This window comes from Aquarana catesbeiana, linkage group LG08 (assembly GCF_042186555.1).
Source record: "Aquarana catesbeiana isolate 2022-GZ linkage group LG08, ASM4218655v1, whole genome shotgun sequence".
In the NCBI taxonomy this organism is placed as follows: Eukaryota; Metazoa; Chordata; class Amphibia; order Anura; family Ranidae; genus Aquarana; species Aquarana catesbeiana.
Genome location: NC_133331.1, coordinates 279503030 through 279575118, shown reverse-complemented (window position 1 = coordinate 279575118; position 72089 = coordinate 279503030). Strand labels below are relative to the sequence as shown.

The following is a 72089-nucleotide window of genomic DNA, read 5'->3' as shown; positions in this document are numbered from 1 at the left end:
CTTCCAGGTTCAGAAGAAAAAAAAACAGATCCTGTTAGCTTACGTAAGCTCTTTATTGGAACAAGGTTCAGCCATTCCTCTTCCAGAAGGCGAACAAGGCAAGGGCATGTATTCTCCTCTGTTCATGGTTAGGGATGAGCTGAACACCCCCCGGTTCGGTTCGCATCAGAACCTGCGAACGGACCGAAAGTTTGCGCAAACTTTAGAACCCCATTAAAGTCTATGGGACTCAAACGTTCAAAATCAAAAGTGCTAATTTTAAAGGCTAATATGCAAGTTATTGTCCTCAAAAGGGTTTGGGTTTTAATGATGCTTAACCACTTCAGCCCCGGAAGGATTTACCCCCTTCCTGACCAGAGCACTTTTTCCAATTTGGCACTGCGTCGCTTTAACTGCTAATTGCGCGGTCATGCAATGCTGTACCCAAATGAAATTTGCGTCCTTTTCTTCCCACAAATAGAGCTTTCTTTTGATGGTATTTGATCACCTCTGCCGTTTTTATTTTTTGCGCTATACACGGAAAAAGACCGAAAATTTTGAAAAAAAATGATATTTTCTACTTTTTGTTCTAAAAAAAATCCAATAAACTCAATTTTAGTCATACATTTAGGCCAAAATGTATTTGGCCACATGTCTTTGGTAAAAAAAAATGTCAATAAGTGTATATTTATTGGTTTGCGCAAAAGTTATAGCGCCTACAAACTAGGGTACATTTTCTGGAATTTACACAGCCTTTAATTTATGACTGCCTATGTCGTTTCTTGAGGTGCTAAAATGGCAGGGCAGTACAAAACCCCCACAAATGACCCCATTTTGGAAAGTTTTTTGTCCCAAGTGATTGAATAATGACAAACAAAAAAAAAAAAATTACAAAAAGTTGTCACTAAATTATATATTGCTCACACAGGCCATGGGCATATGTGGAATTGCACCCCGAAATACATTTAGCTGCTTCTCCTGAGTATGGGGATACCACATGTGTGGGACTTTTTGGGAGCCTAGCCGCATACGGGGCCCCGAAAACCAATCACTGCCTTCAGGATTTCTAAGGGCGTACATTCTTGATTTTACTCCTCACTACCTATCACAGTTTTGAAGGCCATAAAATGCCCAGATGGCACAACCCCCCCCCCCCAAATGACCCCATTTTGGAAAGTAGACACCCCAAGCTATTTGCTGAGAGGCATGTTGAGTCCATGGAGTATTTTATATTTTGACACAAGTTGCGGGAAAGTGACAATTTATTTATTTATTTTTTTTTTTTTGCACAAAGTTGTCACTAAATGATATATTGCTCACACAGGTCATGGGCATATGTGGAATTGCACCCCAAAATACATTCTGCTGCTTCTCTTGAGTACGGGGATACCACATGTGTGGGACTTTTTAGGAGCCTAGCCGCGTACGGGACCCCGAAAACCAATCACCGCCTTCAGGATTTCTAAGGGTGTACATTTTTGATTTCACTCTTCACTGCCTATCACAGTTTCGGAGGTCATGGAATGCCCAGGTGGCACAAACCCCCCCCCCCCCCAAATGACAACATTTTGGAAAGTAGACACCCCAAGCTATTTGATGAGAGGCATGGTGAGTATTTTGCAGCTCTCATTTGTTTTTGAAAATGAAGAAAGACAAAAAAAAAAAATTTTTCTTTTCTTTTTTTTAATTTTCAAAACTTTGTGACAAAAAGTGAGGTCTGCAAAATACTCACTATACCTCTCAGCAAATAGCTTGGGGTGTCTACTTTCCAAAATGGGGTAATTTGGGGGGGTTTTGTGCCACCTGGGCATTCCATGGCCTCCGAGACTGTGATAGGCAGTGAAGAGTGAAATTAAAAATTTACGCCCTTAGAAAGCCTGAAGGCGGTGCTTGGTTTTCGGGGTCCCATACGTGGCTAGGCTCCCAAAAAGTCTCACACATGTGGTATCCCCATACTCAGGAGAAGCAACAGAATGTATTTTGGGGTGTAATTTCACATATTCCCATGGCATGTTTGAGCAATATATCATTTAGTGACAACTTTGTGCAAAAAAAAAAAAAAAAAAAATTGTCTCTTTCCCGCAACTTGTGTCACAATATAAAAATATTCCATGGACTCGACATGCCTCTCAGCAAATAGCTTGGGGTGTCTACTTTCCAAAATGGGGTCATTTGGGGGGGGTTTGAACTGTCCTGGCTTTTTTTGCACAACATTTAGAAGCTTATGTCACACATCACCCACTCTTCTAACCACTTGAAGACAAAGCCCTTTCTGACACTTTTTGATTACATGAAAAAATTATTTTTTTTTGCAAGAAAATTACTTTGAACCCCCACACATTATATATTTTTTTAAAGCAAATGCCCTACAGATTAAAATGGTGGGTGTTTCATTTTTTTTTTTTTTCACACAGTATTTGCGCAGCGATTTTTCAAACGCATTTTTTGGGGAAAAAACACACTTATTTACATTTTAATGCACTAAAACACACTATATTGCCCAAATGTTTGATGAAATAAAAAAGATGATCTTAGGCCGAGTACATGGATACCAAACATGACATGCTTTACAATTGCGCACAAACGTGCAGTGGCAACAAAATAAATACATTTTTAAAAGCCTTTAAAAGCCTTTACAGGTTACCACTTTAGATTTACAGAGGAGGTCTACTGCTAAAATTACTGCCCTTGATCTGACCGTCGCGGTGATACCTCACATGCATGGTGCAATTGCTGTTTACATTTGACGCCAGACCGACGCTTGCGTTCGCCTTAGCGAGAGAGCAGGGGGGACAGGGGTGCTTTTTTTTTCTTTATTTTTTTTTGCTTTTTTATCTTATTTTAAAACTGTTCCTTTCATTTTTTTTTTTTTAATCATTTTTATTGTTATCTCAGGGAATGTAAATATCCCCTATGATAGCAATAGGTAGTGACAGGTACTCTTTTTTGAAAAAAATGGGGTCTATTAGACCCTAGATCTCTCCTCTGCCCTCAAAGCATCTGACCACACCAAGATCGGTGTGATAAAATGCTTCCCCAATTTCCCAATGGCGCTATTTACATCCGGCGAAATCTAAGTCATAAAATGCTCGTAGCTTCCGGTTTCTTAGGCCATAGAGATGTTTGGAGCCACTCTGGTCTCTGATCAGCTCTATGGTCAGCTGGCTGAATCACCGGCTGCATTCTCAGGTTCCCTGTTGAGACAGGAGAGCCAGAGAAAAACACGGAAGACGGTGGGGGGGGGCATTCTCTCCCACTGCTTGTAAAAGCAGTCTAGAGGCTAATTGGCCGCTAGGATTGCTTTTACATGAAAGCCGACCGCTGGCTGAAAAGAATGATACCAAGATGATACCTAAACCTGCAAGCATCATTCTGGTATAACCACTCAAAGTCGTGAATGGTGTACCTGAAGACAAAAAAAGGTTAACAATAAAGCACAGTAAACGGTAAAGTATAAAAAATTGCATACCTGAAAAGCAAACATGATAAAACATAATAACAATAAAACATTGCAGAATAGAATACAGTAAAAAAGAGCAGAACAATAGAGAGAATAGAGAGAGAGAGAATAGAGAGAGAACAATAAAACGACAACTATTATTTTTTATTTTATATTTTTGTTTGTGTTTTTTTTTTTTTTTTTACACTTTTTTTGTAACTGTAACTTTTATAACTGTAACCGGTTCCAGGTTCGGGTCTCTCAAAATGCGATGGCATCTTGGGAGACCCTGTGAAAGTGTGCCTAGTCTGTGCAATGCTGTACCCTACGCTAATACTCAACAAGTGAATGGTAGCGTTCAAAACATTCACCAATGCAAAGACCAGGATTGACAGGAGGGACAATAATAGCGGGTGTCACGCCTATATCCGCGCTTGCTGCAGACACAACATGTTTTTTGGGGGTTCGTTGGGTAGGGGTACTCGGGAGGACATAAAGAAAATGCCTCTCATGCAGCCGACTGCATTTGGTTGGGGATGTGAATGGGGGAAGTACGGGCGCTGCAGAAGTGGTGGGTTCCCAATTAGGATTGGCGAATGCAGCAGGAAGGGCATTATGGGCACGACGGGCCTGTGTTTGTCTTTTTGGTGGCAGCGGGACACTATTTGTGCTTGCCACCTCACCAGCTTGAACTGCACTTATGGGACTCGCCATGTCACCAAGTGTTACTACAGTGCTGGTTTGACTACGACCGGGGTGTACTAGGCCGCTGGTGCTTGCCGGTTCACCAAAACGCTACCAAAAAAACTGTTAACAATCGCAGGAATCAGGCCTGACTCTGCGAACGCTGCAGTTATGCGTTTAGTGTTTTGTAAGTGACAGTGATCGATCGATACTGCACTTGGGTGGGCTGGGCTGGGCCGGGCGGAGGGGCAAAATGCAGGTGCTAGCAGGTATCTGGGCTGATCCCACTAACACTGCGTTTTTGGGAACCCTAAACTGCTGGGGACGCCAGTATAGATCTGATCGCATCAGATCAGATATTGATCAGTTCAGATACTATACCACTAAGGGAGGTGTACGGTGCGTGCGTGGGTGTTAGCGGTACTGGCACTAACCTGACGCTGCCTGGGGCTGGTGCTTGCCAGTTCACCAAAACGCTACCAAAAAAACTGTTAGTGATCGCAGGGATCAGGCCTGACTCTGCGAACGCTGCAGTTATGCGTTTAGTATTTTGTAAGTGACAGTGATCGATTGATACTGCACTTGGGTGGGCTGGGCTGGGCCGGGCGGAGGGGCAAAACGCAGGTGCTAGCAGGTATCTGGGCTGATCCCGCTAACACTGCGTTTTTGGGAACCCTAAACTTCTGGGGACGCTAGTATAGATCTGAATGGATCAGATACTATACCACTAAGGGAGGCGTATGCTGCGTGCGTGGGTGTTAGCGGTACTGGCGCTAATCTGACGCTGCCTGGGGCGACGCATATCACCGCCGGGCGATCAGGGGGCTAAACCTTTATTCGGTAATAAACGGCGGGTGCCCTGACACTATAAAAAATAAACGAACTAACCAGCGTCACCCGTAACGGTTATACGGTGATCAGTGGTAAAAGGGTTAACTAGGGGGCAATCAAGGGGTTAAAACATTTATTAGATAGTATATGGGGGTCCCTGTCGCTATAAAACGCTGACGGCGAATCTAAATATTTACGTCCCTAACTAGCGTCACCAGTGACACTAATACAGCGATCAGAAAAATGATCGCTTAGCGACACTGGTGACGGGGGGTGATCAAGGGGTTAAAACTTTATTAGGGGGGGTTAGGGGGGTATCCTAGACCTAAAGGGGGCCTAACACTCACTGCCCTAACACTGTAACTGTCACAAACTGACACCAATACAGTAATCAGAAAAAAAAAAAAAAAACCTGCTTGGTGTCAGTTTGTGACGGGGGGGGGTGATTGGGGGGTGATCGGGGGGGCGATCGGGGGGGGGGGGTCGGGGGTGTTTTGTGTGCCTGGCATGTTCTACTGTGTGTGTGTGTGTTGGTGCACTCACATACCTGTCTTCTCTCCTCGGCCCGGAACAGAAAATACCGAGCCGAGGAGAGATGACATCATTTCCTCTGCCTCTGTGTACAATAGAGAGGCAGGGAAATGATCCCATTGGCTGGGAGTGATCGCGAGGGGGGGGCCACGAATGGATGGCCTCCCCCTCACCACCGATCGCCGGGGGAGATTTGCCGACCGCCGCAGGCACCGGGGGGCAGGCAAGGACGTACATGTAAGCCCTTTTGCCTGCCCGTGCCACTCTGTCGACGTACATCGTCGTGCGGCGGTCGGCAACTGGTTAAAGTGAAAAAAAAGTGAAATATTCCTTTAAATATCGTACCTGGGGGGTGTCTATAGTATGCCTGTAAAGTGGCGCGTGTTTCCCGTGCTTAGAACAGTCCCTGCACAAAATGTCATTTTAAAGGAATAAAAGTAATTGAAAACTGCCTGCGGCTTTAATGTAATATCGGGTCCCGACAATATGGATGAAAATCAGTGAGACCAACGGCATGGGTACACCCCCCCCCCCCCCCCCCCCCCCAGTCTATTACCAGGCTCTTTGGGTCTTGTATGGATATTAAAGGAAAGGCGTGGGGCCACCGGGCCCTATATACTCTGAACAGCAGTATACAGGCAGTGCAAACAAGACAGGGGCTGTAGGTTTGTTGTTAAGTAGAATCTGTTTGTAATTTTGAACTGGTACATTTTTAAAGTGTAGCTCCAGCCAAAAAATCTATTTTTAAGCTTTTTGGAAAACATAGGGAAGGGTTATCACCCCTGTGACATTTGTTTTGCTGTCTGTGCACCTCTTCAGAAGATTTCACCTCACTTTCTGTCCCAATGATAAATGTTTTTTGAAAATTTGGGGGTTTTAGTGAAACAAGGATTGGTAATAAAGCATCAGTGAAGAGGTGACACGTTTTTCCCATATTAACTCTTATGCCCCGTACACACGGTCGGATTTTCCAACGGAAAATGTGTGATAGAACCTTGTTGTCGGAAATTCCGACCGTGTGTAGGCTCCATCACACATTTTCCATCGGATTTTACGACACACAAAGTTTGAGAGCTTGCTATAAAATTTTCCGACAACAAAATCTGTTGTCGGAATTTCCGATCGTGTGTACACAAATCCGACGCACAAAGTGCCACGCATGCTCAGAATAAATAAAGAGATGAAAGCTATTGGCTACTGCCCCGTTTATGGTCCCGATGTACGTGTTTTACGTCACCGCGTACAGAATGATTGGATTTTCTGACAACTTTGTGTGACCGTGTGCATGCTAGACAAGTTTGAGCCGACATCCGTCGGAAAAAATCCTAGGATTTTGTTGTCGGAATGTCCGATCAATGTCCGACTGTGTGTACAGGGCATTACAGGAGAGAATTTTTCTTCCTAGGGGTAGATTTCATCTCACTTCCTGTTGTCTCCTTCCGTTTGCAAGTAGGAGTCGTTTGTAAGTTGGATGTTTGAAAGTAGGGGCCTGCCCTATATACTCTGCAGAAATTGGGGCCTTAGGTGTTGGTGTTGCCACAACACTGTAAGCCCACACAGTTACTCTTGGTGGGCGCTGGAATGGGCCCTGCTGTGAAATATTAGATCAAGAATTGTAATTACATGCCATTGTTGAACAGGGGCAGAAAAATTGGGACTTAGGCACTGGTGCCACAACACTGCAACCCCTCACAGATGCTATAGTTGGAACGCAGGAATGAGCCCTGCTGCAAAGTATTGGATCAAAAATTGTAATTATACGCCCCTGTTAAACAAGAGCATAAAAATTGGGCCTTGGTCACTTGTGGCGGGGCCCAGAACCAAAAATATTCTTACAAGCTATCAGCATGAAAATTGAGGAGGAAGAGGATTGTCACTCAGCATAACAGGATAGTCACTCAGCATCAGCATAGGCAGTCTTGAAGGGATCTCACATTAAAAAAAAAATCAATCAGTTACATCAGCATCAGGTGCTTGGTAGCTGGTGATCCAAGACTGATTCATTTTTATGAAGGTCAGCCGATCAACCAATTTGGTGGACAGGTGCACCCTGTGATCGGTTACAAAGCCTCCAGCAGCACTGAATGTGCGTTCCGAAAGGATGCTGGATGCAGGACAGGCCAGTAGCTCAAATGCATACTGTGCAAGCTCTGGCCAGTGATCCATCCTCAAGACCCAGTAACCCAGAGGATTTTCAGGCAGGCTGGTGTTTTTACAGTATTTCCAGCTAGTGTACTGTGTACCCTGCACAGTTGCACCTACAGTATAGCTACCTGAAGCCAGGTGCTTGTGTAGGCTCTTGACGTATTTCCAGTTACTGTACTGTGTACCCTGCACAGTTGCACCTACAGTGTAGCTAGCTGAAGCCAGGTGCTTGTGTAGGCTCTTGAAGTATTTCCAGTTACTGTACTGTGTTCCCTGCACAGTTGCACTTACAGCATAGCTACCTGAAGCCACGTGCTTTTGTAGGCTCTTGACGTATTTCCAGTTACTGTACTGTGTACCCTGCACAGTTGCATCTACAGAATAGCTACCTGAAGCCAGGTGCTTGTGTAGGCTCTTGACGTATTTCCAGTTACTGTACTGTGTACCCTGCACAGTTGCACCTACAGTGTAGCTAGCTGAAGCCAGGTGCTTGTGTAGGCTCTTGAAGTATTTCCAGTTACTGTACTGTGTACTCTGCACAGTTGCACCTACAGTATAGCTACCTGAAGACAAGTGCAGGTGTTCTCATACTAATAATACTACAGGCAGGCAGTTGATTCTGCTAGCTGCAGTATAATCGGTATATATACTGTATACATCCCAGTTTTGTGCAGCTACATCTCCCTGCAGGCCATTAGTATGTCTGGAAGGCCAACAAGGAGAGGCACACAGTCACAAGCCAATAAAAGAGGGCAAGCAGGCTCTGTGTCTAGAGTAGGGATGAGCTTCGTGTTCGAGTCGAACCCATGTTCGACTCGAACATCGGCTGTTCGGTCGTTCGTCGAATTGCGAACGATATGGGCCGTTCGCGCCAAATTCGTGTGGCGCGTCACGGCCCATAATTCACTGCGGCATCGCAGTGCATTGCTTGCTGATGACTGGCCAAGCATGCACTATGACCCGCATGCTTGGCCAATCACAGCGCCACCTTAACAGAGAGCCGTAATTGGCCAAAGCCAAGGAGGCTTTGGCCAATTATGGCTCAGGGGATTTAGTACACGCCCCACACTATATAAGGCCGCCTGCACGGCGGCCCTGTGCAGTGCGTTCCGGTGTGCTGAGAAATAGAGAGAGAGAGAGACAGTGTCATTTCATTTGAGTTAGCTAGATTAGGCAGGACAGTCAGTCAGTTAGCTGCACTTAAAGTGTATTGTGTATATATATGCATCCCAGGTGTTGCATATAGATATATATATATATATATATATATATATATATATATATATATATATACACTGTATTCAGTTTAGCTAGCTCCGTTCCTGTTATCTTCTAGACTATTTACATTTAGTGCAGTGCGTCCTGCTCACAGTGTTCAGCTAGATCCGTTCCTGTTATCTTCCTACTGACAGGCAGGCTTGTCTTGTTACAGTATATAAAGCTACCTGAAGAAAATTACTGGTGTTCTTTTGATCCTATTAGTACCACAGTCAGGCAGCTAGACTATTTACATTTAGTGCAGAGCGTCCTGCTCACAGTGTTCTGCTAAACCTACAAGTTAGTGGGGTGCGTCCTGCTCACAGTGTTCAGCTAAACCTACAAGTTAGTGGGGTGCGTCCACCTCACAGTGTTCAGCTAAACCTACAAGCTAGTGGGGTGCGTCCTGCTCACAGTGTTCAGCTAGATCCGTTTCTGTTATCTTCTTACTGACAGGCAGGCTTGTCTTGTTACAGTAAATACAGCTACCTGAAGAAAATTGCTGGTGTTCTTTTGATCCTATTAGTACCACAGTCAGGCAGCTAGACTATTTACAGTTAGTGCAGTGCATCCTGCTCACAGTGTTCTGCTAAACCTACAAGTTAGTGGGGTGCGTCCTGCTCACAGTGTTCAGCTAAACCTACAAGCTAGTGGGGTGCGTCCTGCTCACAGTGTTCAGCTAGATCCGTTTCTGTTATCTTCTTACTGACAGGCAGGCTTGTCTTATTACAGTAAATACAGCTACCTGAAGAAAATTGCTGGTGTTCTTTTGATCCTATTAGTACCACAGTCAGGCAGCTAGACTATTTACAGTTAGTGCAGTGCGTCCTGCTCACAGTGTTCAGCTAAACCTACAAGTTAGTGGGGTGCGTCCACCTCACAGTGTTCAGCTAAAGCTACCTGTAGAAGGTTGGTGGTGTTCTCATACTACAGGCAGGCAGTTGATTTTGCTAGCTGCAGTATCAGTATATATATATATATATATATATATATATATATATATCCCAGCTTAGTGCAGCTACAGGCCATTAGTATGTCTGGAAGGCCAAGAAGGAGAGGCAGACAGTCACAAGCCAATAAGAGAGGGCAAGCAGGCTCTGTGTCTAGTGCTGGTCGTGGAGACGGTGCATCCTCATCAGCAGGTGGCCATGGGACACGCTTGGCCTTTTTTTCGGCAGCTGGCCATGTTGAGCCGCAACATGCGGAAGACTTGGTCGAGTGGATGACCAAGCCGTCCTCATCCTCCTCATCCTCTCTCACCCATGCCCAGGGTACTTTGTCTGGCAAAGCAGCGGCCTCTTCCCTCGGCTCAATGTCATCAGTGACTCCTTCCCTAGCCCCACCATGTCCTCCTGAGGAGTCCCTCGAACTGTTTGACCACAGTGTTGGGTACATGCTCCAGGAGGATGCCCAGCGTTTGGAAGGCTCTGATGATGATACTGAGCTCGATGAAGGCAGTAACATGAGCACGGACAGAGGGGGTGCCCAAGAAGGACAGCAATCTGGCAGTCATGCTCCCCCTGCTGCAGCATACTGCCAGGTTTGCTCCAGTGATGAGGAGGGAGGGGATGATGAGGTCACTGACTCAACGTGGGTGCCTGATAGGAGAGAGGAGGAGGAGGAGGAGGAGGTGGCACATCACCAACGAGGCAGGATGCCCTCCAGGGGCCAGCCTAAGGGCAGCACATTGACTGCATCACACCCCAAAGCTCCACATGTGCAGGGCGCTGCAGTCTCTGCGCGTTATTCAAAAAGTTCTTTGGTGTGGGCCTTTTTTGAGACGAGTGCATCAGATCGCACCGCTGCTATTTGCAACATATGTCTCAAGCGTATCTCGCGTGGCCAAAACATCTCCCGCTTGGGTACCACATGCTTGACCAGACATATGTTGACCTGCCATGCAGTTCGTTGGCAAGCGTATCTAAAAGACCCACACCAAAGAACAAAGAGGACCTCTCCTTGCTCCTCATCAGCTGAGATTTCCAACCCCACTAGACCTTCAGTCCTCTCTGAGACCTGCACTGAGAGGAATGAAGGTGTAGAATTAGGTGTGTCACAGCCAAGTACTTGTGGGCAATCTGCTTTTGGTACACCGACGTCAGATTGTACCAGGCAAATTTCCCTGCCCCAGCTGCTGCACCGCCGAAAGAAGTTTGCTCCCAGCCATCCACATGCCCAGCGGTTGAATGCTAGCTAGGCAAAATTGCTAGCACTTCAACTGCTGCCTTTTCAGTTGGTAGACTCTGCCCCCTTCCGTGAGTTTGTGGAATGTGCGGTTCCTCAGTGGCAGGTACCCAAACGCCACTTTTTCTCACGCTGACTCATGGTCCAGCAGGCATGGACAGGGACATTACCTAAGTTTCACGGCGCATTGGGTGACTCTGCTGACAGCTGGGAAGGATGCAGGACAAGGTGCAGTAGTGTTGGAGGTTGTTCCGCCACCACGCCTCCAAAATGCTAATGATTGTGAAACACCTCTCTCCTCCACCCCCTCCTCTTCTTCTTCCTCCATGGCCTCTTCCTCGGAACCAGCGGTGCTCCGTAGTCGTTCAAGGGGCTACGCAAGTACGCAGGCCAAAAGATGCCATGCGGTGCTTGAGCTGGTGTGCTTGGGGGACAGGAGCCACACTGGGGCAGAGGTTCTGTCACCTCTGCAGGGGCAGGTTCAGAGGTGGTTGACGCCACGCCAACTTAAGGCAGGAATGGTGGTTTGCGACAATGGCACCAACCTCCTCTCTGCCCTCCGACAGGGACAAATGACCCATGTGCCCTGTTTGGCTCACGTCCTTAACTTGGTGGTGCAGCGGTTCTTGGGCAGGTACCCGGGCTTACAGGATGCCCTGAGGCAGGCCAGGAAAGTCTGTGTGCATTTCCGCCGGTCATATAATGCCAGTGCTCGGCTGACGGACCTCCAAAAGGAGTTTAACCTGCCCAAGAACCGCCTAATCTGTGACATGCCCACCAGGTGGAACTCAACGTTGGCCATGCTGCAGCGGCTGCACACGCAGCAGAGGGCCATCAATGAGTACCTGTGCGACTATGGCACCAGGACAGGGTCAGGGGAGCTTGGTTTTTTTTCCCCACGCCAGTGGGCCATGATCAGGGATGCATGCACTGTCCTGTCACCATTTGAGGAGGCCACGAGGATGGTGAGCAGTGACAGTGCATGCATCAGTGACACTGTCCCCCTTGTCTACCTGTTGGAGCACACGCTGCGTGGAATAATGGACAGGGCACTTGAGGCAGAACAGAGGCAGGAAGAGGAGGAAGAGGAGGACTTCCACAGGAAGAGGAGGAGGAGGAAGATTGTGTCAGTATGGAGGTGGAGCCTGGCACTCCGCATCAGCAGCAGTCTTTAAGGGATCAGTCCCAAGAAACACATGGACTTGTACGTGGCTGGAAGGAGGTGGCTGCGGACCATGTCGTCCTTAGTGACCCAGAGGACTCCGGACCGAATGCCTCAGCAAACCTACGCTGCATGGCCTCCCTGATCCTGCAAAGCCTGCGTAAGGATCCTCGTATTTGTGGTATCAAGGAGAAGGACCAAAACTGGCTGGCAACCCTCCTTGATCCACGTTACAAGGGTAAGGTTGCGGACCTTATCTTGCCATCGCAGAGGGAGCAGAGGATGAAACATCTTCGGGAGGCCTTGCAGAAAGGTCTGTGCAACGCGTTCCCAGAGACTGGGAGGTTACAAACTCCTGTTTCTGGACAAAGTGTTGCTGAGGCTTCGGTCAGTCAAAGAAGGAGCGGTGGAGAAGGTGGCCGTCTGACCGATGCGTTCAGACAATTTTTTGGTCCGCAGCCCCAAGGTATGATCGGTTCCAGCAACCATCGCCAGCGTCTGTTTTACATGGTGCAGGAATGCCTAGGGGCAAGATCTCACTTGGACACCTTTCCCACCGAAAATCCTCTGGGTTACTGGGTCTTGAGGATGGATCACTGGCCAGAGCTTGCACAGTATGCAATTGAGCTGCTGGCCTGTCCTGCATCCAGCATTCTTTCGGAACGCACATTCAGTGCTGCTGGAGGCTTTGTAACCGATCACAGGGTGCGTCTGTCCACCGACTCGGTCGATCGACTGACCTTCATAAAAATGAATCAGTCTTGGATCACCACCAGCTACCAAGCACCTGATGCTGATGTAACCGAATAATTTTTTTTGAAATCTCAGATCCCTTCAAAGACTGCCTATGCTGATGCTGAGTGACTATCCCTGAGTAATTATCCTCTTCCTCCTCAATCATCACGCTGATAGCTTGTAAGAAAATGTTTGGTTCTGGGCGCCACCACCAGTGCCTAAGGCACAATTTTTCAGCCCCTGTATAACAGGGGCGTGTAATTATAATTTTTGATGCAATACTTTGCAGCAGGGCTCGTTTCTGCATTACAACTAGAGTATCTGTGAGGGGTTGCAGTGTTGTGGCACCAGCACCAGTGCCTAAGGCCCAATTTGTCAGCCCCTGTTTAACAGGGGCATGTAGATACAATTTTTGATGCAATACTTTGCAGCAGGGCTCATTTCTGCGTTCCAACTAGAGTATCTGTGAGAGGTTGCAGTGTTGTGGCACCAGCACCAGTGCCTAAGGCCCAATTTTTCAGCCCCTGTTTAACAGGGGCGTGTAATTACAATTTTTGATGCAATACTTTGCAGCAGGGCTCATTTCTGCGTTCCAACTAGAGTATCTGTGAGAGGTTGCAGTGTTGTGGCACCAGCACCAGTGCCTAAGGCCCAATTTTTCAGCCCCTGTTTAACAGGGGCATGTAATTACAATTCTTGATCTAATATTTCACAGCAGGGCCCATTTCTGCACCCACCAAGAGCGAGTGAGGACAGTGTTGTGGCACCACCACCACCAAAGGCCCAATTTTTCTGTCCTTGTTCAACAGGGGCATGTAATTACAATTCTTGATCTAATATTTCACAGCAGGGCCCTGTGAGGGCTTACAGTGTTGTGGCCACAACACCTAAGGCCCAAATTTCTGCTGAGTATATAGGGCAGGACCCTACTTTCAAACATCTAACTTACAAACGACTCCTACGGAAGGAGACAACAGGAAGTGAGATGAAATCTACCCCTAGGAAGGGAAATTCTCTCCTGTAAGAGTTAATATGGGAAAAACATTTTTCCTTTCCACTGATGCTTTCCAATCCTTGTTCCACAAAAAAACCCAAATTTTCAAAAAACATTTGTCATTGGGACAAAAAGTGAGGTGAAATCTTCTGAAGAGGAGGAAAGACAGCAAAACAAATGTCACAGGGGTGATAACCCTTCCCTATGTTTTCCAAAAAGCTTAAAAAAGATTTTTTGGCTGGAGCTAAACACGTTAAAAATGTCCCCGTTAAAAATGACAAACAGATTCTACTTAACAACAAACCTACAGTCCCTGTCTTGTTTGCACCGCCTGTATACTGCTGTTCAGAGTATATAGGGCCTGGTGGCCCCACACCTTTCCTTATTTTAATTTGGGTGCGGGGTTCCCCTTAATATCCATACAAGACCCAAAGGGCCTGCTAATGGATTGGGGGGTACCCATGCCGTTTGTCTCACTGATTTTCATCCATATTGCCAGGACCCGACATTACATTAAACCTGCAAGCAGTTTTAAAGCGGAGCGCCGCCGAAATTTTTTTTTTTAAAAGTCAGCAGCTATAAATACTGCAGCTGCTGACTTTTAAAACATGGACACTTACCTGTCCAGGGCGCCCGCGATGTCGGCACCCAAGGCCGAACTGTCTCTCCATCCTCGGGTGCTGCCGCCTCCATCTACGGTAAGGGAATCAGGAAGTGAAGCCGTGCGGCTTCACTTCCCGGTTCCCTACTGCGCATGCGCGAGTCGCGCAGCGCAATACGGATGGTCCCTGCTGCCTCTGGGACCCGTGTGTTTCCCAGCAGGCAGCGGGGAGGGAGCAGGAAGTGGCGTAAATAACCGCAGATTCTGCGGCTATCTATGCCGGAAGTGGGTACAGATACCTGTAATATACAGGTATCTCTACCCCCCTCCCGCCTGAAAGGTGCCAACTGTGTCACCGGAGGGGTGGAGGAATCTGATGAGTGGAAGTTCCACTTTTGGGTGGAACTCCACTTTAAATGAGATTTTTTCCTTTAAAAATGACATTTTGTGCAGGGACTGTTCTAAACACGGGAAACACGCGCCACTTTACAGGCATACTATAGACACCCCCCAGGTACGATATTTAAAGGAATATTTCACTTTTTTTACTTTAAGCATCATTAAAATCACTGCTCCCGAAAAAACGGCCGCTTTTAAAAGTTTTTTTTGCATCGATACAAGTCCCCTGGGGTAGGACCCAGGTCCCCAAACCCTTTTTAGGACAATACCATGCAAATTAGCCTTTAAAATGAGCACTTTTGATTTCGAACGTTCGAGTCCCATAGACGTCAATGGGGTTCTAACGTTCGTGCGAATTTTCGGTCCGTTCGCAGGTTCTGGTGCGAACCGAACCGGATGGTGTTCGGCTCATCCCTACTCACTATCATGTTCTGTATATAGCAGTGGGGGGGATTCTGCATTCTGAGGACTTGGAATAAAAGAGAACATATGGAAATGTTTTACATTATTCAATAATCTTCCGATTCCGTTTCTATTCATTCCGGACTAATTAATGCACATAAAGCATTGATGATATTCCCATTCTTCCTTCTACCTGCTTTTCTACACACATTCTCATCAGAAAACAATCTTCTCACATATCCCACTACAATCATCTTCACATTAGATGAGTGAAGAGTGAAGATCAGGAAACATTTCCCTCTAATACAGAACTCTGCTCATCTATAGCTGAGTAGAAGGAGCCTGGAACAAAAGCATCAGCCGGAGACCTGAGATCCTTGTGTGATGTGATGGGGGAGATTGTTAGAGATACAAAGGTGTCATCTGATGAGGACATGTCATATTTCATGTACTATTTGTCATTATGACAAATATATTGTCAATGTATCATGCTATGTAAGTTTATTGACACTGCACATAGCAGTGTCACAGCATAAGTCACTTATTCTGCTATAATAGCTGCTTTATGTATTTATTTATTTTTTACACCCAAAGCTGTTTATCACTGACGATTACATTGGAAGATATTAGTCTAGATAAGATCATAGTCTATAGAAAGGAACCTAAATGATTTGACAATCACCTCGTTCGTGTTTTACTCTAACCTTAGCTTAGTCTGACCTCTAAGCCCACCCTGACTTCTGTCCTGAGCAGATCTGACAATAGGTGACAATACATTCCAACTGCACCTCACCACAACTGAGAACTAGATAAAAAGACTCACATCTTGGAGGAATCTTAAAGGGTAACTCCCCTTTCCATTGAAAAACATTAGCAAATAAAAATAAATAGAGCTTACAATCGCCACACAAATCATTATGTACCTTTCCCTTTTCGATGTGCTGCGCTGTAATTTTCTGTAAAATGCAATTATGTGAGATCCACATCACAGATTGTACATGTATCTTTTACAGGTAATCTCTGATTGTAAATTTGTATATAATAAATCAAACAGAGAATTGCTGATTCGTCTAATTAAAAAGATCAGATATCCCTCCTGATACAAAGGATCTCTTCAGAGACCTCTCCCTGCTGTCCTCTGCGGATCGGAGACTGAAAATCCCCGACAATTCCCAAATCATTGTACTGATCGGACATGTTAGAATGATCAGCAACAAGAACATTGTGTTATGAGCAGAATGGGCTCTTCACTGTCATCATAAATTAAACGTATTCAGCCAGTTTTTTGATAAGGCAGCCCCGATGTCACATTCAGATTGAAATCGCATCTCTCGGCTCCACTTTTAGTAGGCTCACTGTATGATGATATACAAATCTTTATCAATTCTTTCGATGCTTGGAATGAGAAATGTACAACTCTCTCCGGGGTGCCAATAATTGTCTTCTGTGGATAATGAATGAGAAGAGTAGAAATAGAGCAGAAGAGTGTAAGATCGGCTGATGTGCAGATCTGGTAATGTGTAGCAGCTGTGCCGGCTCCTGTCTCATTCTCAGTGTATAACTAATAGAAGATGATCTGAGATCCTGGAGAAATAATACAATGTATGAACACTGAGGGATTGGATTGGTTTGCACTCCTCTGATTATGTGCAGCAGCCCTGCCGGATCCTATCCCATTCTAATAGAAGATGATCAGAGATCCGGGATTCTGGAGACATAATACAATGTATGAGATCCCATCTGTTCCAGGACTCTGGGGATACATGACTTGTGAGAGATCAGCAAAGGATCCTACATGTCCCAATCCATCCGTGCAATGTATGAGCTGAAGGAGCCCAGAGCCGAGCGTTCATTGTGGGGACTTTCTATAGAAATCTGGATAGGAAGGTCAGCAGTGAAAGGTGCGGGAGCGGCACTCCATTTATAAAGAGGAGGATCGATTAGAAGGAGAACTCTATATCCAGGGATATAAGTGTTAATGATCTAAGAAGACTTCTCTGGTCAGATTTACTAAAAGGTCGGCTAAATGATTGGGAAATAAATGGCTTCCTAGGTCTGATTAGAGAACTGATAAATCTCCCTAAGACAATTGTCTATTTACAATATATTATGGGATGGGAGGGAAGGCAACGGATGAAGAGGACCTGATATGTCCATAGTGATTGGTCATGTGAGTGCGCTCATATCCCTGAAATTCTTTCTCTTTTCGGTTGGGGTCATTTATCTATAAGAACTGGGAGGTAAAATATCCCGTTATTGGAGGGGTGAGGAGGAGTGACAAATGCTGCATTTAAAGGTCCCTTTGTCGGTTTTGTATTTTACTTTATACTATTTTGTCATTTCTTATATTATGATAATATATTTTCTTCCTCAAATGTGAATGTTCTGATGTCTGAGTATGCAGTGAAGACATTTGTTTGTATGACGTCAGAGACATGACCTCACCACCGATCTCCCCAGTAATGATCATCAGGTGACATCCAATGGTCATCATAGGGAGTAGAAAAGTCTCCTCTAATACGTTCCATCCGCTCACCTTTCTATAGCCGGCAGTGATCAGTAATGATGTCTCTCTGTATAAGAGACGATCAGATGGAAGTCACGATCACTGCACATCTCTCTTCTATCATTGTTTTGTGAATACGATCTGTCTCCTCCGCCAACAAATACAGAGGATGAATTAGAAATCAGAACTTCTATTCCTAAGGGATAGGTTTCTAGAACGTTCCCTACACACAGGGACTTTGTTCAATCTGTGGCCTTTCCCTAATTAGAGAAAAAAGAACATCATCGAGCGGGAAATTCAAATCGAGAAACGGCTGAGGATTGGATCATTTAGACTCTGGAAAGCGGACTTAGCGTGATGTCAGGACACGCCTCCTCTAACTCCTCCCACCTATCCCCCATCAGGTCCGCTCAGGCTGTATATAAGGAGGCGGCTGTGTGCGGATTCTTTACTGTTTGTCTGGATAACAAGGATCTCGGAGATGTCTGGTCGCGGTAAAGGAGGGAAGGGTCTGGGGAAAGGAGGCGCCAAGCGGCACAGGAAGGTGCTCCGGGACAACATCCAGGGCATCACCAAACCCGCCATCCGACGTTTGGCCCGCAGAGGGGGTGTCAAGCGCATCTCCGGACTCATCTATGAGGAGACCCGCGGAGTGCTGAAGGTTTTCCTGGAGAATGTCATCCGCGATGCCGTCACCTACACCGAGCACGCCAAGAGGAAGACCGTCACCGCCATGGATGTCGTCTATGCTCTCAAACGCCAGGGGCGCACTCTCTACGGATTCGGAGGATAAATCCTCATAGACCCCTACTACCCACTTCATCTACACAAAGGTCCTTCTCAGGGCCACCTACCTTCTCATACAAAGGGCTGGATACGTTGCGCTTGTTAGAATCGCCCACCTTAGGGATTAGATATCCGCTCATCTAATGCAGAGACATCGCTGGGAATTCTATGCTGTCCTCTAGTATCGGTCTCAGTACGGGTCCCGTTATTCCTCATAGGGGAGAGAATTATTGGCTCCGTTGGGGCATCGGCCGGTGACAGTGAGAGGCAGCAGGGCACAACATTCCGGGGTCTACTAGAGGGGGTTGTGCTGCCACCTGCTGGCTAGTATCCAGTATTACACGTGGATGATTGGTAATGACGGCTCTGCTCTCGTACGGCGGAGTGTTTGTGGTGACAGCCATAGGCTGATGATTGGAGACTACAACTCGTCATTCAGCATTATTGTATACGGCCAAGAACTGGAAGTAGAAGGGAGGAGGGGCGATACACATCTCAGCCACTAGGAATCCAGCCAGGGCGGTGTTTCGATTTGGCGACCCGTCAGATTTTCCAGCGCGGGGTGTACCAAGATGGCCGATGAACGTCACCTTCATTACAAATTCTGACGGGCCGCCTAATCTGACGAAACAGCAGCTCTGTCTCTTCTTGTGATTGAGAGGAACAGCACTGCCACCTTGTGGTAAATCAGGGAACAATTCTTGTTTATGCGGCAAAAGGTGATAGCGGAATGGACAGCACTGCCACCTTGTGGTATGTAGTGGCAACAGCTCTTTTGTGTGCGACGCAAGGATATAGAACAAAGGAGAGTCCTGCCACCTTGTGGTAAGTCGGAGAACAGCTTTGTGCAGCACAAGGTGATGACGGAATGGAGAGCACTGCCACCTTGTGGTATGTAGTTGCAACAGCTTTTTGGTGTTCAGTATAAGGGAAAATATATAACGAGTCTCTGAAATCATCATAAAATTGGATATGTGAAGGAAATCTGAAGCGACATCAAGAGCCATCTACATAGTTGCCAACATTGTAAAAAAAAAAATGTGGGACACTTTTGTGGCTGTAGGCGGAGTTGTACAATAATTAGGGGGTGGGGCATTTGTTTGCAGGCGTGGCTTACGGAAAACATACAAATGCGCCGAAAAAATGGGCGTGGTTTATGCGACATAGTGGGCGTGGCTTAAATGGGCGTGGCTCAAGAGGGTGTGGTTAGAGTCTGAGATGAATGAGGGATGGAGAGCGGAGCCCCCCCTCACACCAGGAGTCCCCGGCGGAGCCCCCCTCACACCAGGAGTCCCCGGCGGAGCCCCCCTCACACCAGGAGTCCCCGGCGGAGCCCCCCCCTTGCACCAGGAGTCCCCGGCGGAGCCCCCCCCTTGCACCAGGAGTCCCCGGCGGAGCCCCCCCCTTGCACCAGGAGTCCCCGGCGGAGCCCCCCCCTTGCACCAGGAGTCCCCGGCGGAGCCCCCCCCTTGCACCAGGAGTCCCCGGCGGAGCCCCCCCCTTGCACCAGGAGTCCCCGGCGGAGCCCCCCCCTTGCACCAGGAGTCCCCGGCGGAGCCCCCCCCTTGCACCAGGAGTCCCCGGCGGAGCCCCCCCCTTGCACCAGGAGTCCCCGGCGGAGCCCCCCCCTTGCACCAGGAGTCCCCGGCGGAGCCCCCCCCTTGCACCAGGAGTCCCCGGCGGAGCCCCCCCCTCGCACCAGGAGTCCCCGGCGGAGCCCCCCCCTCGCACCAGGAGTCCCCGGCGGAGCCCCCCCCTCGCACCAGGAGTCCCCGGCGGAGCCCCCCCCTCGCACCAGGAGTCCCCGGCGGAGCCCCCCCCTCGCACCAGGAGTCCCCGGCGGAGCCCCCCCCTCGCACCAGGAGTCCCCGGCGGAGCCCCCCCCTCGCACCAGGAGTCCCCGGCGGAGCCCCCCCCTCGCACCAGGAGTCCCCGGCGGAGCCCCCCCCTCGCACCAGGAGTCCCCGGCGGAGCCCCCCCCTCGCACCAGGAGTCCCCGGCGGAGCCCCCCCCTCGCACCAGGAGTCCCCGGCGGAGCCCCCCCCTCGCACCAGGAGTCCCCGGCGGAGCCCCCCCCTCGCACCAGGAGTCCCCGGCGGAGCCCCCCCCTCGCACCAGGAGTCCCCGGCGGAGCCCCCCCCTCGCACCAGGAGTCCCCGGCGGAGCCCCCCCCTCGCACCAGGAGTCCCCGGCGGAGCCCCCCCCCTCGCACCAGGAGTCCCCGGCGGAGCCCCCCCCTCGCACCAGGAGTCCCCGGCGGAGCCCCCCCCCTCGCACCAGGAGTCCCCGGCGGAGCCCCCCCCCTCGCACCAGGAGTCCCCGGCGGAGCCCCCCCCCTCGCACCAGGAGTCCCCGGCGGAGCCCCCCCCCTCGCACCAGGAGTCCCCGGCGGAGCCCCCCCCCTCGCACCAGGAGTCCCCGGCGGAGCCCCCCCCCTCGCACCAGGAGTCCCCGGCGGAGCCCCCCCTCGCACCAGGAGTCCCCGGCGGAGCCCCCCCTCACACCAGGAGTCCCCGGCGGAGCCCCCCCTCACACCAGGAGTCCCCGGCGGAGCCCCCCCTCACACCAGGAGTCCCCGGCGGAGCCCCCCCTCACACCAGGAGTCCCCGGCGGAGCCCCCCCTCACACCAGGTGTCCCCGGCGGAGCCCCCCCTCACACCAGGTGTCCCCAGCGGAGCTCCCCCTTACATCAGGTGTTCCCGGGAGTAGGCGGGGGGTAGGCGGGGCGGAGGGTGGGCGGCGACGCAGGAGCTCCGTCTCCCCCCAGCCTTCTTCCTAAACTACAGAAAAATGGTGGCCGGCGGAGACAATGTCTCCGCCGGCCGCGGACCTCTAGCGGCGGCAGCGAATTCATGAAGAACCGGACTTCTCTGGACATTTACCGGGACGCCACAAATTCGGGAATGGCGTCTAAGTCCCGGGAATGTCCCGGGAAATCCGGGACAGTTGGCAAGTATGCATCTACAATAATGAGAAGGAGAGATGTATGGAAAAATGCTACTTTTAAAACCATTAGCAAGAAAAAATATACTAAAATATTGGTAAAAATGTATCTGTAGCTGTGAGGGCATTTCTATTTCTTTTAACAATGGCAGTTCAAATTTGATCCAATTTTAAACTGTGCCTCCAGGAGTAAAAGGTTTGGCCTGATTTCTGTAATTGGAGTTAAGACCCCCCAAATGTTGGGAATAGTAAAATATGCCCATGTGTCAGCGGTCAGTAGGGATAAAGAAATGCCCCATCAGCAGAGGCAGACTGGCCAAGGGGGCAATAGCCCCCCAGGCCGCTCTGACACCCTGCAACCAGGTTTCACCGCTTCCACTGCAGACATGCCTAAAGTCTTCCTGAAGAGGAATAAAGAGTCCCTGCCAGTGTCCTATCAAGTACAGTATATGAGGACAGAGTGAAGGACCCCAGCATGGATGTGTACGCCATGTACAAGCAGAGGCTGGCTCCGTGCCCCACCAGAGGCTCTCCTGCCCCTGACCAAGTCACCCCCTTCCAGCCAGTTTGGGAACTCAGAGTCAATGCAGCAGGTGCTGTCAGCTTGACCCATCCAGTGAGCAGAGAGTACGTGGAGTTGAACTTCAGCCTGGGATGGGGGTCAGGAGGAGGCAGGAGAGTGGGAGGGGGGCCGAATTGCCTTACCATGGCTCTCTGGGATCATTTGTGACCACTGGAAGTAGTAATGCTGCACTTCTTTCTGTCAATATAAGGAATTCTGCCCAATCATTTGTATCAGTAGGGGGAATGGTGCCTCATCATTTGTTCCCAGAGGACATGTGATATTGTGATAACACACATTGTGCGGAGTCGGGTGAAGAAGGCGTGCCAAATCCAGAAGTGATGTGGGAGCTGCGGTCCCGCTGTCTCTGAATTTGTTTTTTACGTTTCTAAAATCTACAACCCCATGATTAGGAAGGGGAAATCCATTCATTTAAAGGGCCACAATACTTCTACATTGGAGGATTTATGTGGACACTACTTACCTCACCATCATTTGGAAGACCCAGGAGTGATCCCTTAATGGGAAAAGTGCACATTGACCTGGTGGTTCATGTCTAAGGTTCATGACTAAAGTTGAGCACATGGTATGAAAGGTAGAGGGAGTCCAGTGGCGGTACTTTCACAGTCGCACTTGCGACTAGGCCCTGCCGTTCTGCTGTGGGGGGGCCCCAAGACCCAACATCTCCCCCTGCACCTCTGGCTGTCTAGAATGCAGTGCAGGAGGCGACGATCAGGAGCTCTGTTGCCTGTGAGCGGCAGGATCTCCCTGGGGCTAGTAGTTCTCCTCCCCAGTGTATACAGTGGAGAGGGGAGGAGCCTCTGACCCGAGCATGTATCAGTTTCACTCTTCAGTGTACAAGTGTGTCGCTCTGCTTGTACACTTTTGCTGATACATGCCGGGTCAGAGGCCCCTCCTCTCTCCACTGTATACACTGGGGAGGAGAACTACTAGCCCCAGGGAGATCCTGCTGCCTGTGGACAGCATAGAGCTGCCAATCGCCACCTTCCACCTCCCCCCAGGTGGGGGGTACAGAGATGTGGTGGGGGTTGGAGGTGCACAGATAGCAGAGACCAGTCAGCTACAGGGGAATCTCAGGAGGGGGGGGTGCGGCTGTCTGGGGACCCTGATGTAAGGGAGGGCTTTCTGGGGACACTGATGTAAGAGGGGGGCCCTCTGGGGACACTGATGTAAGGGGGAGGCCCTCTGGGGACACTGATGTAAGGGGAGGCCCTCTGGGGACACTGATGTAAGGGGGAGGCCCTCTGGGGACCCTGATGTAAGGAAGGGGCTCTCTGGGGACCCTGGTGTAAAGGGGAGGCTCTCTGGGGACACTAATGAAACACTCATCAGGGGCTGATGCTCAAAGATATCTATAAGGGATGATGAAATATAGTCAATTAGTATGATTGTAATTGGACACATAAAGGAAGGGACAACTAAGCCTACCCTAAGTACTTGTAAACAATACGATCAAGAATGGCAAATTTAGATATCTTTGAGCATCCGCCCCTGATGAGTGGCTTACACATGAAACGCGTCGGACACCTATGGGATGCAGATACATGCCCTTACCAAACCATCTACTTTGGGCATTGGGGATACAGACTCATGCCCCTACCAAACCATCAATTTTGAATAATATTTTTCAACCAACCCCATGGTCTTACTGTTTGTATTATATTTGCTAGTGCTGTTCAATGATACATGTACATACATCAACTTTCTGAAATGTATTTTATCATCAATTCAGACCACTATGTGGCACCTGGTTACTATACATGAATGTACCCTTGATGCCTATGTTGCGTGCAAACATACATATGTGTGTATGAATACATATGAAATTATATTTATTACAGTTTTTTTCTTTATGTGGTTTCTGTTATTGATATGTTTTATACAATTTTTCATGACTAATAAATATGTACTTCCTTTCAATCCACCTCCACAATGTCTATGACCTCATCTAAAGTCCCAAACTTCCTGCTGTATTCTGATGTAAGGAAGGGGCTCTCTGGGGACCCTGATGTAAAGGGGAAGCTCTCTGGGGACCCTGATGTAAAGGGGAAGCTGTCTGGGGACCCTGATGTAAGGAAGGGGCTCTCTGGGGACCCTGATGTAAAGGGGAAGCTCTCTGGGGACACCGATGTAAGGAAGGGGCTCTCTGGGGACCCTGATGTAAATGGGGGATTCACACACAGATATGTAACAATTATATATATATATATATATATATATATATATACACACACACACACACACGTATATTATATACATGTGTATGCCCGCCCAAGTGTATGACTTTCTTTACTTCGCTGCTATGGGCTCTAGCCCGAGATCTTTTGTAGACCCAGCAACGCCCCTGGTCGAGGCCCTTTATGGTCTCTTGCACCGGCGGGGCCCTGAAGATTCTAGTTTCGCCTCTGAGGGAGTCACTTCACCAAAGGTAGATATATGTGGAACTGGAAGTGAAATACTTTCACGCAGTGAACTGTTGTATGAACATCAAATATTTGAGACACAGAACACATAAGAGACTTTTTGGCATAAGTGGTTCATTTAATTTTTTGGATTATGCATCTGTTCACTTTAATCCTTGTACACATTGTATATTTCTCTTACCTCATGGCTGGAGGTGGCAGCTGGCATCTCTTCTCCTTGGTGTCTCCCCATCTTCACCATCTGCATTAGCCATAGTGCAGTGGTCACCTGTGAGAGGAGGGGTGAATGTGGCAATACCCCTGGCCCCCACCCACCATTTCCACCCCTGGAGAGAAGACTCGTCTGCCAGCACAAGGGGTTTCAGACAGGGAGTATATAAAAAGGAGATGGAGATACACACTTGTTTTGCTTTGTATATTTTAGGTCACTTTGCAGTAAAGCAAGGAACACAAACCTCAGTAGTTTATTAACCACTCAAGTCCCGGAAGGATTTGCCCCCTTAATGGCAAGGCCATTTGTTGTGATACGGCACTGCGTCGCTTTAACTGACAATTACGTGGTCGTGTGACGTTGTACCCAAACAAAATTGACATCCTTTTTTTTCTACAAACAGAGCTTTCTTTTAGTGGTATTTGATCACTTCTGCGGTTTTTATTTTCTGTGCTATTAAAAAAAAAAAAAAAGAGCGACAATTTTGAAAAAGAAGCAATATTTTTTACTTTTTGCTATAGAACTATCCCCCAAAAAATTAAAAAAAAATTTCTTCCTCAGTTTAGGCCGATATGTATTCTTCTACATATTTTTGGTAAAAAAAAATTGCAATCAGGGTATATTGATTGGTTTGTGCAAAAGTTATAGCGTCTACAAAATAAGCGATACGTTTATGGCATTTTTATTATTCATTTTTTTTTAAACTAGTAATGGCGGTGATCTTTGCTTTTTAGCGGGATTGTGGCGGACAGATCGGACACTTTTTTTGGGACCATTGACATTTATACAGCGATCAGAGCTAAAAATAGCCACCGATTATGTCATTGACAGGGAATGGATTAACACTAGGGGACGATCAAGGGGTTAAATGTGTGTCCTAGGGAGTGATTCTAACGGGGGGGGGGGGGGGGGGGGTGGGACTGCTTGGAGGAGGAGACCGATCACTGTTAATACTTAGTATGAACAGCAGATGTGTCTCCTCTATCTTGACAGAACAGAGATCTGTCTGTTTACATTGACAGATCTCCGTTCTGTCTCTCTCAGGAGCGATCGCGTGTGCCTGGCGGACATTGGCTCTGCCGTGACGCCAAGGGGGGCAGGCGCATGCCCCCTAGTGGTCTTAAGGCGGCCGACGTACAGCTACAGTGATTTGCCCAGGGGAGCCAACCTACCACAGTATAACTGCGGCGGCTGGTCCTCAAGTCGTTAATGTGCTTTTACTAAACAAGAATGCTGTGCACAAATTACTTACAACTGTAGGAAGACAATACAAGCCATACAAAGTATTACAGATATATACATGCAACACATGCACACACTATCTAACCTTCCTAGCAGAGGAGTAGAGATGGGATTGATGTTCATTGAACAAATGGGACGCTTGCGGGAAGTTCACCCGCCGCAGTGCATTGATTGCTGCTGATTGGCCAAAGCATACACCTGACCTGTATGGTTTGGCCAATTACAGCACGATGTACTGTGAGAGCCATGATTGGCCAAAGGCAGGGTGCCTTTGGCCAATCATGACTCAGGGGCTAAGTCCACGCCCCACACTACAGTATATAAGGCTGCTTACACAGCAGCTGTATGTAGTGTGTATTTGTGGACATTAGGCAGGTTTGTGTATTGTGTGGTCAATCAGTTTAGTGTGAATAATACAGTGTAGGGTGGTGTATATAATACAGGTTAGTGTGGTATATATAAAGTACAGTGTAGTGCGGTGTGTATAATACAGGTTAGTGTGGTATATATAGTACAGTGTAGTGTGGTGTGTATAATACAGGTTAGTGTGGTATATATAGTACAGTGTAGTGCGGTGTGTATAATACAGGTTAGTGTGGTATATATAGTACAGTGTAGTGCGGTGTGTATAATACAGGTTAGTGTGGTATATATAGTACAGTGTAGTGCGGTGTATATGCAAATATAAAGTGATCTCGCGCGGTAATAAAAATCATTCTAAAACATGGAGAAGGATCCACTTAAGGATAATTAAAGTGCAGAAATATTAAAGTGCAAAGTAATAATGTCTCCACAAAAAGGTGCACACAATAAAAAAAAGGAAAATGAATAAATGTGTAAAGAATGTCCAAATGATGTTCACAATCCTTAAAAAATAAATAGATAAATGCGTGGATTAATAAAGCAAAAAAAAAAAAAAAAAACACTATAAAGCGTCCTACAGAAGGTATAAAGTGCTGGGGGAAACTCCAAATTAGGAGAAGATGTATACAGTATATGGATTATATAATGGACAGATGTATAGTATTGAATTGTCCATAAATGACTCCACGAGTTCCCTCTTCAAACACTAGTCTCACAGAACTCTCACCTTATAAAAATGCAATAAATCGCATCAGTAGGCAAGTTGAACTCTCCACAGCATCCTATTGGGGCCTTATTTTGCTCACATACACTGCTGATAGAACCATGGATACTTCTCCAACTATATAACTCCTCCACTGGACCGTCCTAGTTTATTTCGGTGTGGCACCATAGCAAAGATGGGGGAAGAGAGAGAAAGAATGCCTCCAATGGTGTAGTATGTTTAAAAGACTAACGTAATATTTAATAGAAAGTTTAAAAGCCAGCAAAAAACAATAACAACGGCGTTCTCAGCGCCTTCTCACGTCACTTCCGGTGTGTGTCTGATTCCGGCCACTCCCTACGCGTTATGACACGTCAGGTGTCTTCATCTGGGGAACCGGATTGGTTGTATAGACCTGATTTATATGACGTGAAACCGAAAATGATAGAGCAGCCATTTTTTTGTAGTTCGCCCTATATTTACATAGCGACCATTTTGTTGGTTATTTATACGACCCGCATAGCGACCATTTTCTTGTGGTTCAGTATATACAACATATGACCAATCAAGGGGCCATGTCTGTTAAAACAAATCTCATATATTCCAACAGAGTAACTAAAAATTATTAATGCATAAAATACTGAACTAATCGCGCTATCAATATAAGTATAGAATGGGCACATGTTGTAATGATAATAAATATTTAATATGTAGTGAATTAGTAAGGGAATAAAACAAAAGGTGGTCCATTCATACACCGAAGACGCCCTAAGATGTATAGGTGGCCTAATAGGCTCTATTTCATTAAAGGCTAAATCAGTCGCACCACAGAAGTAGAGAGAGAAAGTGCCTATAGAACATAAAATTTATAAATATATACAACTATAATAAATATAGTATATATATATATATATATATATATATATATATATATAAATTAATAACACGTATATAAACATGTATATAAAAAATATATATTATATAAATATAGAAAAACAGTCATCAGAGTGGATACACAATAGGAATATTAAATTAAAAATTACTAAGAAAACAATTGAGGTCGAACTCTACGTTCATACCTCCAGGTGTAAGTACGCATAGTGTGTATCCATTATGACTCTTTTTGACTGATTGTCCTAATCTTGTGACTTCCCCTCCATGACCTATTGTACTTTTCTATGCCCCAAAATTGGATTTGTGAAGGATCCTTATTATGCACTAATGCAAAGTGTCTTGATACATTATGCTTAGGAAAGCCAATTAGAATATTTTGGACATGTTCCTGTATCCTCACTTTAAGGGCTCTCTTAGTCCTGCCAATGTATTGTAAATTACAGCTACACTGTAGTACATATACAACTCCCTCAGTGTGACAGCCTATAAAGTCTCTAGTGTGGTGTGGTGTATATAATACAGTGTAGTGCGGTGTGGTGTGTATCATACAGTGTAGTGTGAATAACACAGTATTGAGTTGCTACTGAAGTGTTGGTGTGTACAACACTTCTGTATCACCACTGATCCCATTTTTTTTTCATTAGTCATTTTCTTTTCTTTCTTTTTTTTTTTTTTTTTTTTGCAGTATCAGGTTCTGTTGCTGCATTATTAGTACTCCCCCCTTCTGTGTTGGAGGTGTTATTCCTTCTGCGTCAGACTCACCGCAGCACTGGTATACTTTTTGTTTTGTTTTTTTGTGGCGGTGCCAAGCAGCCTCTGTGTCTACAGTGAAAAGTGGTGGTCGCGGACATAGTGCATCCTCTGCAGGCGGGGCTTGCTTCTTTTTTTTCCGGTTCTGCCCGTGTTATTGAGCCACAACATGCAGAAGAGGCCTAATTTTTCTGCACCTGTTTAACATGTCCATGTCATTTCAATTTTTTTTCTAATTTATAACAGCAGGGCCGTTCCTGCACCCAGCAAGAGTAACTGTGAGGGGTTACAGAATTCAGGCACCACTTGAGTTGGGCTAACGGTTTGGGCCTCGCCTAACGCCCAAACTGTCTGGTCTGGGCACTTAGTGGGATGTTCTCCCGCTGAGCGCACAGTCAATAGGTTGCTAAAGTGGAGCTCCACCCATGTAAAATTCAGCAGCTACAAAAAGTGAAGCTGCTGACTTTTAATTATCAGACACTCACCTACCTGTCCCACGGTTCAGCAATGCGGGCAAACGAAGCCCCGCTCCTCTCCCCCTCCTCTCTGCGGTGCCAGCATCACTACTGTGGGCGCCCTGCTGTGGCTTCACAGCTGGGCACACACTGCGCATGCGCGAGCCACGCTGCGCGTTGTGATTGGCCAGGCAATCTTCTGGGACCTGTGACGTGTCCCAGAAGATTGCAGGGAGGGAGGGGGGAGAGGTGATCTTCCTTCCGGCGCCACGGAGCCCCGGGAGGAAGTGGGAGCTGGATGCCTCTAAAAAGAGGGTATCCGCCACCCCCCTGAAAAAATGACATGCCAAATGTGGCATGTCAGGGGGTCATGGTCACTTAAAGCAGACGTTCCATATTTGGGTGGAATTACGCTTTAAGGCTTCCCTGCTGAGAGCTAAATTTAACAAAATAATTGTAAAAACAAAATGTGATTTAAAAAATTGGGGAAAAAACGGCGTGGGGAGACCCTTTGGGTCTGGTATGGTATTAGCCACCTTAGACCTTCTGCAGCCCATAACAGTACCCAAGTACTTATCTGCAGCCCATGTCTTATAGAATATATGTTGGGGTGTTTTCTTTCCAAAATGGGGTCATATTGTGGGTAATTCCACTCTCCAGGACCTTCAAAAGTGTGATAGGTAGGAATGAAATGAGATGTGTAATATATGCTCCTAAATCACCTGATGGTGCTCCCTTCATGTTGGGCCTCTCTATGTGGTCAGGCTGTGAAAAAAAGTCTCACACATGTGGTATCGCCGTACTCAGGAGGATAGCAGAATGTATTTTGGGTTGTAATTTTAGGTGTGCATATGCTATGTGTGAGAAATAACTTGTTGTTATGTCAACTTTGTGTAAAAAAATTTCTTAATTTCCCCAAGAATTGTGGGAAAAAATGACAACTTCAAAAAAACTAACCATGCCTCTTACTAAATACCTTGGACTGTCTACTTTCCAAAAAGGGGTCATTTGGGGGGTATTTATACTGTTCTGACATTTCAGGGCCTCAAGAAATTAGGTAGGCCATCAGTAAATCAGGTGTGATCATTTTTTTATGATTTGCACCATAGCTTGTAGACGTTATAATGTATATGGGGAAAAAAATGTGCTTCCTTTGCCCTTTTCCTGGCACTGGTCACTACCTGTATCTCCTACATCTTCTTATGTGGATTACTTTAACACACGGGCCCGAGGCAACATTTCTTATTTTCAAAAACTTTTATTTAACATAAACCATTAGATATTCCAAAGTCACAACTCCTATAAAGGCTAGTGCAGGTTACATAAAGTTAAAAAATGAACAAAAAGGTTAATCAAATGGAAAGAAAAAGTGTTAAAGCTTGGCATATAAAAGGGCACATGTATGGAAAGCTTTAACCCATCACAGCTAAGGTTCCCATTCACTGCAGGAGGATATCCTTAGATAAATATTGTCACTATATATATATGAGGCTACAGAGATTTGTTGTACCCTGAAACCAACCCCATTACTGGGAGTCTTAATAGCTTTGGAAGGGAGCTTTGACCAAATAGGTAAGAAATGATATTACATGTTCCTCTTAACCACTTATGCCCACCATTGATATATGTCTATACTTTGATGTTAAATACCGTTGTTATGGCAGCAGATAACTGCCACGGCAGTCAGTTCGCTTTAAGATAAAAGTGGTCCCACTTTTATCGGCGGCGGGAGAGGTGCCCCGGTAGCGGCGGAAACGATCCAATGTTTTCCCCTGATAGGCAGGAAGTCGAGTGAAGGAATGATGGCCCTCCCCCTCGACTCTATTCCATTGAATGACAGGAGCGACGTCAAACGTCACTTCGGCCTAACAGCCTTAAAACGGGTCTTTTACTGAAAAAAAAAAAAAAAAAATGAAGACTTTTTTTTTATTGTTGCTTTTAAGTGTAATTGTGAGTTCTGAGCAGTGGCGGCCCGTCCATTGGGGTGCCCAGGTGCCGCCCCCTCTCTCCTCTCCAACCCCTATATGCAGTGGATAGATTCATGCATAGCATAAATCTATCCACGGCCGCCCCCTATTCATGTGTCTGGCTCCTTTCGGGTAACAGGGCACATGAATTACAGCCGCGGGGGTGTATTTTTGAAGCACCTGATTAGAGCCATAGGCTTTAATAGGCTTCAAAATAGTGTGGGCCTGGTTCGCAGAGCATGCGACCTGGAGCCCACCCAGGTGTGTTGCAACAGCGAACGAATATTTGCTGTTGCAACACTGATCCTCCTCCCGGGCCAATCGGGAAGCAGGTTTGAGACCCGTTTCCCGATTGGCCAAAATGTCAGGCGAGCCTATTGGATGCCTAGCGACGGGAGGAGCAGAGAGATGTCACGAAGTCACCAGAGACCGCTACGTTGGAAGATGTCCACAGTAGCTCCGACCGCCCGCATCCATGGTAAGGACAGCGGGTGGTGGAGGGGGGGCGTTATTGTCATGCCACGGCGCTGGGGGGGGGGGGGGGGGCAGTTGGCAGTTGTGCTAGTGCCGCTTCACCGGCGGCCCGGGTGGGGAGGGTTGCCCCCACTGGATCTGAGGTCTTTTTGAACCCAGATCTCAAATTAAAGAGGTCCTGTCATGCTTTTTTTCTATTACAAGGGAGGTTTGCATTCCTTGTAATAGGAATAAAAGTGACCCAAAATATTTTTTTTTAAAGGGATAGTGTAAAAATAAAAAGTAAAATAAATAAGGAAAAAAAAAATAATAAATTTAAGCGCCCCGTCCCTCCGTGCTCGCACACAGAAGCGAACGCATACGTAAGTCGCGCCCGCATATGTAAATGGTGTTCAAAGTGAGGTATTGCCATGATCGTTAGAGCGCCGCAGTTTTGAAGCATGATTCGCTGGGTATCAATTTACTCAGCGTAACATTATCTTTAACAATATAAAAAAAAAAAATTGGGCTAACTTTACTGTTTTCTTATTTTTTAAAGTGGATGTAAACCCAATTTTTTTTTTATCATACTGTAGAGTATAAGATTTCCTATCATTTGAGCCCAGTCTTCCCACAAAGAGTTAATCCATCTCTGAGCAATCCTCTTTTATTGTTCAGTGAGACAATTCTTGACAAACTGAGAAAAACTTTGTCAAATCCTCCCCCTTGCTGTGAGTGACAGGTGATTTACATCTCGTGCACTAGCCTAAGACAGGCATTATTTTTTAATTACTACCCCCACTCCTTTCTTCTGCTGCTCTGCCAGGATTGGCTGTTCCACACCTCAGCATGATTGGGCATGCTGAAGTCATGTGGTTACTTTCCTGTCTTTTCACTGGATGTTAGAGATCATAGCAGAAGTTCAGTGTAAGACACACACAGGAGAAAATGCATATTGACAAGGGGAGTGTAGAGGTGGGCGGGGAGTCTACTGACATCACGACTCCACCCACCGAGCTCCAGACAACAGACCCGCCCAAAGAATCTGCAGTTTTTCGGGTCTAATAAAAGACAGAGGGGAGACATTTGACAGGTAAAGATACATGCAGGAGGCATGTCTATCCTTATAGATAACCCCTATGGGAGTAGTTTAGAAAGGATGACATTGGGTTTACATCCACTTTAATTCAAAAAAGTGTATTTTTTCAAAAAAAAAATTGCGTTTGTAAGACTGCTGTGCAAATGTGGTGTGACAAAGTATTGCAATGACCTTCATTTTATTTTCTAGGGTATATATATATATACACACACAGTGGGGACGGAAAGTATTCAGACCCCCTTAAATTTTTCACTCTTTGTTATATTGCAGCCCTTTTCTAAAATCATTTAAGTTCATCTTTTCTCCTCATTAATGTACACACAGCACCCCATATTGACAGAAAAACACAGAATTATTGACATTTTTGTAGATTTATTAAAAAAGAAAAACTGAAATATCACATGGTCCTAAGTATTCAGACCCTTTGCTGTGACACTCATATATTTAACTCAGGTGCTGTCCATTTCTTCTGATCATCCTTGAGATGGTTCTTCACCTTCATTTGAGTCCAGCTGTGTTTGATTATACTGATTGGACTTGATTAGGAAAGCCACACACCTGTCTATATAAGACCTTACAGCTCACAGTGCATGTCAGAGCAAATGAGAATCATGAGGTCAAAGGAACTGCCTGAAGAGCTCAGAGACAGAATTGTGGCAAGGCACAGATCTGGCCAAGGTTACAAAAAAATTTCTGCTGCACTTAAGGTTCCTAAGAGTACAGTGGCCTCCATAATCCTTAAATGGAAGATGTTTGGGACATCCAGAACCCTTCCTAGAGCTGGCCGTCCGGCCAAACTGAGCTGTCGGGGGAGAAGAGCCTTGGTGAGAGAGGTAAAGAAGAACCCAAAGATCACTGTGGCTAAGCTCCAGAGATGCAGTCGGGAGATTGGAGAAAGTTGTAGAAAGTCAACCATCACTGCAGCCCTCCACCAGTCGGGGCTCTATGGCAGAGTGGCCCGACAGAAGCATCTCCTCAGTGCAAGACACATAAAAGCCCGCATGGAGTTTGCTAAAAAACACCTGAAGGACTCCAAGATGGTGAGAAATAGGATTCTCTGGTCTGATGAGACCAAGATAGAACTTTTTGGCCTTAATTCTAAGCGGTATGTGTGGAGAAAACCAGGCAGTGCTCATCACCTGTCCAACACAGTCTCAACAGTGAAGCATGGTGGTGGCATCATGATGCTGTGGGGGTGTTTTTCAGCTGCAGGGACAGGACGACTGGTTGCAATCGAGGGAAAGATGAATGCGGCCAAATACAGAGATAACCTTGAAGAAAATCTTCTCCAGAGTGCTCAGGACCTCAGACTGGGCCGAAGGTTTACCTTCCAACAAGACAATGACCCTAAGCACACAGCTAAAATAACAAAGGAGTGGCTTCACAACAACTCCGTGACTGTTCTTGAATGGCCCAGCCAGAGCCCTGATTTAAACCCAATTGAGCATCTCAATTACCATCTACCATCCAACCTGACAGAACTGGAGAGGATCTGCAAGGAGGAATGGCAGAGGATCCCCAAATCCAGGTGTGAAAAACTTGTTGCATCTTTCCCAAAAAGACTCATGGCTGTATTAGATCAAAAGGGCGCTTCTACTAAATACTGAGCAAAGGGTTTGAATACTTAGGACCATGTGAATACTTTCTGTCCCCACTGTGTGATGTATGATAATAATAATAATGTTTGGGGGTTCGCTGTAATTTTCTAGCAAAAAAATAAAAAATAACTTGTACTTGTAAACACCAAGTGTAAAAAATAGGCTTGGTCCTTAACTGGAGTGGGCCTGAACTCAAAGAGTGAAGATCTGGAAATGTTATTTGCGATTAGAGGAGAACTTCAGGAATGATCTTTATTGCATACTTACATTGATCCAGTCTGAACCATTGTATGTATACATATCTCATACCTGATAGACTGCTGGGAAGCGAACAATCCTTGTAGTAGTTGGAGCTACTATAGTGAGATCTGTCATCTTCTAGGTCTTGTGCATGTGCATCTATTGACTGACTGTCCCCCTGTGGTTGACCCACAGAGGGGAAGCCACTAGGCAGAGAACCCAGAAGATTGCAGCTATGACTGTAGTAGCACTGACTACCTACAGGGATTGTCTGCTTCCCCAGCAGCCCCCCCAGGTATAAGATGGACCAATGTAAGTATGCAATAAAGATCATACCTCGAGTTCAGCTTTAAGAAGTAACCTGAAAATTGCTCTTTGCCTTAAATTCCTCCTGAAAGCTAGCAGTGCCCTTCCTTGCTTGGGACTCTATAGCATAATATCCACATCTCTGCCGTGTGAGATCCTCTAATACACTGATGTCCCCAACTGCTAGTCTCACTAGATTTAAAATGAGAGTTGGTGATGTTATTATTGAGCTACTCTCTGTTCTCCTTGTTGGAAAGAAAGCTATACCAGAGGACCCGGAGTGCAAGGATTTATCTGCTACCAGACATTAGGGGAAATGCAAAAATCTGCACTTCTACCGAGATGGCCACCAGTGCAAAACAAGGCTTAGGACATCAGTATTGAAATAAAAGATCAACTGCAGGAAGACCACAGGCAATACCAGTGAAGAGTCCCTTGCCCCCTATAGTGCGGGTCCTTTCTAACAAACTATCATAGCCAGTCTGCCCATTAGGAGCAAAATGCTATTACCTCTACATATTGCTAAATAAGTGTGTACGGCTTACAGATTTACGATCAGTGATATTAACTGGAAGTGGTGTATTGGTTAGCACTTCCTGGTTTGAATCCCAACCACAACACTACCTGCCTGAAATTTGCATGTTCTCCTTGTACTTGCGTAGGTTTTCGCCCACACTTCAAAGATTAACTTGCTCTTTATTAAATTTGCCCTAGTATGTGTATGCATGAATGCGAGTTAGGACCCTAGACTGCACGCTCCCAGGGCCAGATTTCTCATTAGGCACTGTAGGCATGTGCCTACAGGCGCCCTTCATAGAGGGGAGCCCACCAGTGGCGTCGCTATGAGGGTGCAAGGGACCTGCAAGAGGGGTGGCACCATCAAGTAGAAAGTGAAATCTGACCACAATGATGTCACCCCTCTGGTGGCAGCACGCCACTCCGTCTGCATCATTTACCAATTGCGTTGCCTGTCCAAAACTACTCTGGGGGAGGGGCAATTGTGGTGCAGGCCACGTGACTCCAGGATGGTCATTGCCAGACCAGAAGTGCTGTGCGCTGTGCAGTGATGGAGACGGAGGGGGGTAAAGAGCAAGAATGGGGAGGGATACCAGGGACAGGCAGGAGGAGCTAATACATTCGAAATTAAGTTTATTCCAAGCATAAATTTAGTACAAAAAGACAACATGTTTCAGGAGCCCTCCCTCCTCTTCATCAGGGCTTGTAAAGATTTGATTCAAAATGTGAGGGCTCATTTTTTTTTCTTGGAATGGGATATTAACACAACAATGTTGGTTTAAGCCCATTATCTCCAGTGTTAATTTTGTCGACTAACATATTTTCATTGACAAATTTAACACTATTTTAGTCAACTAAAATACAACTAAAACAATTCAGATGACTAACAAAAAAAAACAAAACTAAAATGGCATTTTAGTCAAAAGACTGACTAAAGCTAAATTGAAATCAGTACATTTTAGTCGACTAAAATCCGGTGGGTTTAGTTAAATTGTAAAGCATTATTTAAGCATTTCTCTAGAAGTTTCAATATCATTATATACTCCTGCAGTAAAACATCTAATATCATGTTATTATTTATGGTCTTAAGGTTTGAACATGCACTACAGACAGATTTAACCGTTGTGATATATACGTTATATATCGCAACGGCTAAATCCGTGTCAGTAGTTTATTCAAACCTTAATAACAAATTATATAATGAGTTTGAAAATTCTAGAGAAATGCTTAAATAATGCATTACAATTTGTCCTTAGGTATTGTCAAAGAAAGAAGATGATGGCACTCCAAGGTGGCATCCCTTCTTTATTGAAACCATTAACAAGTAGCCAGGCCTAGGAAGTTCCCCTTGTGAGCTCCATTCTCCGCTATAATGTGACTAAAACCTGGAATTTTTTTTTTTATCTCCATGTGTCAAATTTATGTCCTTAAGTATTGTCCAAGAAAGAAGATGATGGCACTCCAAGGTGGAATCCCTACTTTATTGAAACCATTAACAAAACAGGCAGGCCTAGGAAGTTCCCCTTGTGAGCCCCATCCTCCGCTCTATTTTAGAGAACAGTGAAGGAGCAGTAATAACATGGTGGTTCCTGGAGCTCATACAACCCATATGAGGAAGGCCAAATATCTCCCCATCCTTCATTCTCAGAGATAGGTGCTTATCTGGATCTTGATATGTCATAAAAGCACTAACTGCTCTTTCCCTTCCCTCAGGTGTTACATCCAAACACAGGAAGCTCACAAAAGAGATGTGACATAAGCAAGGATCTTTGTAAACATTTCCTCTTTGAGAGCTTGAATATGGCTTCTTCCTGTGTGAGATGCGAGGGATTATTTCTACTTAAAACATCAGCCGCATTCAGAACAGGAAAAGGGCTTCTCGGCTGCTCTTATGGGTAGCCAGATTTGATCTATTGCCAAAACTTTCCACATATTCTGAAATTAATATGGCCCCCACCCCACCCCGTGAGCCTTCTCATGAGCGACAAGAATTTTTTTCCAAGAAAAACACTTTAAGCATTCTGGAAAGAAAAATGCTCACTGGCTGTGTGAGTCAACTGATGCGAAATCAGATGGGCTTGCTGCTTAAAACATCTGCTGCACTCAGAACAGGAGAACAGTTTCCCGGGTGTATGAGTTCTCATGTGCCCAACCAGAATTGTTCGCGCACGAAAACACTTTCCACATTCCGAACAAGAATACGGCCTCTCCCCTGTGTGAACTTTCCTATGTGCAGTAAGATTTGATTTTCGGGAAAAAAATTTCCCGCATTCGGAACAGGTATACGGCTTCTCTCCCTTGTGAATCTTCTGATGCCTGGCGACATCTGATTTCTGTAAAAAAAACTTCCCACATTCGGAGCATGAAAACTGCTTGTCGCCGGTGTGCGTCAGCTGATGTGAAATGAGATGGGCTCTCTGGGTGAAGCATTTTCCACATTCTTTGCAGGAAAACGGTTTCTCGGAGGTGTGAGTCCTCACATGGCTAATAAGAGTGGACCTTTCGCTAAAACATTTCCCACATTCTGAACAGGAATGTGGCTTCGCCCCTGTGTGAACTTTTCTATGAGTAATGAGGTTCGATTTTTGGGAAAACCGTTTCCCACATTGGGAACATGAAAACGGCTTTTCCCCCGTGTGAGACCTCTGATGCTTGGCAAGAGTGGATCTTTCAGCAAAACTTCTCCCACATTCTGTGCAGGGAAACGGCTTCTCTCCTGTATGAGTCCTTTCATGTGAAATAAGATGAACTTTCTGCTTAAAACACCTCCCGCATTCCAAACATGAGTACGGCTTCTCATCCGAGTGACTCCTCTCATGGGAAACCAGATGGGCTCTCTGGTGGAAACATCTCCCACACTGCAAACATGAATAGGGCTTCTCCCCCGTATGAACTTTTTTATGTGTGATGAGATTGGATTTCCAGGAAAAACTTTTCCCACACTCAGAGCACGAATATGGCTTCTCCCCTGTATGAGTCCTTTGATGTCTGACAACGTCTGACTTCTGGATAAAAGATTTCCCACATTCTGAACATGAAAATGGCTTTTTGCTGCTGTGCGTTGATTGATGCCTCTGGAGAAGCCATTTTTGGGAAAAACATTTCCCACATTCAGAACACGAATATGTTTCCACCACTGTGGAAGTCCTCTGGGTGACATATTCTTCACGCTCAAAACTCAGACGTGTTTCACCCCCTCTATGAGTTTCATGAGTGACAAGATGGGAGTGATTGGTAAAACTCATGCCATTTATAGAGGGATGGGATGACACATCTGGATTGTGAGGGGCTGAATGTAAATTTTGAGTAACAGAGTTTTCTTCTGAAAAATCATATGTGATGTCACTGTCTTCTATCTTCCCATCTGCAGAGCTAGTGGCATATTTCTCTATGTTCAATCTCTTGTGCCAATCATCTGGAAGAAAAAAAGTTGTATGGGTTATACTTAGCAGCTGAATTCATAGCAATTTACTAACTGCTTTGTAGTAACTAGATAGCCACCGATATCAATATATTCAACACCAGTGTGATGTCCAGATTCTGGAATATTTCCAAATATGGTGTCAATGGTTGTCACTAGACATGTGCAATTTGTTTTGTTCCAAATCAAAAATTAGTTTTTTTCAGAAATTCTGATGTATCCGAAGTCTGAATAACAACAGTAATGAATCCTCTAAAATAACAAAACAAAATTTGAATTTGGAAATTAGTATGAAATGTAAAAATATTGCAATTCTTAGATGTGAAAAATTTGGCAGCCACATTTGAATCGAAAAAGAATTTGAAAACAAAACAAAACTAAACCAAATCTGAAAACAAATGTAACAAATTTAACTAAACAAAATTAGTTAATTAAAGTGGTTGTAAACCCTCGTGTTTTTCACCTTAATGCATCCTATGCATTAGGATGAAAAAACACCTGGCAGTGACCGGCCCCCAGCCCCCCCGTTTTACTTACCTGAGCTCTGGAACTTCTTCCCGCGGGGACGCGCTGTCCCTCTGCCAGAGGTTCTCGGCTATTGATTGGATAGATTGATAGCAGCGCAAGCATTGGCTCCCGCTGCTATCAAATCCAATGACGCAGGCGCCGGGGGGGCGGGGCCCAGTCATACATTCGGCAGCTATGGACACCGCATGATGGACCCGGGAGCGCGCCCGCACTGTAACCCCCCCTCCCCCCGGGAGAGTGCTTCTCTTATGCCGCGTACACACGAGCGGAATGGCCGACAGAAAAAGTCAGACGGAAGCTTTTCATCATATATTTCGATCGTGTGTATGCCTAATCGGACTTTTTTTTTTTCGAAAATTCTGACGGACCTAGAAATAGAACATGTTCTAAATATTTCCGACGGAACCAATTCCTATCGGGAAAACCGCTCGTCTGTATGCTGTTCAGACAGACCAAAAATGGCGCATGCTCTGAAGCAAGTATGAGACGGAAGCTATTGGCTACTGATGAACTTCCTTTTTCTAGTCCTGTCGTACGTGCTGTACGCCACCGCGTTCTTGACGATCAGACTTTGGTGTGATTGTGTGTACACAAGACAGTTTCAGCAGAATTCCGTTGGAACTTTTTTGGAAAAACCTTCAGAGTTTATTCCGACAGGAAAACCGGTCGCATGGGTTATCTAATGTGGGGAGGAGCCGCAAGAGCCGCCGAGGGACCCAAGAAGACGCTGTTTGCTGTTCCCCAAATCCAGGTGTGAAAAACTTGTTGCATCTTTCCCAAAAAGACTCATGGCTGTATTAGATCAAAAGAGCGCTTCTACTAAATACTGAACAAAGGGTTCGAATACTTAGGATCATGTGATATTTCAGTTTTTCTTTTTAATAAATCTGCAAAAATGTCAACAATTCTGTGTTTTTCTATCAATATGGGGTGCTGTGTGTACATTAATGAGGAAAAAATGAACTTAAATGATTTTAGCAAATGGCTGCAATATAACAAAGAGTGAAAAATTTAAGGGGGTCTGAATACTTTCCGTCCCCACTGTGTGTGTAATTATATATATATATGCACCTTGCCCCACTGGAGCAAATTGGATCATGCTTTATAGGGTTTTTTTTGCCCTCCTCTGGATCAAGTGTCAGTATAGAGTTCTGTATATGGAGGTTTTCTATAAATGTATTCATTTTTTCTTAGGCTGAACTAGATAGAACTAGCCTGACCGACTATGACGTCTTACATTCAGTGTACATGTACATTTGGTTACTGAAATTGCTTACTCTGATTTTACTTCAGAATGTAAGCTTCTCACAATGTGCATTAGAAGCTGCAGCAAAAAAAATAGACATCCAGGATCATCTAGCCTTTTCCTCCCCAGCCTTACTGTTCCTGCCCCACTCCTTTCATCCCTTGGAATCAGTTCTTTTCAAACATGGAGGCTCATCACCACATGTGGGAGGTTACTGCAACTTCCTGTTTTTAGAAAGCTATGTACAGCACCCTGCTGCCCCTCCCACCAGCCATGAACTGTCTGCATTGCATAGAAAAGCACAGAGACCCAGTAATGATGTCACTAGAGCTAATAAAAAGTATGTCATTAAAACATAAAACTCTTTCTAAGAAGTCTTCCATGGCAGTATCCAAGAGATAGGCTCCTCCTTCCTGCAACAGGAAACACATTAGTCCACCATTATAAATTTGTTAGTCTCACCTGTGTGCCTCAGTAGTATTAAAGCACCAAAGGAACTCTCAGTAAGCCAATGCGTCCCCACAATACCTGGTATTATCGCTTAGGGTGGGAACTAGTGCTGCCCTGGAAGACTTCTTAGAAAAGAGTTACCAGGTACCCAACTCTGTTTTCTCCAATTGTCTTCCAGGGCAGCATCTGAGAGGACGTATCAAGCAATACTTACTAGGGTGGGGATAAGGCCTCTGGTGCACCTTGCGACCAATGTCTGGTCTTGACTGGACAGCTGGTCAATGCGGTAGTGCCTCGTGAAGGTAATGAAGCTCAACCATGTCGCTGCCCTGCAGATCTGCTCCGGTGTTACCCTCTGCGACTGAGGTTGCCAGGCTCTGGTCGAGTGGGCTTTGACCCTACTTGGGGGGCAAGGTTTTGTGCCCAATAGGCCATCTGTATGGCAAGCTTTATCCATCCGGATATCGTGCTTCTCGATGCCTGCTTTCCCTTATAGACTCCTGCATGGAGGACAAATAACGTGGTAGTTCTTTGCTAGTCCTTTGTTCGCTCAAGATAAGCTATGAGTATGATGTCTAGCTTGCTGTATGTGTCTCCTTTCTGTTATCCATTGACTTGGGGAGATGGGATAACCACATGCTGCGTCCTGTGGAAGGTTGAAGAGACTTTTGGTAGAAAAACTTGGTTTGGCGAAAGGACTATTTTATCTGTCTGGATCAGGCAGTAGGGTTCCATCATGTAAAAATCCTTGACTTTCACCCAATCCCCTGCCCGATGCTAGGGCCACTAAGAGCACAGTGTTTAGTGTAGGATCTTTATACTGAGCACTCCTCCAGTGGTTCGAATGGTGGAGAATCCTCTGACCACCGTGGAGAGGTCCCATGTCGGAGTTCTGCCGACTTTAGCGGGTCTGGCTCTATTTAACGAGATCAGGAATCTCTTTATGAGCAGGTCCTCTGCTAATCTGATGTATAGACGGGGAGAGTGCTGCCACTTGTATCTTCAGCGTGCTCTGAGAGAGGTTCTTGTCTGCTCCCTTCTGCAGGAAATCCATAATCACCGGGATGATTCTCTGTCAGAATCCTGTTTGTTCCTGTACCAGGAGACAAACTTCCTTCTCACTTTCTCATAAGTGGCTCTAGTTACGGGCTTTCTGCTGGTTAGAATGGTGTTGATCATTCTGTCAGACAGTTTTTCTTTTGCAGCCTTGCCCTCTCAGTAACCAAGCTGAAAGCTTCATGGAGTTTGTGATTCGGGTGGTTGACTGGCCCTCGAGATAGGAGGTCGGGTAGGTCTGGCTGTTTCAGGTGCGGCTGGAGACAGATTCTTCGAGTGACTGAACCATGTTCCCTGGGGCCAGTGAGGTGCTATGAGTAACACCATTGCTCTTTCTTCCCCGATTGTTTGGCTCACCTTTGGTATTAGAGCGGTCAGAGGAAATGCATAACACAGCTGGTGTGCCCAGGTTTGATTGAACGTGTCCACTCCAATTTTGCCATCTGTGGGATCCAGCAAGAAGAACCTTGGCAGTTTCGTGTTTGTCTTTGAGGCGAACGGATCTACCTCGGGCACTCCCCAGGTTTGCGTGATCTACAAGAAGGTTGCTTGGTTTAGAGACCACTCTGTCTGTCTTATGGGCTTTCGACTTAGAAAGTCTGCCAGCGTGTTGTCTGTCCCTTTCAGGTGGATGCCCGAGATTGATCTGATGATTATCTCGGCTCATGACAGAATTGCTTCAAACGAGGGGATTTTGTTCCTCCTTGCCTGTTCAGGTATGTTACCATTGTGGCGTTGTCTGACTGAATTCGGACATCTCTGCCCTGGATAGCGGGTTGCAATGCTCTCCGTGCTTCCTCTACGGCTTTTAATTACCTCATATTCTAGGAGGCTCGAGCCATCTGGTGTTACATCTCCCCTGTGTACAGAGATCCCCCATGTGCGCCCCCCATTCTAGGGTACCGGGGTCTGTGTTGATCCTAACAGGGTCGGCTTGCATCCATCTGCGCCCCTCGGCGTAAGGGAGTGGATTGTTGAAGGGATTGTTTGACCAAACGAGGGACAGGAATGGACATCTCTAAGGATGATGGATTGCCATCCCACAGGGTCAAAATGTAATTCTGTAGAGGCCTCATGTGGAGCTGTGCCCAGGTGATGGCTGGGATCGAGGACGTCATCAGTTCTAGCACTGCCTCGTTCTTTTCTTCCATCAGGAAGGTTTTGGTTACTCTGACGTCTAGCACATAATCCAAATATACCACCTCTGGCTTGGGGTCAGCTGCGAGTTTTCTGTATTTATTATCCACCCCAGGTTTTGTGGGTAGGAAATATTTGTGCAGAGGTTGTTTTCTAGGTTCTTCGCTGTATCTGCAAAGAACAGCAGATTGTCTAGGTATGGTATCCTGCCTATGCCTTGCTGTCTCAGGCCCTTTAGCGCTTCTTCCATAATCTTTAAAAAGATTCTGGGCACAGAAGAGATGCCGAAAAGGCAAAGATGTGCACTGCAGATGCAGGGTGGCCACTGGCCACTGGATCGTAAACCTTAGGTATCTTTGATGACTTTTCTTTATGGGTACATGTACAGTGGAGACGGAAAGTATTCAGACCCCCTTAAATTTTTCACTCTTTGTTATATTGCAGCCATTTGCTAAAATCATTTAAGTTCATTTTTTTCCTCATTAATGTACACACAGCACCCCATATTGACAGAAAAACACAGAATTGTTGACATTTTTGCAGATTTATTAAAAAAGAAAAACTGAAATATCACATGGTCCTAAGTATTCAGACCCTTTGCTGTGACACTCATATATTTAACTCAGGTGCTGTCCATTTCTTCTGATCATCCTTGAGATGGTTCTACACCTTCATTTGAGTCCAGCTGTGTTTGATTATAGTGATTGGACTTGATTAGGAAAGCCATACACCTGTCTATATAAGACCTTACAGCTCACAGTGCATGTCAGAGCAAATGAGAATCATGAGGTCAAAGGAACTGCCTAAAGAGCTCAGAGACAGAATTGTGGCAAGGCACAGATCTGGCCAAGGTTACAAAAAAATTTCTGCTGCACTTAAGGTTCCTAAGAGCACAGTTATAATCCTTAAATGGAAGATGTTTGGGATGACCAGAACCCTTCCTAGAGCTGGCCGTCTGGCCAAACTGAGCTATCGGGGGAGAAGAGCCTTGGTGAGAGAGGTAAAGAAGAACCCAAAGAACACTGTGGCTGAGCTCCAGAGATGCAGTCAGGAGATGGGAGAAGGTTGTAGAAAGTCAACCATCACTGTAGCCCTCCACCAGTCGGGGCTTTATGGCAGAGTGGCCCAACAGAAGCCTCTCCTCAGTGAAAGACACATGAAAGCCTGCATGGAGTTTGCTAAAAAACACCTGAAGGACTTCAAGATGGTGAGAAATAAGATTCTCTGGTCTGATGAGACCAAGATAGAACTTTTTGGCCTTAATTCTAACCGGTATGTGTGGAGAAAACCAGGTACTGCTCATCATCTGTCCAATACAGTCTCAACAGTGAAGCATGGTGGTGGCAGCATCATGCTGTGGGGGTGTTTTTGAGCTGCAGAGACAGGACAACTGGTTGCAATCGAGGGAAAGATGAATGCGGCCAAGTACAGGGATATCCTGGACGAAAACCTTCTCCAGAATGCTCAGAACCTCAGACTGGGCCGAAGGTTTACCTTCCAACAAGACAATGACCCTAAGCACACAGCTAAAATAACAAAGGAGTGACTTTACAACAACTCCGTGACTGTTCTTGAATGGCCCAGCCAGAGCCCTGACTTAAACCCAATTGAGCATCTCTGGAGAGACCTAAAAATAGCTGTCCACCAACATTTACCATCCAACCTGACAGAACTGGAGAGGATCTGCAAGGAGGAATGGCAGAGGATCCCCAAATCCAGGTGTGAAAAACTTGTTGCATCTTTCCCAAAAAAACTCATGGCTGTATTAGATCAAAAGAGTGCTTCTACTAAATACTGAGCAAAGGGTCTGAATACTTAGGACCATGTGATATTTCAGTTTTTCTTTTTTAATAAATCTCCAAAAATGTCAACAATTCTGTGTTTTTCTGTCAATATGGGGTGCTGTGTGAACATTAATGAGGAAAAAAAATGAACTGAAATGATTTTAGCAAATGGCTGCAATATTACAAAGAGTGAAAAATTTAAGGGGGTCTGAATACTTTCCGTCCCCACTGTAGGTATGCGTCTTGCAAGTCTATTGTGGCCATGCATACCCCTGCTTTTCTGTTGAGTGGCTTCCTTGGTCCTGGACTGCTGAAAGGGTGCCTCAATTTGTTCTCCGCTGCGGTCCTGACAAGGACTATTTCCAGGTCTGGCCCGAACAGCAAATTTCCTGTGAATGGGATCCCGCACAGCCTATTCTTGGATGCGATGTCCCCTCCCATGACTTTCAGCCACAGGGCTCTCCTCACTAAGGCTGCGGCCCTAGAAGATATCTTACTGTTTCAGCCGAGGAATCCACTAGGAAAGCTGCCGCTCTGGTAAGTGTGGGAATGGTCCTCACTAACTCTCCCCTTGGCGTGTCTCTTAGCAACTCTTGCAGTTGAGCTAGCCAGCTAACAGGGTGCAAGCTGTGCAGGTGGAAGCTATTGCCGGATTCAAAACCGCCACCCCTACTTCCCATGCTCCGCATCATCAAAAGCTAAGTCGGATTTGTTTGCGGCTCTCACGAGGGAGGCATCCACTTTGGGACATTTCGCCCAAGTCTTGGTGTCTTCCTCTGCAAATGCATACCTGCGCTTGACCGCAGCTGGTATGAAGAGCTTCTCTTCTGGCTTATCCCACTCCCTATTTTTTTAGTTTGATGTACCAGAAACGTTCTGGGTTTTCTGGGCTGCAACCCCTTGTGTATTTTGTCGTGCAGGGAAAGCTCTGCGGCTTTTTATCCCATCCAGGTACTAACCAGGCCCGACCCTTCTTTGCCTCTGAGATGAGATGAGATCAGGCGCGTTCAGGGTAATGTGGCCGTAGGCCTATAAGCTTTATTACAAGCTGTACTACAAGCAGAGTGAACAAGCAAATTCCAAGCAGGTAGTGCCATAGTTGGGATTTGAACCAAGGACCCTAGTGCTGCCAGGCAGAAGTGCTAACCACATAGCCACTGCTCTTTGATATCAAGTGTATCTGCTATAGCCTTTAGAAGATTATTTGTATCTTTTGAGGGAAAAAGGGTGCCCTCTGATGCCGGGTCATCCTCCTCGTAATCCCAGCATAAGCCATCCTTTGGAGTCTTGTTCAGAGCTATCTGAGTCGACCTCCAGTTCTGGCTGATCCGGCCCTTCCCCACTACCCGAGAGGATACATATCTTGCTGATAGCTGGGGTACTGGTTTGGCTAGAGCTTGCTGGCACCTTCTGCTTCTCTACTACTGAGCGCATTGGCCCAATAGAGCTCTTTATTTCCTTTCTGAAGGAGTTAAGCATGTCTTTAAGGAAGCCTTGCGACTCCTTAGCCACCATTTTGTTTATGCATTTTTGGCATAGTGGCTTTTTCCACTCGGGAAAAAAACGATGACTGCAAGAGGCACGTGCCTTACTCTGGTTTTCGCCCTTTTTTCCTCTGGGGCCTTTGCCTGCAAGTAAGCATAAAGGGCCTGAGTGAGGTTGGTGGTGTACAATGAATTTGTACGGTTTGTAGTGAGGTAAAGACAGAGGTGACTCCAGAGTGCTCTGGTTTACCTTGGAGCTGTCCTGACATGCAGGATCTGCAGGGCAGGGTGGAGAAGTGTCCGACCTGGCCAGCCACCGGGATCCTCTGCTTAGAGAGCCCTTTTGTCTGCTTCCTGCTCCAGCCCCGCCCTCAGCTGACCCCGTGCGGGTTGGTGGACACACCTGCATCTGCCACATCCTCCCTGGCATTCTCCTTTCTGGGTTTCCATTAAAGGGAGCATTAAAGGCCTTTTGTTATTATTTTTTTTAAATCCGCGCTGCAGCCGACCGGAAGTGATGTCATTGGAAATGACTCACTCTAGGGCTTGCCCTGGAGGCTCCAGCCTGCACCAAGGTGGCCGCCGATCGGAACCACGTGACCCAGGACCGCAAACTAGGGGATTTTGTGGAGATGTCTGCGGGATACGATCGGCGGGAAGGATGGCAGTGAAGGAACTTCTAAAGCACCTGGAGTGTGGGGCTCAGCCGGTTGGCCCTCCACTAGCAAGGAGCGGTAGCTGTAGGGAAAGATACCAGCGGCATGCAGTGCAGCTGGGGGGATAGTTGCATACCCCTCTGTAGGGGCGAAACTTTAGGCTGAGCCTTGAGGCTCAGATTGCTGCCCCCGCTCGCCCTCCCAAAGCCCCCTGGGCTGAATGGGATGCTGGTCAGGGAGTCCCCTGAAGAAAGCACAGAGACTGGATAAAATAACAAACGTTTGCAGCTCCTGTGGATCCGGAGGAAACACAAAACAACTGAGACACACAGGTGAGATTAAAAAATTATAATGGTGGACTAATGTGTTTCCTTTTGCAGGGAGGAGGAGCCTATCTCTTGGATGCTGCCCTGGAAGATGATTGGAGAAAAATTGTACTTAATATTTTCATTAAAAGTTTGGTAAGAGGGAAAAAGGAGGAACTAGGGAAGACAAAATATAAGCAGATTAAACTTCAGCTTTAAACTGGTTCTAAAAGGCAGAAGGTTTTTTATCTTAATGCATTCTATGCATTAAAGTGCACTAAACCCAGGACCCTACATTCACTATATTTGGTCTCCCACAGTACACAGAATATGGATTTTAGTAAATATAAACTGCTAAATACCTTTTCTCATCAGCAGTATATACTGTAGCAGTCTTGTGACTTCTATTAGTGTCTGGTTAAAGCTTGTAGGAGGAGTTTTCATTCTCCTCTGACTGTCTTTTGAGGCTGCAGGACCCCTGACCCTCTGTCTGGTCAATGGACAAAAAAAAAAAAACTCTTTAGCAATACACACCAAACTGAGCATGTGCAGAGTGACTCCAAAGTCTTTGTCTTATCAGAAAATGGATTGGGGACAGTGGAGGATCAGAGAAGACAAGATCAAACAACCTTTTTACACAATGCAGAGGATAACCCCTTAGGTTCTACAGTGAGTAAACTAAGCATGCTTTACTGCATGTACAGACTGATTTTACTGTTTTGGGTTTAGTAACACTTTAAGATAAAAACCTTCAGTGTGCAGCAGCCCCCCCTCATACTTACCTGAGCCCCACCTCAATCCAGCGATGTTGCACAAGAACCTTGGCTGTCCAGGATTCTCCCTCTTGATTGGCCGAGACACAGCAGCAGGCGCCATTGGCTCCAACTGCTGTCAAAGTCAGTGAACCAATGAGGAGGGAGAGGGGGCGGGGCCGAACTGCAGCTCCGTGTCTGAATGGACACACAGAGCAGCGGCTCGGCTTGGGTGCCCCCATAGCAAGCTGCTTGCAGTGGAGGCACTCGGCAGGAGGGAGGGGCCAGGAGCACTGAAGAGGGACCCGAGGAGAGGGGGATCTAGGCTGCTTTGTGAAAAACCATTACACAGAGCAGGTAAGTATAACATGTTTGTTATTTTTTTAAAAATATATAAAAAATGAGCCTTTACAATCACTTTAAACCTTCTGCCTTTAGGAGTTATGGATAGCATAAGCCTTAATAAGATGATCTTGCTCCCTAAGATCCTTTATATCCTCTGGCATTCCCTTCATATATACCCTTTAAATTCTTTAAAACTATAGATAGTATTTTACAAACCTTTGTTTGGGGAGCTAATAGACAAACTGTCCTACCATTGATACTAGTGTTGTAGTGTAAACAGGGCACATAGAGAACAATTGTTTTCTATGTGCCCTTGCAGAACGCGTGCAGAAAAACTGAACGGAACCTTAGTGTTTATTACTCACCTGTGTTGATCTCTGGAGAAATATCCTTTCCCTTACAAGGCTCATCACCCCTCACATCTGGATCTTCTGCTTCCTCTTTTACTTTAAGTTTAAATTGATTGTCGTCCTAAGTAGCACAAAATATTACAAACAGAATATATTAATCAAGACAGAATCAAACATTATCATTTTCTAAATATGTTCATATGCTACTAACTAAATCCATTTAACAGTTTCAAAAAGCAGTTTGCTAACTGTCACATTGGTTGTGCTCTCAACCAAACTGTCAAATCATCCAATGGCTGGTGTCATAACAGATCACATATAAATAGAGGCCAAGATGGCAGATTCCTTGGCTTAAATAGATAGGAGGGTTTAGTCCATCCTTACAGCGGAGTTCCACCAAAAAGTGGAAACTCCGCTTATCTGCCCCCCCTCCCTCTGGTGCCACATTTGGCACCTTTCGGGGTGGAGCTGGTACCTGTTTTTTACACCCAGTGGCAGAACTACCAGGGTCGCAGCAGTCGCACTTGCAACCGGGGCTTGGTGTTCCGCCACAATGGGGGGGGCCCAAGAAAGCAAGAACATAGTTGCCATGCCAACCATCAGGACAGCAACACTGCCTCAGGAGCCTGCAGTGTGAGGTTTCATATCAGGACACTGTACACATGTCGAATACAGAGATCCCTACCTCCTCCTCCAGAAGCAGATCAGGCTCCCCTCAGAGACTCGCTCACTCTTGCCCGATGCAGAGCCTGGGTTGTACTAATTGTATGAAGTTATTCTCCTGCACACTATGTTGAATTTCCCACCATTTGTTTCCAGGAGGGAAGGAGAAGCAGTGCACAACCAGGAAGTTTTCAATTACCATGCTGAAACGCATTGCTTCTGCAGAGGGGGAGACTCCAAACCCAAATGTTGGGGTGCTGGGCCACATCTCCTCCACTGCTGCCTTTACCAAGAGCCAAGAGAGGGGCATCACCCTGGACCTGGGCTTCTCCTTCACCATGCCCACCTCCCAACACCTAAGACACCAAAAAAATGCTGTCTACAGTTCCCCCTGGTGGACTGCCTGGGACATGCCTCCCTCATCAGGATAATCATAGGAGGTGAGTGCACCCTGCTGGTGGAAGGGTGGGGGGGGGTGCTCACAGGTCAGCATAGCCCAAAAGAGCACCACAGGACCCAGCATGGCCTGATGGAGAACTACATGCCCCAGCATGTCTTGATAAAGAACGACTTGTAGTTTTCTATCAGGTCATGCTGGGACTTCCTGTAGTTCTCTATCAGGCCATGCTGGGGTTTGTAGATGTTTATAGGACTTGGGCTGGGTTCACACTGCTCCAATGTCAGACATTGCACGTGATTCACACCGCACGGCAGTGCAAATCACATGCAATGTCTGTGTGATGAAAATTTAGCCATACAGATTGTATGCCTGAATTTGCATCGCATTCTGACCAAAGTCCTGCAGAACCCTTTTTTTGGTCCGCACCAGAATCGGATCACATGGTTGTTCACACCCATGTGATACGATTCCTGTCCGAATTGACAGCTCGCACTGCGATATGCAAACCGACCTGGGGGTGTCATTAACTTTGTATTGACACCTACAGCTGTTCGCATAGGGCAGTGTGAACTGCCTGCTAGTTGGATTTGCACGGGTTCTCGCATCGCAGCAGTGTGAATCGAGCCAAGGAACTACAAGTCTCAACATGTTCCATCATCTGAGGGAACAGCCTCTGATTGTCAGCATACACTGGGGCTTCTAGTACCTTAGCCAACAGCACATTGGAAATGGTAGGTTCCTGTGTTTGGAGCACACTGGTACTGGTAGATTCCCCCCCCCGTCAGGGCTTACTGGGACTGGTGGTTCCCCAAACCCCATCTGTTGGGGCACACTGGGACTGATAGTTTCACACCTGTCAGTGCACATTGCATTTGGTAGATCCCCAGCTGTTGGGGCACACTGGAACTGGTAATTCCCCACCTATCTAATCACATAGCAGCCCAGGAAATCTACTGTCTGCAGCAATTTAGTAAGTGACTAATGGAGCACCCTGCTCACAGACTGCTCTGCCATAACACTCACTGACTATTCTGACATACTGCTCACCGACTTCCCTGCCATAACGCTCACCGACTTCCCTGCCATAACGCTCACCGACTTCCCTGCCATAACGCTCACCGACTGCCCTGCCCTACTGCTCACCGACTGCCCTGCCCTACTGCTCACCGACTGCCCTGCCCTACTGCTCACCGACTGCCCTGCCCTACTGCTCACCGACTGCCCTGCCCTACTGCTCACCGACTGCCCTGCCCTACTGCTCACCGACTGCCCTGCCCTACTGCTCACCGACTGCCCTGCCCTACTGCTCACCGACTGCCCTGCCCTACTGCTCACCGACTGCCCTGCCCTACTGCTCACCGACTGCCCTGCCCTACTGCTCACCGACTGCCCTGCCATACTGCTCACAGACTGCCCTGCCATGCCATAACCCTCACTGACTATTCTGCCATACTGCTCACAGACCACTCTGCTATATTGCTCACTGACTGCCCTGCCATACTTCTCACTGACCGCCCTGACATAACACTCATTGACCGCCCTGCCACTACAGTACATACTACTCACTGACCACCCTACCACTGCATACTGCTCACTGACCACCCTACCACTATAGACTGCTCACTGACCACCCTACCACTATAGATTGCTCACTGACCACCCTACCACTATAGACTCCTCACTGACCACCCTACCACTATAAACTGCTCACTGACCACCCTACCACTATAGACTGCTCACTGACCACCCTGCCACTATAGACTGCTCACTGACCACCCTACCACTATAGACTGCTCACTGACCACCCTACCACTATAGACTGCTCACTGACCACCCTACCACTATAGACTGCTCACTGACCACCCTACCACTATAGACTGCTCACTGACCACCCTACCACTATAGACTGCTCACTGACCACCCTACCACTATAAACTGCTCACTGACCACCCTGCCACTACATACTGCTCACTGACTGCCCTGCTGCCACATACCATATCCTCCATTACTCTGCACTGACACTTCTTACTGCACTGTATACTTTTTTGTTTACCACACCCATTTTAAATGTATGCCCTCCCCTAATTAAAGTAACTATCTGCCTCCAATGGCTTACTGAACACAAAGTGAAAAAGAGTGTCCATGAAACTTTTTACATTTTTTTTTGGCAATTATGTAGGAAGGGGGCCTGATGCCAGACAATAATAAAGGGCCGCAGAATGGGAGTAAATGGGACCCGAGCTCTGACGGAAGGGCTCCGAAACTGATGGAAAGGGCCCTGGGATGGGGGTCAGGGTGGCTCTTCATGGTTTCTTGCACCAGGGCTCTGAAGGTTCTAGTTATGCCTCTGCCATCACCCACTTCCGGGAGACTGCGCCGTGGGGACCCCGGCCCCCCTCCTCCTCCCTCACCGCTGGGCCAGTTAGAAAGTGCAGCGCGCTTTGTGCATGCGCAGTAGGGAACCGTCTGTGAAGCCGAAAAGGCTTCACTGCCAGTTTCCCTTATGACAAATAGGGGCGGCAGCACCTGAGAGCAGATTGGAAAATCGTCTGGGGTGCAGACATTGTGGGATCGATGGACAGGTAAGTGTCCTAATATTATAAGTCAGCAGCTACAGTATTTGCAGCTGCTGACTTTTAATTTTTTGGTGGGGGGGGCGGAACTCCTCTTTAAAATCAAGGCCTTCGTTATGCATGGAAAATGTTTGCAGTTTTAAATATTCTGCTGATTACAGATGTATTTATTAATAACACCTAATAATAAGCGAATAAAAAAAAAATTGACACAGATGGTTTACCGGGCATACAGTATATATGAAAATGCAGAAGAAGAATATTAACTTAGTAAAGAATGTATGGTAAAATAGTAAAAAATATTACTCACAGTTGGCCTTTGCATTGGTTAGAAGCCACGTTCACACCGCTGTGACTTCTCATGCGATTTGACAGTTCTAAATCGCATAACAAGTCACACCCCATTGCCGGCAATAGAAACGTTCATATCAGTATATCCTGTACTACTTTTTACCGATTTAATTGCGACTTGCATAGACTTGTGTTAAATTAAGTCACAACCCACAATGAAATTGGCAGTGCAAATCGCACTGATGTGCAGCTATGAAATCACGTTGAAGTAGTGCGATTTTAAAGCCACACCGGTGTGAACCAGGACTTAGCCGGATACTGTCTACTCTTGTATTTGCAAGTTATTATGTAGCATTTTTTACAACCCGCAGTTCAATGTACCTGATGATATAGGATCTCCAGATGTTCTTGTGTGAAGTCCCAGGAATATACAGGATGGGTACATCTCCTTGGTGGACATTCACTATTGGTTCCACCTTTGCAAAAAAAAAAAAAAAAAAAAAAAAAAGCACATATAATCCCAAAAGAGTTCCAGAAGACTACATTTTGAACTATAAGGAAATACATGTTTGTACAAAATGAGAGCAGCAGGCTAAGGCTGTCCTTACACCTCTAGATTATTCTCAAACATTCCCATTTCTTTTCAGAATGTTCATTTAGAATATCTAAGAGTTAAAGGGCCTAATTTGACAACCATTTTGAGCAGAAGGAACAGAAAAATAGAAGGACAAGAATGAGAATCTAAATGTAACAAACTAACGTCTATTCATAAAATTGGCTAACTTGTGCTTTGTGCATGCACTTGTCACAGTTATCCACTTAAGGACCAGACCTTTTCTTGCACTTTTTGTTTACAAGTAAAAATCTGTATTTTTTGCTACAAAATTACCCCTTAGTTCCAGTGAAGGGAAAACTCTTAAGGCATCAGCTTTTGGGGTGAAGGGACTTGACTGACCTGCACAGAGTCCTGACCTCAACACCTTTGGGATGAATTAGAGCAGAGAATGCGAGCCAGGCCTTCTCGTCCAACATCAGTGCCTGACCTCACAAATGAGCTTCTGGAAGAATGGTCAAACATTCCCATAGACACACTCCTAAACCTTGTGGACAGTCTTCCCAGAAGAGTTGAAGTTGTTATAGCTGCAAAGGGTGGGCCAACTCAATATTGAACCCTACGGACTAAGACTGGGATGCCATTAAAGTTCATGTGCGTGTAAAGGCAGGCGTTTCAATACTTTTGGTAATAAAGTGTATATAACATTTTGGTGTTTTATGTAATACTCAGGCCTAAAATATTTTTTTTTTAGGAAAGCGTGCAAAAAACGGCTCTAGCGGCAAAAAGGCTAAAGCTTTGTGAAGCGAGTATGTGCATATTAATATGAAGTTCAGTCTTCAGCTTCCAAAAACCCATATACAGTGGGGACGGAAAGTATTCAGACCCCCTTAAATTTTTCACTCTTTGTTATATTGCAGCCATTTGCTAAAATCATTTAAGTTAATTTTTTTTCCCTCATTAATGTACACACAGCACCCCATATTGACAGAAAAACACAGAATTGTTGACATTTTTGCAGATTTATTAAAAAAGAAAAACTGAAATATCACATGGTCCTAAGTATTCAGACCCTTTGCTGTGACACTCATATATTTAACTCAGGTGCTGTCCATTTCTTCTGATCATCCTTGAGATGGTTCTACACCTTCATTTGAGTCCAGCTGTGTTTGATTATAGTGATTGGACTTGATTAGGAAAGCCACACACCTGTCTATATAAGGCCTCATTCCACGGAGCCCGCCTCGGTCCGCCGGCTCAGCAAGAGATCTCTCCGTTGATCTCCACTGAGCCGGCGGATGACAGGTCCCTCTCTGCTCACTGAGTGGCTTGTCAGGCGCCGCTGCTGCCTATGAAAAGATCGGATGAAAACGGACAGCATGTCCGTTTTCATCAGATCTCACCCGATCCGCCAGCGACAGATCTGGACGGAGGGCCATCCGTTTGCTTTCAGCGGATCGGACCGGGTAACATGGCTAACATGGAGTGCCCGTTCAGGTCCGCCGTCAAAACTGACAGGCGGACCTGAACGGAACGGTCCGATCGTGTGAAAGGGGCCTAAGACCTTACAGCTCACAGTGCATGTCAGAGCAAATGAGAATTATGAGGTCAAAGGAACTGCCTGAAGAGCTCAGAGACAGAATTGTGGCAAGGCACAGATCTGGCCAAGGTTACAAAAAAATTTCTGCTGCACTTAAGGTTCCTAAGAGCACAGTGGCCTCCATAATCCTTAAATGGAAGATGTTTGTGACGACCAGAACCCTTCCTAGAGCTGGCCGTCCGGCCAAACTGAGCTATCGGGGGAGAAGAGCCTTGGGGAGAGAGGTAAAGAAGAACCCAAAGATCACTGTGGCTGAGCTCCAGAGATGAAGTCGGGAGATAGGAGAAAGTTGTAGAAAGTCAACCATCACTGCAGCCCTTCACCAGTCGGGGCTTTATGGCAGAGTGGCCCGACGGAAGCCTCTCCTCAGTGCAAGACACATGAAAGCCCGCATGGAGTTTGCTAAAAAACACCTGAAGGACTCCAAGATGGTGAGAAATAAGATTCTTTGGTCTGATGAGACCAAGATAGAACTTTTTGGCCTTAATTCTAAGCGGTATGTGTGGAGAAAACCAGGCACTGCTCTTCACCTGTCCAATACAGTCCCAACAGTGAAGCCTGGTGGTGGCAGCATCATGCTGTGGGGGTGTTTTTCAGCTGCAGGGACAGGACGACTGTTTGCAATCGAGGGAAAGATGAATGCGGCCAAGTACAGGGATATCCTGGACGAAAACCTTCTCCAGAGTGCTCAGGACCTCAGACTGGGCCGAAGGTTTACCTTCCAACAAGACAATGACCCTAAGCACACAGCTAAAATAACGAAGAAGTGGCTTCACAACAACTCAGTGACTGTTCTTGAATGGCCCAGCCAGAGCCCTGACTTAAACCCAATTGAGCATCTCTGGAGAGACCTAAAAATGGCTGTCCACCAACGTTTACCTTCCAACCTGACAGAACTGGAGAGGATCTGCAAGATGGAATGGCAGAGGATCCCCAAATCCAGGTGTGAAAAACTTGTTGCATCTTTCCCAAAAAGACTCATGGCTGTATTAGATCAAAAGGGGCTTCTACTAAATACTGAGCAAAGGGTCTGAATACTTAGGATCATGTGATATTTCAGTTTTTCTTTTTTAATAAATCTGCAAAAATGTTAATTCTGTGTTTTTCTGTCAATATGGGGTGCTGTGTGTACATTAATGAGGAAAAAATGAACTTAAATGATTTTAGCAAATAGCTTCAATATAACAGAGTGAAAAATTTAAGGGGGTCTGAATACTTTCCATCCCCACTGTATTTCTGGACCCTGTCCTTATTATGTTATTTCTTGGCGGTCATTCTAAAGCCTGCCAAGCAGAAGCTAATGGAAAAGACTGGAAAAAGAGATCAGTCTACCTATATTGCTTAGCACACTCTATCTTCAGATAACTACTAAACAAACCCCTGCGATGTGGATCTTCTACAGCCGTTCTATCTTCTATGGATAAGTGCTAGTCCACATTGTCTTGTTAGCAGATAAATACGAGAAATATAAAGGATTACCCAAAAAACTGGACTGTGGAATATTCATTTTTTAACTTATTAAACACATCACTTACATTTCCAGAATCTGCATCTCAAAATATCCTAAAATGGAATTTGCCTTTCATAAATAAATATGGGATTTCACTCCTGTTCAGTGATGCTCTAATATACTCCAAGAGCCGCGCAGCGGGACAAATGTACAAAGTACAACAGCCAATGAAAAATAACCTCTAAACAAAGAGTTTGTAAATCCGTTCAGTATTTATTGCTCACCTGTGCTGAACTCTATAAGAATGTTCTCCTCCTCTTTAATCCCCAGATGTCCTTCTTCCTCATCCTCAGCTTTGACGTCTCTCTGAGTGTCTCTGGTGTCTCCGGGGTCTGTGAATAAAGATAAGAGTGAAGCCCCCTGTACTGAGATGTATGAGAGACCCCAGAGAGTGTGTGTGGGGGGAGACTGGTCACATCTCTTGGCTGGTAACACACAATGACATGATGTGAGGAGGAGAGCCGGAGTCTAATAGAGGCTGATGTCTCCTGACTCCCCCACTGGGCACATACTGTCTCCTCATTACTGTCTACTGACAGAGGAGGGGGGAGAAGAAGAGATTGTTGTAGTGACTGAACAAGGAGAATCTGGGACTCTTCTCTGGATTTAGTGTTTATTACTCACCTGTGCTGATCTCTGGAAAGGTTACCTCCTCCTTAAGAATCTCATCATCCATCACATATGACCCTTCTGGATCCTCTTTAACTTCCACTTTAATCATATTTTCATCCTGAAAAATGTTTAAATAGGACATACTCTTAGATCTAGTAACCCCCGGCAACATATATAAACATTATACTTAAAGTACAACTAAAAGCATTTTTTTTTCAGTTTTGGACAGAATAGAGATGGATTAGAACCCCTGTCAGTTTTTATTTCTGTCTGTGCACTCATTATAAGGAGATCCACTCTATGCTATACCACTGCTGATGTTATTTGTGCATAGCACATAGCCCGTATACGCACCTTTGATTGCCCCGAAGTGCAGCAAGTGGAATAGGATCATCCGCCAGTGCTTATACTTTCAGATTTACCCCACTTGTATGGGACTTACTCTTCATCGACTGTCATTTTTTCTAGCCTGGGCAGCTTACAGAGGGCATATTGCTTCCCATAGTGGCAATTAGTGGAGAGGAGGAGTGGGCTAGTGGAAGGGGGTGACTCTCCTGGATTCCTTTGAAGTGCAGAAGTTGGGGTGGCCCCTTTTGGGTTGGGATGGTGAGTTAGGATTGTGGTGTGAGGGGGGGGGTGGCAGATTTGGATGGGGTTTTGGGGTGGTGGGCTGCGTGCCCCACTGGGGTTCTGGTATGCTTGGTCTGCGTTCTATAATGTTGATGTCCAAATAAATGATGATTTTTGTCCTGGTGGAGGTTTTCTTCTAGCATTAAGGAGATTCACCCTCTCAAATTGTCCCATTTACCATTTTCATTGAAAGTGAACGTAAAAAAAAAAAAAAAAAAAACAAATTTGGCTTGTCCCTAGAAAATAGAGGGGGAATCTTCCAATGGGGACACTAGCTCTGGTGACCTTGAGGGCCCCAAGAGATTCCCTTAATTTGCAGGGATTTCTTCTCACTTCCTGTTTGGCTATGGGACAGGAAGTGAAGAAAAATCTCCCCAATGGGGCACCAATGGCAAAAAATAAACTGACAGGAGATATAACCCTCCCTTACTCTATCCAAAGAGAAAAAAGGGTTGCCTATAGTTCTACTTTAATCTCATCTACCTGATCTTCCTGAGGGATCTCTTGATCCTCCTGGTGTTCCTGTGTGGAGTCCCAGCAATACAGAGGACGGGGACATCTCTCTGGGGTATTTCTGTTACTGGATCCATCTGTAGAAAACACACACACTGACTGAATACATTGTTTCTATGTCTTTATATCACAGGTAAGGATGAGCTCAGGATCCATGTCCGAACCCATTTTTATTGAGCCCACTGGGAAGCTGTCATGTGGACTGCGCCAATGATGAATGGCTGAGCCATTCCCTGACCCACAGTTGCTCAGCACAGGTGACAGCTTCTTAGTGGCTTTGGTCATGTAGGTTCGGACTAGGATCTGAACTCATCTGAGCTCATCCGTAAACAGAGGATGTGTGTATCTAGGTGAATCCTCAATAATCTTCTCTCCTTTACAAGAAATAAAAGTCTCCTCTTACCCGGTGATGTGAGGGGCGGCCGGTTCTCCATCATGACGTCCTTGAGTCCTATTTACTTCTCTATATGACCAATGTGCCTAAAATACAAGCTAGAATATGAAATCAATATTATTAGAAATGCAAATGCCATTGCCTGTACATGTACTGCTGTGAAATTTATGTTCAAAATGGTGATATTTTTCTGTGGCCTCTCAGTTAGGCTTTTCAACTCTGGCATTTTAATAGATATCCATGGAAGATGAAGATGTATCAGATACCTCTTGGTGCTCCTTTAGTAGATCAGGCATTTGGGAAGTAGGACAAGATCATAAGATTGGTACTTTATGACTTTAGTCATAAATCAGTGCCAATTGAAAAAGAGTCCTGTCAGTTGTCTGAGTAGTGCGGTCCCCTGCGAATTCAGACCCAGTGACTTCTATGGGAACGTTTCTTAATCGCACGTCATTCAGTTGTGAACAGGATAAAATCCTGACCTGATCAAAAACTGACCTGAAACGCTGAACAACTACTTTGTCAATTAGCTGTGAAAAAGGAGCTTCAATTCGCACCGCACATGTATGAACCCAGTCTACGTGTACAAAAAAGTGCAAATGTAAAAAAAAACACACCAAAAATGTACTCAAGGGTGTGTCTTGTCCATACCCCCAAAGGACTAGGACCTTACCCCGCCCCCCCGCCTCAACATGGTTCACCTAGCCCAGTGGTCTCCAAATTGAGGCCCAAGGGCTGGATACAGACCTTTGCTTGCTTTTATCTGGCCCTTGGAGCACTATTTCCTTAACTGACACCAAGGATGACACCAACAATGGGGCCCAATGACAGCAACGATGGGGCACAATTCCTCCCAATGACACCAACGATGGGGCACAATTCCTCCCAATGACACCAAAGATGGGGCACAATTCTTTTCAATGACAGCAACGATGGGGCACGATTGCTCCCAGTGACACCAACGATGGGGCACGATTGCTCCCAGTGACACCAACGATGGGGCACGATTGCTCCCAGTGACACCAACGATGGGGCACGATTGCTCCCAGTGACACCAACGATGGGGCACGATTGCTCCCAGTGACACCAACGATGGGGCACGATTGCTCCCAGTGACACCAACGATGGGGCACGATTGCTCCCAGTGACACCAACGATGGGGCACGATTGCTCCCAGTGACACCAACGATGGGGCACGATTGCTCCCAGTGACACCAACGATGGGGCACGATTGCTCCCAGTGACACCAACGATGGGGCACAATTCCTCCCAGTGACACCAACGATGGGGCACAATTCCTCCCAGTGACACCAACGATGGGGCACGATTCCTCCTAGTGACACCAACGATGGGGCACAATATTTCCCAGTGACACCAATGATGGGGCATTTTTTAATTCAACTGATGCTGGGATATTTTCTACTCCTGAAGGCCACAGTCCCCCCCCCCAGCTGAATTCGACCAACGAGTACTAGGTGGGGGGCTGCCCCGAAGAGAACTCTCCAGTTCAGAGGAGAAAGGAACCTAATGTCCACAGAGTGACAAAGCGTGAGAGAAAGATAAATTAACCACTTGCCGACTGCAATATGTATATATACGTTGCAGTTTGCAAGTGGTTTACAGAGGCTATGGATGAAGCTATCAGCCATAACCCCGACATAGTTTTTTTGTAGCTGGCTTCCTTATGCGTCACTGGAACGGATTCCGAAGCAGCAGGAGGGGGCGTTCCCACCTCCAGCTGCTCAACAGTGTTTCTCAGGCTTACCGTTTCTGCCGGTTCGCCCGAGAAACAATCCAACGGTGTGGCTCCCATAGATACTCTTTGATCGCTTCTATGGTCTTGGAGGATCGGAGAGGACGTCATTTCCAGTCCAGGCTGGAAGTAAATACAAAAAATAATAATAATAATCTTTTGCTTTTAAAAAAGGAGAGATTTTAGTTTTGCTTTTTTTTTACCCCGATCTCTCCGTAAAGAGGACCTGTCATCCTTATTTCTATTAAAAGGGATGTTTACATTCCTTGTAATAGGAATAAAAGTGATTTAAATAAAAAATTAAATAAAGAGACAGTGTAAAAATAAAAAAGTAAAATAAATAATAATAAAAAAAAAAAGTTTTTACAGCATTCCATCCCTCTGTGCTCACGCGCAGAAGCGAGCGCATATGTAAACAGTATTCGCACCACACACGTGAGGTTAGAGCGAGAGCAATAATTCTAGCACTAGACCTCCTCTGTAACTTTAAACAGGTAACCGGTAAAGGCGTTTAAATCGTCGCCTATGGAGATTTACCCCTCAGCTCACTCCATCAGTCTCCCCACTAAGGATGAGCTCAGGAGTGTTTGCAAACATCACATGCTGAGCCCGCTAGGAAGTCGGCACTGCACAGGGCTAATCACAGGCAGTGAGACGTTTCCCGATCTCTGCAACCGCGCATCAGGAAATGTCTCACTGCTTATGACTAGCAATCCGCAGTGCCGACTTCCTGGCGGGCTCGGCACGTGACGTTTGCAAACACGCCTGAGCTCATCCTTACTCCTCATGTATCACTAATTTACTAACAGATATTGGAGCTGCACGATTCTGGCAAAAATGAGAATCACAATTTTTTTGCTTAGAAGATAGATCACGATTCTCTCACGATTCTTGCAGCGTAACATCATCTTTCACATTAAAACAAAAAAAATTGGGCTAACTTTGCTGTTTGGTTTTTTTTTTTTTTTAATTATTCATTGAAGTGTATTTTTTCCCAAAAAATTGCATTTGAAAGACCGCTGGGCAAATACAGTGTGACATAAAATATTGCAGCAATTGCCATTTTATTCCCTAGGGTCTCTGCTAAAATATAAATAATGTTTGGGGGTTCCAAGTAATTTTCTAGCAAAAACTATTGATTTTAACTTAAGAAAGAAGTGTCAGAAAAAGATTTAGACTTTAAGTGGTTACACTTCCTGCATATACACGTTGTTGAAAACTTGATAGACTGCCCGGATTATTTATTTACACAAAAGTTCTATCTAGGGATGCACCGAAATTTCAGCCACCGAAACATATCGGCCAAAAATGGCCCTTTCGGCAAAAAGGCCTGAGCGGGGCGGGCTCCGCCCCCGTCCCTGGTGCCGCCTATCAGGGGGACTTCCTATACCGTTGAAAGGGGGGAGAGCTGCCGCCTGTTTGATTACAGCGTCGGGAACATCACAGCTTTCATTTCAATAGCTGTGTGTTCCCCGCTGCGCGCCGTCACATACAGCCCCTCCCCCTTGTCCGGGCACTTTGATAGACAGATTACCCCTCCAATCCTGGGACGGATGATCTATCAAAGTTCTCCGGACAAGGGGGAGGGGCTGTATGTGACGGCGCGCAGCGGGGAACACACAGCTATTGAAATGAAAGCTGTGATGTTCCCGGCACTGTAATCAAACAGGCAGCGGCTCTCCTCTTCCTTCACTGGCTGCAATGGGGACACTGGCTACACTACTGGGGACACTGGCTGCACTACTGGGGACACTGGCTGCACTACTGGGGTAAATGGCTGCCCTACTGGGGTAAATGGCTGCCCAACTGGGGACACTGGCTATGCTGCAATGGGGACACTGGCTATGCTGCAATGGGGACACTGGCTATGCTGCAATGGGGACACTGGCTATGCTGCAATGGGGACACTGGCTGCACTACTGGGGACACTGGCTGCACTACTGGGCTGCATTGATCTCTTGTACCATGTCCTCAGTCCCTGACCATCTCCTGTACCATGTCCTCAGTCCCTGACCATCTCCTGTACCATGTCCCCAGTCCCTGACCATCTCCTGTACCTTGTCTGCAGTCTCTGATCATCTCCTGTACCATGTTCTCAGTCTCTGACCATCTCCTTTAGTATGTCTGCAGTCTCTGACCATCTCCTGTACCATGTCCCCAGTCTCTGATCATCTCCTGTACCATGTCCCCAGTCTCTGACCATCTCCTGTACCATGTCCCCAGTCTCTGACCATCTCCTGTACCATGTCCCCAGTCTCTGACCATCTCCTGTACCATGTCCCCAGTCTCTGACCATCTCCTGTACCATGTCCCCAGTCTCTGACCATCTCCTGTACCATGTCCCCAGTCTCTGACCATCTCCTGTACCATGTCCCCAGTCTCTGACCATCTCCTGTACCATGTCCCCAGTCTCTGACCATCTCCTGTACCATGTCCCCAGTCTGACCATCTCCTGTATCATGTCCCCAGTCTCTGACCATCTCCTGTACCATGTCCCCAGTCTCTGACCATCTCCTGTACCATGTCTGCAGTCTCTGACCATCTCCTGTACCATGTTCCCAGTCACTGACCATCTCCTGTATAAAAATATTTTTAAAAACAGTCACTTTCGGTATCGGTGTTGTTTCAGTATCGGTTTTCAGGATCAAGGAAGATTTATTTCCGGTATCGGTTTCGGCACCAAAAAACCTATGGGTGCATCCCTAGTTCTATCCCTTTGATCTAAGAAGGAAGCTTAGTTACAATGTTTCAAGTTAAAGACTTGGCAGAATGGGATGCTTTCTTTTGACAGCTGAGTGAGCAGATAAAGTCTCTCCACTTGTTTATATCAAAGAATCGGCAACCTCTGCAGGAGAGATCATCAGGGGAGGTGAATCGAGATCACGATTTTTTAACGAATAATTGCGCAGCTCTAACAGATATATCAGTCTGGATGTCACACCACTTCCTCAAACTCAATCTATCCAAAACCAAGCTCATAATTGTTACTCCCCCACGTGCCCCTTCCCCTGATCTCTCTGTCAAGTTTGTTGGCACAATCAGCCCGCCCCTCATGCCAAGATTCTAGGACTCAGCCCCACATCCAATCACTGTCCAAATCTTGCCACCTCAACCCCTGCAACATCTCCAAAATACACCCCTTTCTAACCAATGACACCACAAAGCTCTTAATTCACTCCCTGGTTATCTCTCTCATCAACTACTGCAACCCCCTCCTCATTGGATTACCTTTACATAGGCTATCCCCCATTCAGTCCATAATGAATGTTGCTGCAAGACTCATCCACCTTACAAACCGCTCAGTGTCTGCAACTCCGCTCTGCCAATCCCTCCACTGGCTTCCGTTCACCCAACTACTTCAATTAAAAAACTAACAACTTACAAAGCCATCCACAACTCGCCCCCAGCTACATCACTAACCTAGTCTCAAAATACTAACCTAATTGTTCTCTTTGTTCCTTCCAAGACCTCCTGCTCTCTAGCTCCCTTGTCACCTCATCCCATAATTGCCTCCAGGACTTCTCCCGAGCTTCTCCCTTCCTATGGAACTCTCTACCCCAATCTGTCTGATTATCTCCTACTCTGTTTGCTTTTAGATGATCCCTGAAAACCCTCCTTCACCTAATTTTCTCCATCAGCTCCTCCCCTACAGCGGAAACCTTTGTATCAATTGACCCTCCCTTAGATTGTAAGCTCTAACGAGCAGGGCCCTCTAGTTCCTCCTGTATTGAATTTGTATTGTAACTGTACTGTCTGCCCCATGTTGTAAAGCACTACGCAAACTGTTGGCGCTATATAAATCCCGTATAATAATAATATTCCCCAGTTCAAGTCCACTACAAGTTACTGGTGATCAGTCGAAAAAGTTCCCCCTCCTCCGATCATTGGTGGTCAGCTACTACATAAAAATTCCCATCTCTTTTTTTTCTGTAAATTTGCATTGTTTTGGTGCAAAGTCTGCTTTACATTCCAGGACGTTGTGCCGGTCCTACAGCCGATGCACAGAGACAACCCAGCGACCCTTCCTGCGTTATACACCAAATTTTCAGAAATTGAATCATGTATACCAAGAACCAAAAGGGACCCCTCCACCAACCAGTCCACACAGAGCGCCGGGACCCCCCAGTCCACACAGAGCGCCGGGACCCCCCAGTCCACACAGAGCGCCGAGATCTCCCAGTCCACACAGAGCGCCGCGACCCCCCCAGTCCACACAGAGGCCGCGACCCCCCCAGTCCACAGAGCGCCGCGACCCCCCCAGACCACCGCGACCCCCCAGTCCACACAGTGGCCGCGACCCTCCAGTCCACACAGAGCGCCCGGGACCCCCCATTCCACACAGAGCGCCCAGGACCCCCCAGTCCACACAGAGCGCCCGGGACCCTCAGTCCACACAGAGCGCCCGGGACCCCCCAGTCCACACAGAGCGCTGCAACCCCCCAGTCCACACAGAGCGCCCGGGACCCCCCAGTCCACACAGAGCGCTGCAACCCCCCAGTCCACACAGAGCGCCCGGGACCCCCCAGTCCACACAGAGCGCCCGGGACCCCCCAGTCCACACAGAGCGCCCGGGACCCCCCAGTCCACACAGAGCGCCCGGGACCCCCCAGTCCACACAGAGCGCCCGGGACCCCCCAGACCACACAGAGCGCCGCGACCCCCCAGTCCACACAGAGCGCCCGGGACCCCCCAGTCCACACAGAGCGCCGCGACCCCCCAGTCCACACAGAGCGCCCGGGACCCCCCAGACCACACAGAGCGCCGCGACCACCCGGTCCACACAGAACGCTGCGACCCCCCAGACCACACAGAGCGCCTGGGACCCCCCAGACCACACAAAGCCCTGGGACCCCCCAGTCCACACAGAGCGCCGAGACCCCCCAGAGCGCCGAGACCCCCCAGAGCGCCCAGGACCCCCCAGACCACACAGAGCGCCCGGCACCCCTTCTCTCATAATAAGAAGACATTATTACCTCCTCCTCACTGGGCACACACTCTCAGGGGGATTCCAACATTAATGAAGACACTCATGGGATGTAATTTTCTTGGTACTTCTAGTCTTTTCTGTGATGTGTGAAGCTCCCACCCCATTCCATTCATGGCCCCTTCCTGTGGGAACTTATCTAACCAATCACCATTATTTGTGAAGGAAGAACAAAAAAATCACGGACTACAACAAAATGGCCACCAACCCCTGGGTGGGGAGACAGCTCTATTGCCTCATATGTAAACTAGGGCAGTAAACATAATACTATAATTCAAATTAAAGATATTAATCTGAAATTATTATTTTTTTTACCTAACCTTTATTAAATACTCCTGCAATACTATTAAAAAAAAATCAGAAACTGTTAGGGGATTTGCGCTACAAGAAAATGGTTGCTGCACGGTAAAGATAGTGAGAAATTATTTGTGCTCTAGTGTATGAGGTCGGAAGTGGGCGGACTGTTCTCTAGAGTTAGGCGCCATTTTCTTGAAGCCCACCCAGAATTATAACTAGAATTTGCAACAGCTAGTGGGGGTGTGAGGTTGGAGAGTGTGTACCCAGGGATGAGGAGGTAATAATGTCTTCTTATTATGGGAGAAGGGGATCCTGTTAGCTCAACAAATCCTTCCTCATCTTCCTGCTAGTCATTGGCCTCTATATGTGTGAGGGTGTGTTTTCTGTATTCTTTGACTCCTATGGGTCTAACTGAATACACAGAAGGATCTGCTCACTGCTTCAGATGAATCGGCGTGCGAATGTGACACTCTCCAGGTGAATTAGCATTGGCCTGTGTTCCGTCATAATCGGCGACCCGTCAGATTAGGCCACGTAAGTGACGTTCCGCCAGCTGCGCATGCGTCCACCGCTACCGGGTTCGCTAATCTGACAGAACACCTGCATTCAGAAGAAATCAGTGGACATCTTACTACACCCAGCTACGTCTTGAATTTCAGAGTCATTTTAGCAATAAAGTGAGTGTATATAAATAAATATAATATAATAACATGTGTGATGCTGTTTTGATGGTACATTTTGAAAGAAGCGAAGCGCCAGCAGTAGGAAGGTGGCGGAGGCCATGTTGGTACACCCAGCACCGCTCAGCGCTAAAACTTTAGGCTTTCAAAATTAAACTTCCAAACAGCATCACAGATGTCAATATACTGTATTTGTTTATATACACTCACTTTATCGCTAAAATTACCCTGAAATTCAAGATGTAGCTGGGTGTAGTAAGATGTCCGCTGCCTTCTTCTGACTGCCGGTGTTCTGTCTGATTAGCAAACCTTGTAGCGGTGAACGCATGCGCAGCTGACAGAACGTCACGTGACCTATTCTGACGGGTCGCCGATTTTGACGTACCAAACACCGGCCATTCAGAAAATCTGATTTCCCTGCTGTGCAGACAACCATAAATTATACCATAATGCATCATTACTTGTATTTTAAAGCCAAAACCCAGGCGCAAAAACTCAGACATATTCCTCAATAGACGCAACGGCTATAAATCCACTTTGTGAGCACCAAATGGCTTTACAAACCCAGATATTACCTTGTAAAAGTAGCAGTGACATCATCATTTTTCTGTACCTAGCCTGTGCAGAGAGTAGAACTGTGGGAGGGACCCAGCAGGCTCTACTCACTATAGAAAACTATAGGAGGGGGCGGAGACAAAACCAGTGACCGCTCTTTATTACAGGAGGTTCCTGCGCACACCCAGATTTGAAGTGGAACTTTAGTCGGAAAATGAAGTCCTGCTAGATTGCTTTATGCTGGCCCCTTTTGCAGGTATTGTTATGTAAAACATTAAAAATAGGTGTGTATACTGTGCAAGTAATCCAGTAATTATTCCAGTAATACACTGTGTCACCCTACTCTGCACATGCTCAGTTGCTCTCTATTCTTGGTACTGTGCTGAAAATCAGAGCCACTGGAGGCTGATCTGCTGACAGCCTAAAGCAGTGATGGCAAACCTTGGCACCCCAGATGTTTTAGAATTTCCCATGATGCTCAATTACACTGCAGAGTGCAAGAGCATTATAGGAAATGTAGTTCCAAAACATCTGGGGTGCCAAGGTTCACCATCACTGGCCTAAAGGTTTACTGCTGCTCTGGGGCTCTGAGCTTCAGCAAAATGGCAGCCTCCAGCAAGAAGAAATTGGAGCAATGGCGGAGGCAAATTACAGCACACACTCATTTTGGTAGCATAATTATTAATGTGGAATGTATGGGTAAAGTTCTGCTTTAAGGAAGGTTGCACATGACTATTGTATTTAGATGATAATTGGTTATCCCACAGTTCAGCTTTATAATGACTCAGTACTAAAGTAATATGAGTATGAGTGATCTTGTCCTTCACACCTCCTGATCAACCACTGAAACCCCATGAAATATCTGATTCTATGTAGCATAGGGTACACAGGGCTGTCTATCTTCCTTCTCCCTATTCACCACCATGTGGGGTAACATGAAACCCCCGTCCAATCCACCCATTTCTTAATTTGTCCTACCATAATAATGAGGGGATCATGCTTACAACTGTGCAAGTTCATAACGTTGAACCTTGGACAGGGAGGAGGGAGCGAGTAGAAGATCAGACTGGATATCTTATGGTGCCTACTGAACAAGGTTCTTGAGGGAGTGAGTAGAAGATAAGACTAAATGCCTTATGGTGTCTACTGTACAAGAATCTTGAGGGAGCGAGTAAAAGATAAGACTGGATGCCTTATGGTGTCTACTGTACAAGAGTCTTGAGGGAGCGAGTAAAAGATAAGACTGGATGCCTTATGCTGCCAGCTGCACAAGGTTCTTGAGGGTGCGAGTAGAAGATAAGACTGGATGCCTTATTGGTGCCTACTTCACAAGGGTCTTGAGGAAGCGAGTAGAAGATAAGACCAGACGCCCTGTGATGCCTACTGCACCAGACCAATATGATGTCTATTACATTGGGCGGCTGTAGACAAACCATAGATTGGGGGAAAGGTATTGATGAGAGATGAAGGCTATCTCCTCACCACTATCACTTTCCTTAGATTTTTCACCTACGTAAGTGTTTGCTGCTTCTCATTATTTTCATTTTAAATGGCTTCTGTTTTAAATGTTTCATATACAGTATTTTGTTTAATTCAGCAAGGATTATTTATCTTCTAATGCCTTATGGTACCTGCTGCTCAAAGTTCTTGAGGATGCGTGTAAAAGATAAGACTGGATGTCTTATTGGTGCCTACTGCACAAGGGTCTTGATGGAGTGAATAAAAGATAAGACCGAACGCCTTATCGTGCCTACTGCACAAGATTCTTGAGGGAGCGAGTAGACGATAAGACTGGATGCCTTATGGTGCCTGCTGCACAAGGGTCTTGAGGAACAAGGTATTAGTTAAGACTGGATGCCTTATAGTGCCTGCTGCACAAGCATCTTGAGGGAGAGAGTAGAAGATAAAACCAGACGCCTTATGGTGCCTGCTACACAAAGGACTTGAGGGAAAGAGTAGAAGATAAAACTGGACACCTTTTGGTGACTGCTGCATAAGGATCTTGAGAAATAAAATACCCGACGCCCATGGTGTTTGCAGCACAAGACCAATATGATGTCCATTACATTGGCCAGCTATAGACAAACCATAGATTGGGGAACGATAGTGAAGGGAGATAAGGGCTATCTCCTCTCCACCATCACTTGCCTTAGGTTTTTCACAAGTTCTGTTTTAAATGTTTCATATATTTTGCTTAATGCAGCTTCATCGTGAGTATTTTCTATCTTCTAACTTAGACTTTCAGAGGAGTGAGCTTATTTAAAAGGACATGAGGACATCATGATGGAGAATCAGATGTCCCTCACATCACAGAGTAAGAGGAGACTTTCATTTCTTGTGCTGAGGATCCATCTAGATACACGCATACTCTGATATAAAGACATAGAAACAATGTATTCAGTCAGTGTGTGTGTTTCCTACAGATGGATCCAGTAACAGAAATCCCCCAGAGAGATGTCCCCATCCTCTGTATTCCCGGGACTTCACACCAGAATATCAGAAGATCCCTCAGGAGGATCAGGTAGATGAAACCTAGGTTTTTAATAAATAACACAACAAATCTTCAATTGATGAAACTTTTCATTTTTGTACAATTACATATTTGTAGTATTTAGGGTGCAGCCCTGATTACTGTTCAGCTTGACTTTAACTTTGTGAGGTGTGATGATCCATGTAAGAAGGAGGAGATCCCGCCAGAGATCAGCACAGAAGTAATAAACAATAAATCCAGAAAAGAGTCCCAGATTCTCCTTGTTCAGTCACTACAACAATCTCTTCTTCTCCCCCCTCCTCTGTCAGTAGACAGTAATGAGGAGACAGTATGTGCCCAGTGGGGGAGTCAGGAGACATCAGCCTCTATTAGACTCCGGCTCTCCTCCTCACATCATGTCATTGTGTGTTACCAGCCAAGAGACGTGACCAGTCTCCCCCCCACACACACTCTCTGGGGTCTCTCATACATCTCAGTACAGGGGGCTTCACTCTCATCTTTATTCAAAAACACCAGAGACACCCAGAGACACAACAAAGATTAAGATGAGGAGGAAGAAGAATGTGTGAGGATTGAAAAAGGAGGAAGAAAGATGTGTAAAGATTAAGGATGAGCTCCAGCGTGTTCGCCAGGAAGACAGCTTAATCCTCACTAAGGATGAGCTCCGGCGTGTTCGCACACTCCACGTGCCGAGCCCGCCAGGAAGTCGGCACGGCGCTGCGCTAATCACAGGCATGTGCGGCTGCAGAGATCGGGAAATGTCTCACTGCCTGTGATTAGCGCAGCGCCGTGCCGACTTCCTGGCGGGCTCGGCACGTGGAGTGTGCGAACACGCCGGAGCTCATCCTTAGTGAGGATTAAAGAGGAGGAGATCCACACAGGTGGGTCATCAATACTCAATTTCAAGACCTTGTTGTTTGCGGTGGAGATGATGTTTTTGTTTATCCATTATTGGATGTCAGTTCTTAAAAGAACAGTATTATATCATAAAGTGTTAGGCTAACAGTGAGTGTTCAAATTGAAGTTTCCCTAGAGTGCTAATGTTGGCTTTACAGGGAAGGATAATGTTCTAGTTACAAAAAGGGTTAGTGATGGGGCTACAAGGAGGGTTAGTGTTGGGGGTTACAGGCAATGTTAGTGTGAATGGGCTCAAAGGAAAGGCGTCACTCTCTTTACCTAAAATGTAATCTTTCATCACCTGGCCGTAATAGCCTCTGTATTATAAACTTCTGTGTGATGATAAAAAGAAAAAAAAAGTTCATAAAAATAAAAAAGAACTATTCTAATTTAATAGGCACATAATGTACAGATTGTTCCCACAAATTGCTTTTACCACCTCTGTTCCCATTGCTTTCCAATTTCCTCCAGATCTCCAAAACAGAAGGTGTAACTCAGAGAAACGTCCCATTATCACTCCAAATGATGAAATAACAGACAGTGACATCACTTCCAATTCTTCAGGAAAAATCCAGATAACCCCAACCCTCTACCCAGTCCTTCCCAGTGCAGATCTGTCACCTGACCCCTCCACACATGGGGAGACTTTTCTTGATCAATCCACTCCCATCACTCATCCTGCAGCAACTAGAGGTAGTGAGAACTTCCCGTGCTCTGTGTGTGGGAAATGTTTTCCCAGGAGAGGAAAACACATCGTGCACCAGAGGACTCAAACGGCCAAGAAGCCATTCTCCTGTCCGGAATGTGGAAAGTCTTTTAACCAAAAAACGCACCTTTTATCACACCAGAGAAATCACTTGGGGGAGAAGCCATTTTCTTGCACTAAGTGTGGGGAATGTTTTACCAGGAAATACACTCTCGACGGACACAAAAGTTCAGACAAGGGAAAAGCCTTATTCCTGTTCAGAATGTGGGAAATGTTTTTCCCTGAAAGCCACTTATATTGCCCATAAAAAGATACACTGGGGAGAGACCATTTTCATGTTCGGAGTGCAGGAAGTGTTACTCTTGCTCCTTAACAACTTCCCTGCACAGATTATAGCAGGATGACAGCCGGGCGGTGGTTCTGTTATCCTGACTGGGTGTCATATGACGTCCAGCATGATAACATGCCGGCGTGCGCCTGCGGGGGCACTCAGCACAGTGATCGTTGGTGCTGTGTGTCATTCTATCATCGCATCTCTGATCGTGGTAAGGAGCCTCTGACGGAGGCTCCTTACCACATGATCAGCTGTGACCAATTACAGCTTGAACCAGGAAGTGCCAGGAAATGGCTTTCCTCAGTTCGCGTTGACAGGGAGAGCCGATTGGCGGCTCTCCCTGTCGGGGGGGGGGGGGGGGGGTCTGCGCTGATAATCAGCACATTGATTATCAGTGCAGCCCCCATGAGAGGTGCCCATCAGCTGCCAGTCTGTGCCCCATCAGTAACGTCTGTCAGTACCCATAAATGTGCCAATCAGTGTCCAAAATGTACCAATCAGTGCCCCATCAGTAATGCCTGTCAGTATCCTTTAGATGCCAATCAGTAATGCCCTTCAGTAGCTGCTCATCAGTGCTGCCTATCCAGTGCCATCTATGAGTGCCGCCTATTAGCACCCATCAGTGCTGCAATATCAGTGTAGCCTATCGGTGCCCATCAGTGCTGCATATTAGTGCCGCCTATCAGTGCCCATCAATTCTATATGTCAGTGCCTCCTCATCAGTGCCGCCTCATCAGTGCCTATTAGTGCAGCCTCAT

General features: G+C 46.4%; 1 protein-coding gene and 1 long non-coding RNA gene across 2 annotated transcripts; one reads left to right on the top strand and one right to left on the bottom strand.

Annotated features, from left to right (window-relative positions):
* Positions 1–32814: 32814 nt before the first annotated feature.
* On the bottom strand, positions 32815–65579 carry LOC141104507 (uncharacterized). Its single transcript, XM_073594074.1, has 8 exons — positions 65361–65579; positions 58644–58732; positions 58211–58317; positions 57110–57215; positions 56710–56817; positions 53204–53298; positions 48911–49016; positions 32815–38796 (listed from the first exon to the last, which is right to left on the bottom strand). Exons 2-8 carry the CDS (start codon positions 58675–58677, stop codon positions 37394–37396), a joined length of 1959 nt encoding a protein of 652 aa, XP_073450175.1. The 5' UTR covers positions 58678–58732; positions 65361–65579; the 3' UTR covers positions 32815–37393.
* Positions 65580–65765: 186 nt separating this feature from the next.
* LOC141104570 (uncharacterized) lies at positions 65766–69386 on the top strand. Its single transcript, XR_012235489.1, has 3 exons — positions 65766–65945; positions 67071–67159; positions 69141–69386. It is a non-coding gene; the product is annotated as an uncharacterized lncRNA (long non-coding RNA).
* The last annotated feature ends 2703 nt before the right edge of the window (positions 69387–72089 follow it).

Coding starts and splice junctions, on each gene's coding strand:
- LOC141104507 (XM_073594074.1), bottom strand. CDS start 58,677: ATGATGGAGAACCGGCCGCCCCTCACATCACCGG. Junction 49,017..53,203: donor TGGAGATCCTATATCATCAG/GTACATTGAACT, acceptor TGTGCTACTTAG/GACGACAATCAATTTAAACT. Junction 38,797..48,910: donor TTCTCCAGAGATCAACACAG/GTGAGTAATAAA, acceptor TTTTTCTTCCAG/ATGATTGGCACAAGAGATTG.